The 71,456-nt window shown below is 37.7% G+C and overlaps 5 protein-coding genes and 1 non-coding gene across 19 annotated transcripts; 3 read left to right on the top strand and 3 right to left on the bottom strand.

The window, feature by feature from the left end:
• Positions 1-5,429: 5,429 nt before the first annotated feature.
• Positions 5,430-5,536, bottom strand: LOC136216070 (small nucleolar RNA R71). Its single transcript, XR_010683064.1, has one exon. It is a non-coding gene; the product is annotated as a small nucleolar RNA R71 (small nucleolar RNA).
• Positions 5,537-23,188: 17,652 nt separating this feature from the next.
• LOC136235194 (uncharacterized) lies at positions 23,189-41,232 on the bottom strand. Of its 14 annotated transcripts, XM_066024811.1 has the most exons (14): positions 41,001-41,232; positions 40,836-40,921; positions 39,943-40,037; positions 38,798-38,914; positions 38,464-38,713; positions 37,510-37,769; positions 37,320-37,438; positions 37,089-37,189; positions 36,797-36,904; positions 24,897-25,098; positions 24,655-24,819; positions 24,186-24,581; positions 23,764-24,114; positions 23,189-23,631 (listed from the first exon to the last, which is right to left on the bottom strand). In XM_066024811.1, exons 9-14 carry the CDS (start codon positions 36,850-36,852, stop codon positions 23,293-23,295), a joined length of 1,509 nt encoding a protein of 502 aa, XP_065880883.1. In that variant the 5' UTR covers positions 36,853-36,904; positions 37,089-37,189; positions 37,320-37,438; positions 37,510-37,769; positions 38,464-38,713; positions 38,798-38,914; positions 39,943-40,037; positions 40,836-40,921; positions 41,001-41,232; the 3' UTR covers positions 23,189-23,292. The 14 variants fall into 14 exon arrangements, 10 of the variants coding, with proteins under 10 accessions (XP_065880883.1, XP_065880855.1, XP_065880832.1 ...); XM_066024783.1 differs by having other exon boundaries at positions 37,320-37,769; XM_066024760.1 differs by having other exon boundaries at positions 37,089-37,438.
• A 6,370-nt stretch (positions 41,233-47,602) lies between these two features.
• Positions 47,603-50,894, top strand: LOC136235186 (acyl-acyl carrier protein thioesterase TE3, chloroplastic-like). Its single transcript, XM_066024742.1, has 5 exons — positions 47,603-47,929; positions 48,028-48,128; positions 49,473-49,582; positions 50,317-50,412; positions 50,503-50,894. The coding sequence occupies exons 1-5, from the start codon at positions 47,739-47,741 to the stop codon at positions 50,620-50,622; spliced, it is 618 nt and encodes a 205-aa protein (XP_065880814.1). The 5' UTR covers positions 47,603-47,738; the 3' UTR covers positions 50,623-50,894.
• Positions 50,895-54,456: 3,562 nt separating this feature from the next.
• On the top strand, positions 54,457-55,395 carry LOC136235183 (universal stress protein A-like protein). Its single transcript, XM_066024736.1, has 4 exons — positions 54,457-54,718; positions 54,808-54,899; positions 54,984-55,102; positions 55,178-55,395. The coding sequence occupies exons 1-4, from the start codon at positions 54,523-54,525 to the stop codon at positions 55,254-55,256; spliced, it is 486 nt and encodes a 161-aa protein (XP_065880808.1). The 5' UTR covers positions 54,457-54,522; the 3' UTR covers positions 55,257-55,395.
• Positions 55,396-55,542: 147 nt separating this feature from the next.
• LOC136235172 (universal stress protein A-like protein) lies at positions 55,543-56,546 on the top strand. Its single transcript, XM_066024725.1, has 4 exons — positions 55,543-55,854; positions 55,934-56,025; positions 56,095-56,213; positions 56,302-56,546. The coding sequence occupies exons 1-4, from the start codon at positions 55,605-55,607 to the stop codon at positions 56,375-56,377; spliced, it is 537 nt and encodes a 178-aa protein (XP_065880797.1). The 5' UTR covers positions 55,543-55,604; the 3' UTR covers positions 56,378-56,546.
• A 98-nt stretch (positions 56,547-56,644) lies between these two features.
• LOC136235163 (endonuclease 2) lies at positions 56,645-58,243 on the bottom strand. Its single transcript, XM_066024714.1, has 9 exons — positions 58,136-58,243; positions 57,892-58,066; positions 57,695-57,802; positions 57,566-57,621; positions 57,396-57,479; positions 57,220-57,312; positions 57,032-57,099; positions 56,864-56,937; positions 56,645-56,783 (listed from the first exon to the last, which is right to left on the bottom strand). Exons 1-9 carry the CDS (start codon positions 58,241-58,243, stop codon positions 56,689-56,691), a joined length of 861 nt encoding a protein of 286 aa, XP_065880786.1. The 3' UTR covers positions 56,645-56,688.
• Between the last annotated feature and the right edge of the window lie 13,213 nt (positions 58,244-71,456).

Genomic DNA, 71,456 nt, shown 5'->3' with positions numbered 1-71,456 from the left:
TAAGAAGTTCATAACTGATTTAGGAGTAGGTCAAACTCTCCTAAGATCAGTTGATGTTTTCTGTGACAATAATGGGGACATAGCACAAGCACTGGAGCCCATGTCACACAAGAGATCCAAACGCGTACTTAGATAGTAATATCTTACCCGGTGACATTACATTTTAGAGGGTTGACACTGAGAACAATGTCGTTGGTCAGTTTAACAAGGCAATTGGTAGTACTAGATCTATAGTGTTTAGGGCAATACCCGCTTGGAACTAGTTCAAGTGGGAGACTGTTGGTGTGCCCTAGTTCATAGGCATTGGTTCTTATAAAATGTATTTTTGTCACATTAATAAATGCATTAATCTAGTTCATTTATATCTTGTGCTATAATATGAATAGAGAATCCATTGATTGATAATCGTAAAACCATATCCCAAGTCTATTCTATCATGGGAATGATTAGGACCACAGACTTGTATATTCGACGACTGTATGGTAGTAATTGATACTAGCCATAGCACTTGATAAGTCAGTTGTGAATATGGGTACATGTTGTATACATGTGATTGGATCGATCCGCTCGAGAAAACTACATGGTGGTTGTGTCATTAGTTTTCTTAAGTAGGTCTCTAACTGTCTTCAGACCAGATTTCAATATAATATCAATGTGGGATCCGGTTCACTTTGACATACGCCTAACAGGTCTGTAACAAGATGCCAAATACGGGTATAATTGGGTGAACAGGTGAACACATTAGTATTGATAGTGAAGTGATGGAATTACCACTCACATAACAGTGAGGTGATATCACAGGCCACTTGATAAGTGAGATTGATAAGTGTGTGGCCACACCCCGATAAGTAGTTTACTTATCTGATTCATTAATCTACTTAAGATCAAGAAATATCATAAACAACAGAGAGGATGACAACCGACATGCCTCTAGTTTATAATATCGATATCAAATGGTAAAAGACGTTAAGAGATAACTACAGGGTCTCTGCATCTTTAGACTGCTGAAACTCTGTCTTAGTTAGGGGCAGTAATGGTTTGCTAGAACCCACTTACTGTCTGTGAGCTATAAGCCCACTACTAGCTAAAGACAGTCCCATAGGATCGTGCACATCGAACATCTGAGTTAGAACTTATAGAACAGTATATTGGAGAGATGAAATTAATTAATTGATTGACAGTAAAATGTCAAGGTAATTAATTAGTGGTTGATTAATTGATACTTTGTATCAAGGTAATTAATTAATGGATTTAGGAGTTGAGTATTTAATTGATTAATTAGTTTGCGGAATGTAATTAATTAATTTGTAAATTAATAAAATTACATTCGGTGAACAATTAATTAAATTAATACGTCAATTTATTAATTAGTGTCATTTATTTAATTGGGGTAATTAAATTTAATCTAATTATAACTAATTGCATAAAATAAATACTATTGGTATTTATTTAAGTGATTAGGTTAGGATTGGATTAGTTTTGTAATTAACCAATTAACCTTAAACCTGGTTTAAGAATACACTATATATATAAATTAAAACTCCCTAAACCTAATTAGAACTACATTGATATTCGGCCACCAAAATACACACAACATATATATTCGGCCAACAAAAGGAATAGTTGGAATTTTATTGGCTATTTACAAAATCTCTCCAGTTTTTTTTTCGTTCTTCAGCTAGCACCGGTTCTAGCTCAATAGCTGTTCGTGCACCTGACTACAGAGATCTTACTACTTTGTGGATTCTTCAGCCGTCTCTAGAAGAGACAATCCGGGTAAGTTTTTACCCTTAAACGGATCCAAAAGGTTTTATTCAATCAATGGTTAACGGACAAAGATCAACCTAAAAGGGATTAGAAATAAATTTTAACACTACAAAAAAAATGGCTTTTAGTAATGGAAAAATCCGTTATTAAAAGTCCAAATACACTTAGTAAAAACTTTTAATAAGTGGAAAACCCACTTATGGACCCTTGTTAAACGTTGCCTTGCTAATTGTTTTTAATAACAGAATTGAATCTGCTTATTATTAAACTTACAATAAATCAACCATTATTAAAAAATGTTTGTAATAATTAAATATTCACTTATTAAAACTAATTATAATAACACAAAAAACACTTATTAAAAACTATTTAGATGGTTAAAAAACCCCTTATTACAAACTAATTATAATGATTAAAGACACTTATTAAAATATATTATTAATAATAAGAAAATCCCTTATTAAAACTAATGATAAAAAAATATTTTAATAAAAATATTTATAATGATTAAAACCTCTTAAATCATCATTTTTCATATTTAAAGAATCTAACATATATAAAGATCGAATGATCAACCATACAATAATTACAATATATATCAAAAAAAATTGTTTGTAAAATTAATTTCATCAAGAGAGATATATACAATTTCCTATTTATCTAACCAAATATATCTAAAAAGTTGTTTGGAAATTTAATCTCTATCTTCAACCAAAAAGTTCACTGAATAGAGAAATATGTGCCTTGCTTGCATGAAACTTCTTGTGTTGAGCATATATGGCCTATTTGTATCTTCCAAATCCACGCAATTAAGTTCAATATATTTATCAGCTTGCTCTGCCTCATTGTGCTTTGGCAGGCTGACTAAGTGCAGTATATTCACCCACTCCATTGCTCTGCCTCATCATTGAGCTCTGACAGGCCGATCCGAGGATCCAAAACCTAATAAATCTTAGGCATTGCAAAATCCAATACACTTGTTGGTGCTCTTCCACTTTACTCTTCCACTTTACACTTCCACTTTCATCACAATTGAACAAAGCTCTCTTGCATGTCAAAAGTTGCAACAATACCACACCATAGCTATAGACAACACTCTGCTATTAAAACATTTAGCACAAGTATTTGGATCAATATAACAAATTGTTCTTGTTGCCTTCTATCTAGTAATCCCTACCTTCACATAATTTTAAAAGGTCCAACTCTATCTAAAAACATACTTCTAGATATCTAACAAGATTTTCAAGCCTAAAAGTACTACCTATTCCCTAAAAACAGTTCATCCCGAGCAAATTAACAGTTAGTCTTAGCACATATAAAAAGACATCTCCCTATGATAGAAAATATACACGTGATTTGCAATTGCAATTTAGCATATACACGTGATGCATTTATCTGGTGGAAAAAGGAGTAAAAGAAGGATTACTAGTGGGTTCTAGATTACCTTGAAAGGATCAAAAGAGAAGATGGATGTTAAGCCCAAAATATACCTAAAATATCATCAATAATTACATCAATATTGCTACGAATTTATGATATTTATAACCATTTAGAAAGCTTTTACTCTTGAATATGTTTCTTTCATGCAAGGTACATAAATATTTGGTAAAATCCAAATAGGAGTAAAAAGAGCTCAAAAATAGAAGAAAAGCCCTACAAAAGGAGTCAAAGACGACGAAAATTAATAACGCCAAGTCGAGGACACGAACGAGAGCGAAGAAGTGAAAAATGCTCCGTGCCGCGACCGCGGCCCCCACTATTCACGTTCGCGACACGCGTCCCTCAGCCTCTCCTTCCCTTCGTCTGAAGTACAATTGATGCTCCCCCATTCTCGGTAGAGAATTTAATATTCTCGGTACGAGCAGGAGATTTTAGAGGCCTAGTTACACACTTTCGTTTTCGACGAAACGCGATCGTTCGGGTGGATAAAGACGTCCTTTTGCAGCGGACACGATCCTTCACAACGGACACGACACTTCAATCAAGACTCTTCAACATCTATAAATAAAGAGTTGATGGAGAGTTGAAATATAGTGTGTTATACGTGTAGAAGAAAGAGATTAGTGTAGAATTTATGCAGAAATTCTGAATCAAATGATTCAGAAGTTAGATTTCAATTCTGATCAAAAGCAATATGATGTACACACATTGTTTACAAAATAATAACAAATTCAGTAGCGTTTAGACATTGTTCCAGTTTAGTTTACATTTTGGTAGTGGACCGACCCAGTCTCTATTACGAAGATTCAACGAGAAGATTGAGTAGAGGATTCGCCCCTGAGCCTGACAAACTCTAACGAATCCCAAGGAAATGATTGACAACCCGTTCACTTGCACGCCGTCGAAGAATTAAATGCTCCATGTTCTCTGTAAACTTGTATCAATTTATATTTCATCTAATAAAGTCCGTTCTATTCGATAGATTTTTATGCAGCACTTATGGTAACCAATCCACTAAAGTGACTGCTGGTGTTTTCATTAAAACGTAGTTTAATTCAAAATCTTTACAAGGAAACTTTGTTGAACACTTAGGCAAATTATTATCTCGGTAGAGTTTTAATTTGGTTAAGGGCAATTATCCCGGATAAGGGTTTTGTCGCGTTCAAAGCTTATTAATTAGAGGTTCCGTCATTTATTTCATCTTTATAATTCGTACAAAGTTTAAAGTTGTTTTCTTTGCTTAATGCAAACAAATATACTTGTTTACTTTTCTAAAGTACTAAAACATTCATGTTTTGCAAATTCATTCTTAAATCAGATATTTTCTAACATCTTCATACTCTAATCTAACTCTTATTCTAGCAATTTCTAAACCAAAACCGATTAAACGATTTTCCAATATTATAAACCTTAAAAAGTAAATTTAACCGATTGTAAATAAGTTTTGTTAAAAAACATTCCCTGTGGGATTGATATCTTTTATTACTACAAGCGTATACCGTGCACTTGCGGAAATCGCTCAACAAGTTTTTGGCGCCGTTGCCGGGGAATGCCAAAATTTTTGACAAAATTTTAAATTTTTCGTTTTTTATTACAAATCTAGGTTTATTCATACTTATTCAAACTTTTACATTTTATTTATTTTTAATTATTAACATATTTATTTTTCAAATTCTGTTTTGTAGGTAGTTTCGGTTCGTGCGAAATTTCAAGTTCATGCGCAGTTCTCGAAGTTCAGGCACGTCACCAGATCCTATTGACCCAGAAATTGAAAGAACTCTTAAAAAGAACAAGAAAGAAAAGAAAAAGAAAAACAAAACCCCAATAAAAACTAAATTACCGAGCCAGAAGTTATGGCCACACTTATGGATTACGCTAGGCCAGGAGTGGCCGGTGTAACAAACAGTATAGTTAGACCCCAAATTAGTGCAAACCAATTTGAAATTAAGCATGCGTTGCTTAATATGTTGCAAAATAATGTAACGTTTTACGGGTTACCTAACGAAAATCCTAATACCCATTTGACAAATTTCTTAGAAATTTGCGACACTTTTAAAATACCAAATGTGACTACAGAAGCAATCAATCTTCGCCTTTTTCCTTTTACTTTGAAGGATCGAGCCAAAGAGTGGTTAACTTCTATGCCAGCCGCAACATTTGAGACTTGGGAGCAATTAGCCCAATCATTTTTATCAAAATTTTTTCCTTTAGCAAAAACCGCAAGAGTCATTAAAGAGTTAACGTCTTTTTCTCAAAATGATAGTGAAACTCTATATGAGGCTTGGGAACGTTTTAAAGAACTTCAACGTTTATGCCCACACCACCAATTGCCCGCTGAACTTTTAATGCAAACATTTTATAATGGACTAAATCCTACAACTAGAGGTTCATTGGACGCTATGTCTGGAGGGTTATTCATGAAGAAAACATATGTCCAAGCAAGAGAACTTTTGGAGGAGATGGCAATCAACAGCAGTATGTGGCCCGCGGAACGTGGACACCTACCATCAGCGAAACCATCATTCTCAACAACATCATCAGTTAAAGGTATAGTGAACCTTGATCCAGTAGCGATGTTGCAAGCCCAATTTTCTGCCTTATCGCACAAAATTGATAGGTTTATGGCACCGTGTGATTCTAATGGTAAGCCAATCCAAACAGATGTGGATTACGAAGGTATGAGTGAAATTGAACAGGTAAATTTTGTCCAAGGGAAAAACCAAAATAATAACCCTTATTCCAATACATATAATCCTGGATGGAGAAATCATCCTAACTTTAACTGGAGAGATAATAATAATGCTAATACTAATCAAAATCGTACTACCAATTATCAAAATCAATCAAGAGATTCGATTAGCACTTTATCTTCTAAAATCGACAAATTCATTGATGCTATGAGCGGAAAAATAAGTAATCACGACGATGGTTTTAAACGGATCGAGAATAAATTCGATCAGCTTATTAAAAACCAATCATCTAGCATCCATAATTTGGAGATTCAAATTGGACAACTCGCTAAATCAATTCCATAGGGGTGGGCAAAAAAACCGGTCAAACCGGTAACCGAACCGAAAACCGGTAATCCGAACCGAAAAAAGCGGTTAACCGAACCGGTGGTTTTCTTAATGGTTAAAAAAATATATAGGTACCGGTTTCGGTTTCGGTTTCAGGTTAGAGTTTCAAAAACCGCGGTTAACGGTTAACCGAACCGTTTAATAAATATAATTTTTTTTAAAAAAATTAATAAATAATTATATAACATATATTATATAACATAGAATATAAGATTAAAAAAAAGTTTTTAACATAGATTATAACCTATATTAATATAAATATATAACATAAATTATACTTGAATGTAAACTTGATGGATTAATGTTGTAATAAATACTTTGACGAAATATTATTTACATTTCTTTATGTTTAATGGATTGTTTTTTTAGTTCAGTACTTATGTTTGAATTTTGAACTTTTATATAAATTCGTTTCGTTGGAATTTTTGAAATGTGTATTTTAATATTGTTTAAAAATTTAGGTTTGGGTAAAATTTATGGTTAACCGTTGATTTTTGGTTAGCGGGTGAGAATTGGTTAAAAACCGTTAACCGAAAAACCTAACCAAAATTAATGGTTAACCGGTTGTATGGTTAACCGATTGATATGGACCGGTTTCAGTTTGGATGGTTAAAAAACCGTTGATAACGGTTCGGTTAATTTTTTTGCCTAATGGACCGGTTAACCGAACCGTGCCCACCCCTAGCAAAGAGGGAAGTCTTCCAAGCCATACGGAAGAAAATCCGAAAGAGCATGTTAAGGCTATCACTCTTCGTTCAGGGAAAAACTACTTAGGCCCGGAAATGCCCGGAAATTCGACTTTACCTGGAACTGATTTATCGAAGCCCAAAGAGGATACATTAAAACAAAAAGATGCACCAATTGACTCTAGTACAAAAAATTTTGTACCCAAACCACCTTTTCCACATAAAGTCCGCAACAAGGACTATGATAAACAACTTTTAACATTTTTAGACAAACTTAAAAATTTGCATATTAATTTGACGTTTATGGATGCAATTACGCAAATTCCCAATTATGGTAAATTCCTCAAAGATTTAATTTCAAAGAAAATCAGTTGGGAAGGAATTTCATCCATTTCGCTAACTGAAGATTGCAGTTCGATTGTGTCAAGCAATTTGCCCACAAAACTCAAAGATCCCGGATGTTTTACCATTCCATGTAAATTGGGCGATATAGAATTCCCAAGTTGTCTTTGTGATTTAGGAGCAAGCATTAACTTGATGCCATTATCTATTTTTAATAAGTTAAGCTTAGAAGAAGACATCAAACGTACCAATATGGTTTTACAATTAGCGGATCAAACCACTAAAAGACCATACGGTATAATTGAGCATGTTTTAGTTAAAGTTGACAAATTTATTTTTCATACCGATTTCGTTATTTTAGATTTTGCTTATGATGTAAATTGTCCGCTAATCTTTGGTAGACCGTTCATGAACACGGGACGTGCTCTAGTTGATGTGTCGGAAGGGAAAGTAGTTTTACGAATAGGAGATGATAAGATTGAGTTTGATATGAACCAAGCGATGAAATATCCTATGGAAGATTTCGCTTGTATGAAACTTGATTTAATTGAAGAATGTGTAAATGACATTGTTCAAAAAGAAGAAATAATAAAACCTATAATGAGTGAGGAACTAGAAGATAAGGACCCAGAACCTTTGATTCGAGAAGATGGACCAGTTCCGCCTTCAATTGTAGTTCCACCTAAATTAGAACTTAAAGAATTACCAAGTCATTTGAGGTACGCTTTCTTAGGCGAAGGCGATTCTCTACCTATTATTATCTCTAACAAATTAACACAAGTCCAAGAAGAGAAATCGAAAGAAGTTGTTAGAAATAGGATAGGAAGTATGGGTTGGCAAATTTCAGACTTAAAAGGTATTAATCCAAGTATGCATAGAATTCATTTAGAAGAAGATAAGCCACCTAAAGCGGATAGGCAAAGACGCCTAAATCCGAACATGAAAGAAGTAGTAAAAAATGAAATTACTAAACTTCTGGACAATGGAATCATCTACCCTATCTCGGATAGTGAATGAGTTAGTCCAATCCATTGTGTACCTAAAAAGGGAGGCATAACAGTTGTAAGGAATGAAGAAGGTGAATTAATACCTACGCGAACCACCACTGGTTGGAGGGTTTGTATAGATTATAGAAATTTAAATAAAGCAACTAGGAAAGATCATTTTCCTCTTCCTTTCATTGATCAAATGATCGAAAGGATAGCTGGTCATGCTTTCTACTGTTTTCTTGATGGTTATTCCGGATTCTTTCAAATATACATTTACCCGGATGACCAAGATAAAACAACCTTCACATGTCCTTACGGAACATTTGCATATAGAAGAATGCCCTTTGGTCTATGTAACGCACCTGCAACATTTCAACGTTGTATGACTGCAATTTTTAATGATTTCATTGAAGATATCATGGAAGTTTTTATGGACGATTTTTCAGTTTATGGAGATTCTTTTGATTCGTGGCTAGAAAATTTGGATAAAGTTTTGTCTAGGTGTGAAGAAACAAATTTGGTATTAAACCGGGAAAAATATCATTTCATGGTTGACGAAGGAATTGTTTTAGGTCACAAAATATCTGAAAAAGGATTAGAAGTAGATAGAGCAAAAACCTCAGTAATAGAGAAATTACCCCCTCCAACTACTGTTAAGGGAGTAAGATCATTCTTAGGACATGCTGGTTTTTACAGAAGATTTATTAAAAAAAATTCTGTAATTTCCAAACCACTTACTAATTTACTCATGAAAGATTCAACCTTTGATTTTAATGAAGAATGCGTTAAAGCGTTCGAAACATTGAAAACAGCTTTAGTCAGTGCACCTGTTATTGCTAAACCCGATTGGGATCTACCATTTGAAATTATGTGTGATGCAAGTGATTTAGCTATCGGATGTGTTTTAGGTCAAAGGAAAGATAAGAAACTTCATGTCATTTACTATGCAAGTGACACACTGTCTGGTGCACAATTAAACTATACCACAACTGAGAAAGAAATGTTAGCCGTAGTTTTTGCATGTGACAAGTTTAGGTCATATTTATTAGGTTCAAAAGTTATTATTTATACTGATCATGCAGCATTAAGATATTTATTTGCTAAGAAGGATGCAAAACCACGTCTAATTAGATGGGTTTTATTGTTGCAAGAATTTGATAGAGAAATAAAAGACAAAAAGGGAGTTGAAAACCTTGTCGCCGATCATCTATCGAGACTTGAAGATGAAAACGGTCCTATAGGTGAAACTACCGGTATACGAGATGATTTCCCTGATGAACACCTCTATCAAATAAAAAGTGCCATGTCACCATGGTATGCAGATATTGCTAATTATCTTGCAGCCAATATTGTTCCGGAAGGATTAGATTTCCAACAAAAGAAGAAATTTTTCTTCGATATTAAACAATATTTTTGGAAAGATCCCTTTTTGTTTAAGACTTGTGGTGACGGGATAATTAGGAGATGCGTTGGTGAAAATGAATATGAATCCATAATGTCGGAATGCCATTCTAGTTCTTATGGAGGACATAATGGAGTTAACAAGACAGCTGCTAGAATATTTGAAAGCGGTTTCTTTTGGCCTACGATGTTTAAGGACGTCCGTTCATTTATTACTCGTTGTGATAAGTGCCAAAGATCAGGAAATCTAGGAAGGAAAGATGAGATGCCCCTCACAACCATATTAGAAGTTGAAGTCTTCGATATGTGGGGAATAGATTTCATGGGACCTTTTCCCCCTTCCAATGGTAAAACTTACATATTAGTTGCTGTCGATTATGTTTCGAAGTGGGTTGAAGCAATTGCAACCCCGACGAATGATTCTAAAGTTGTCGTTAATTTTCTTGACGATATATTCTGTAGATTTGGTTGTCCAAGAGTTATCGTTAGTGATGGCGGTACTCATTTTATAAACAAGAGTTTTGAAACGCTTATGAAAAATATGGAGTATGCCACCGCGTATCAATGCCGTACCATCCTCAGTCAAATGATCAGGCGGAGATATCAAACAGAGAACTCAAATGGATTCTCGAAAAAACAGTTTCATCTTCTAGAAAAGATTGGTCTTCTAAACTCAATAATGCGCTATGGGCATACCGTACTGCATTTAAAACACCAATAGGAATGACTCCGTACCGCTTAGTGTATGGGAAGGCATGTCATTTGCCAGTCGAATTAGAACACAAAGCCTATTGGGCTATTAGAGAACTAAACTTTGATTTACAACAAGCAGGTAAGAAATGTTTGCTCAATTTGAATGAGTTAGATGAGTTACGTCATCTATCTTACGAAAATGCAAAGATTTATAAAGAAAAAGTGAAAAAATGGCACGATGCCAAAATTAAAGTTAAACACTTTAATGTTGGAAATAAAGTGCTGTTATTTAATTCACGACTTCGTTTATTTCCAGGAAAACTTAAGTCCAGATGGATAGGACCATATTTAGTCGTCAAAACATTCGATTATGGTTCTTTAGAACTGGAAGTTCCTACCGGAGTTCGATTCAAAGTTAATGGTAATCGATGTAAAATCTATTACGAAAATATTTCCCAACTAGGAATTGAGTTCGTAACAAGATTGTCTGACGTATAAATTACTCAGTTTTTCTTACACAGTTTATTTTGTTTTATTGTTTTTATATTTTTTTATTTTATTTTTTTCAAAATGCCATTTTTATGATTAGATGACTTTATGTTATGATTTAAATGCATAAAATATTTCTATTTCATGATTTTAGATTTAATTTTTAGGAAATTAAGATGAATTTGAAGTTTCAGGCAATTCTCTGCCGCGAATTTAGAATTCCCCGCCGAGAATCCTCTTTTTTAGAACAGTCCAAATAGGTTAGGATTTCTCTATTCATACTGAGAATTTTAAATTCTCTACCGTGAATCGGGAGGTAGCTTAGACGCCTGATTTCCGCAAGGAAATCAGCGTGTCGCGATCGCGGCTTTGCCATTCGCGGTCGCGACACGCGTGTTTCCTGCACTATCAAGTCTGCAACACTCTAACCCTTTCGACGAACCTCTTGGCAAACGAAACATTAAGTTTCTTCATTTCCGAAAGGTGAAATTTATACCTTTTCATAATAAAACGATACCTCTTTTCATTTAAACTCTTATAAATTAATCCCAGAGGATTCAAGTTCTGTTACAATTCTTTTCATCTTTGTCAGAACTCTGATTTTCTTCGCAAACACCGTTCTTTACTAAAGTAACACAAACTTTGCACCATGCCTACCAAGAACAAACCATCTAAGCACAATACTGCTGTAGACACCGAGTCGGAGGACCTGTGATGAAAACCTGAAAACAAGACGGTTGAAGCGATTGATTCCGGAAGTTTTGAAAAACAAAAAATATATAAAGAATGATAAGTACATAATAAGGTAGAAAGAGTTATGGCGGGTCGCTGTTGCCAATGGGGTGGCTCGCGAATGCTTAGCGGCATGGTGCGAGCGCTTAGCGGCATCCGACGCGCGGTCGATGACAGTCGGACGCCCACTCGATGGCGCGGGGCGCGCGCTCGACGTCGGTCGAATGCACTCATCCAACCACAAGTGGCGCGCGCTCGACGTCCGAGAGATGCACGGGCCCGGTGGCGCGGAGCGCGCTCTCGTCGGCCACGGGGCGTGTGCGCCCGGCAGCACGGAACGCGCGTTCGACGGCCGCGACGCGTGGGCGCCCGACGGTACGGAATGCACGCTCGACGGCGCGAGACGCGCCCCGACGGCCGTTGGGCGAGCACCCACCAACGTCGGGCGAACGCCCAACGGCGGTTGGGCGCTCGCCCAACGCTGTTGGGCGATAGCCCAACATGCCTTGGGCGGCCGCCCAACCCCTTTGAGCGACGCCCGATTCTTTTCGGGCGTCGTCCATTCCGCCGGGTTCCGTTTGCCTATAAAAGGCATGGATCCCCATGCATTGAAAAAAAGGAGATTTTTTGGAGCTTTCTCACTCTAAACATTTTTAGAGAGAGAGAGTCAATTTTTTGGAGAAAATATTTTTTTTCCCAAAAAAAATCCAAATTTTACAAAGTTAAATTTTTACTAAAAAACACAAAAAACCGGAAAATCACGACTCGTGGAATCAATCGGCTTCGACTGTCAGATACCGAATTTAAGGTATTATCCGAGGACTAGACTCTTTTATTTTATTTAATTTATTTCCTTCTTCTATTTATTTTTATGTTATAGTTTTTATTTATTTAGTTATTCATTTATTTTATCACGTTTTATTTAATTTAGCGTATTTATTTAATTTTTGTCTCGTGTTGAATAAAATTTGGTTTTGTTTTAAAATAAAAAACCTCGTTTTGATATCCCAATACGAACCGTGATCCGATAAAAAGGTAGTTCGGGTATTAAAGACGTTGTAATTATAAGTTGTAATTTAAAGAATTTCCAAATAACGTTTTAAAATAAAAACGTGGTTTTAGGAACGTCCGTTATTGACTATGATCCATTTTTGGTAGTTCGGAAATCCAAAACGATTGAATTAGATTTAATTTAAAGCTTTTGAATAAATATGGAAATAATTGGAGTGCTGCTGTAATTTGCCATTTCTGTCACTAATTGCTGTTTACCGACGGATTTTCCGTCGGTAAATCTACTGGAATGTAAAAAATGCTATTTTAGTCCCTCTTTCTCAACTTTTAAGTTTTTGATCCTTGGTATACATATATATAGTTATGTAATATATACTTTTAAACTATTTTTTAGATATTTGGTACCTATAGTTATTTAGAACGTCTATATATTATTTTTCATTAATTTGATCTATTATAAGTATATGTATATATATATTTCCTTTTTCATTCATTTGAGTTATATTGGATTTTATTTTAAATGTTATTTACTTGAGCATTTTGGAGATAATTAGTAAATATTAGTGGATAAATATATATTATTTTTGACATTTAAAATTACATTAGTTATGTATATATATAGTTTTGGGATATTTGGACTATATTAGTTATTATTAAATAAAACTATTTTGGTGACAAATGTTATTTTCTTATCTAGGAGTTTTATTTACTATTTTCACATGTTTAAAGTATAAATGTACTATATTTAGTATTTTCATATATGTATTATATTGTCTCTTTTCATTAACTTTTATTTCATATTTCCTTTTTGGATTAAAATGTATATATATATGCTTATATTATTTTCTTTATTCTTTTGGGCCATTTAGGGGTCCATGTTTCAAATGGGCTTTATTTGGGAGTGAATTTTGGTTTAAATATGTTTATTATTGTAATTATGACAAGTAAAGAGTCCATTGAGTGAAAAGGGGAAAATAAATCACAAAAAGAGTTTTCAATTTAATTATTTAAACTAATGAATTTTTAGAGGTTCCTAATGTAAATAAATAGTGTTTTCTTGACATTTTAAATCGTTTCTTAAAACACCACGTTTTGAAACCTTAGTCCGTTCCAACGATGGATTAAGCGAACCTTGTAATTAAAATCGTTTTCATTGTGAATAATAGATTTTTTGAATCATTTTCTTAAATGATTTATATAAAATAAATTGACTTGTATGTTTAACCACGTTTTCTTATCAAAGGCTTTTATCCCAACATTTTCAACGCCCGAGTCGTTCCAACGGCGATTCGAGTGAACATCATTAAACGGGGTTTTGAAACGTACCTAAATCGTTCCAACGGCGATTAAGGTGCGAACCATGTAGATAAACTCGTTTTGGGGAAGTGAATTAGTATAGAATTAGTATAAATCACGTTACAAATAAATCAATTCTTCCTTCTCCCTCTCTCTTTCCTATGTATATTGAACTGATGTAAATGGGTGATTCTTTACTAAAGTGGCTTTTCAATAATATATGCTCAAAACGGTTTCCAAAATGCGAAAGAAAACGTTTCAAATGAATTTTAAACTTAAAGAAGTATACGATTAGTCCGTTATCGCCTAACATGCTGAGTAGGAGGCCGGTGGTTCATAACCGGGCGATGTCGGGGTGCCTAGTAGCCTTTCTCCGGAAAGGAGCTAGCCTTCTCGGCTCGTACCTAAGTTTCCCGAACCCACACCGGTCTCTCTCAAGGGATCGGTGTTCATTTTCCCATTCGTGGGTGGCGACTCTTCCATATCTCCGAGCTCCGGTCCTGCCGAGCAGCTTGATTCCACGATTGGTTGCTTTCGGCGCCAATCACCGCTTACGTCGCCATGAGGTGTCCACCCCCCGGTCCGCCCGGGAGATTAGGCCGCGGCACCTCGTCTAACAAGTGGCGACTCTGCTGGGGAAGCGAGAAATTTGATTCCGGAAGGCGTGTATTAAGCCCTTAACGGGGACGGATCGTATTATTTCTTTTCGTATGCATTCATGTGCATTATTGCAAACCTTTTGGGTAATTTCCGCGAAACCTCTAGCGAGAGTCCATTCATCGCTCGAAAGAGGCTAGTGTAAGTTCCCCCTTACAGTAAGGCGCCAAAGGGTCCCCATCCATTCGTTAGGGGCGAATTTGTGCGGTCCTGTGAGGTCCCGCGCTCAGCCGTGTCAGCATATAGTAGCCTTAGAAGTTTCCATAGGATTACCCGTTACTATTTTTGATGTGATAAATGAATCAGTTCGTGTTTTCAAATCGCCATGATACGTGTCTAAATCCTAAAGTATGTAAAGAAAATGAAATGATGCGTTAATATATACTCTTGAGTCGACATACTAATTACCCTAAAACATCGAAACGATTTAAACTAAAGACGACTTAGTCATCTCTTATGAATGAACATGTGCGGCCCGCCTTGTCCCTTTCTGTGTCCCGACGAAGGCACATGTTCAGGAAATGCGTTACGACGTAAGCACGTATTAGTATGAATCGGTTTGGTGTTGAGGATAGTAATACTTCGATTCAAAAGACTATATTAACAGTAGCCGTTATTCACATTCTTTAAATAAATTGGGATAAAACGAGATCATAACGAAACGAAAACGAAGAACATTTCTGTTTCGAACGACCCTGTCGTAACGTGAAAAGTTTCGCACGAGTAGCCCGTCCCTTCCGAATAAAAGACGAGCTTTTACGTTATGCCCCGTGTCGTTCTTAAAGAGAAATGGACGTGTCCGCAGAAGTGACTATGAAAAGAAAAGCGAAAAATGAATTAAACGACCAAAATCATTCCAAATTTACGATATATGTCAATCCCGAGCGTAGTTAAAGAAAATAAACCAATGCCGTTGAATACGTGCCTCGAATGAGTGTATACCCCGTTTAAAATCTCGAAGCCGAATTAAGCCAAACCATATAATTGCGCCATATGGACGAGACTGCGGGCTTTGACTAACGACTCGATCATTTCGACCGTTACCAAAACTGCAAGAAATATGGCCCGATGTACGTGTTTGCTTAAGTCGTGCCTAAAGGAAAGAGAACGGTGGTATCCTCGCTTTGAATAGGCATGCGATTCAACGAAACGTTGATTTTCTATAACCACACTAAGATGATATGTCCCGTGGATTGGGAAGAACAACGAACTGTTGCTAGCCGAAAGGTTACCGTGCGCTCAAAATAAGGCTCGCCGTCTTTTCACGTAGCTAAAATGAGCAAACGGATCCTCAACGCTAAAAACAAACGCGTTACGCGATGAGTCCGTTCCCTAAAATAAAATCCAAAAGTGATTCCATCACTAAATAAACACGTGGTTACGTCTCTCGATAGATCCAAAAGATCCCGTTGTAATCCAAAAATCGAGACGCGAACCCGCGCGAACAAAAGGGAACGAGTCATTGACAATAACGAACGATTGGACTAGAAGAATAACTCGTACCACGTCTAAAAACTGAGATGCGCTCAAAGGGAGTCAAAACCCGAACTAATACGTCTCACGAAAGGACGAAAGACGAGTTATTCTGAAAGGACAATCCAACTTGGTCGATTTCTTAGTCACTGAACGCTGATGCGTCAAAAACGAATCGTGTTGTATGGTGAATGATTTACTTTTTCGCAATGATCGATGGCATCACGCGTCCCCTGGACCGCAATGTGAGCCCCAAACCAAAATCTTAGGAAAGAGACTTGGACCATCGAGTGTGTGGAGGAATAAGGGTGGAAGAGAGATGTTGTGATGCGTGTAATTAGACTAACGTTTGTTCTTCTTATCTTATATATCCGTAAATAAATAAACGCACACACCACGAATCATGCATATAAAATCATGCATACATACTAATGGATACCGTTCGCGCAGACGTCATCATTAAGCGATTGTGGTACCGAGAGAGCAGTCGGCTTGTTAGACAGTTTGATCAGCTACCCGAATCAGTAGTTGTGGCTTCAGAATCATCTTCGTCTGGGTATACTCAGTCCTCCGTCAGTATGTCTGCGACCGACGAAAAAGTGGCTGAATTGGAAAACTCTGTGAACAATATCAATGATCAGCTGGCCGCAATCTTGGCCCAGCTGGCTGAGCTAGCACTAAAGGACAACAAGAGTGGTAGTAAGCGTGCTGAGAATGAGGTGAACGATGGCCCTCGCTTTGGGAATGAGGATGATTATCAGGATTATATCCGAAAACAGCTGGAGAAAGAGAAAGCTAAGGAAGAGGAGTGGAAGCAACACATCACGTAGGAGGTGCAGGACTTGCGCGGGGGAAGCTCTGAGAGTCAGGACTTTTATAACTTGAAGAATTGTTTATCGGCAACGGCTTTGCCTTTGAAATTCCGGCTCCCTGACATGAAAAAGTTCGATGGAACTGGGGATCCCACTGCCCACATGAATCAGTATGTCGCTGTAATGAAGCACACGATCCTTACTGAGGATCAAGTCCTAGGGCTGTTTAACACTTATCTTGAGGGGGCTGCCCTCACATGGTTTCATGCATTACCAATGGTGACAAAGAGGGATTGGAAAGAGTTAGCGAAGTCATTCATCGCTCAGTATAGCTTCAACACCATACTTGAGGTCACTTTGAAGGAACTTGAGAGCACTAAGCAGCAGACTGGGGAATCCTTTTCCGATTTTGTAAGAAGGTGGAGGGCCAAGGCCGCGGTTATGAAACAAAAGCCGCTTGAGCAGGATCAGATCCGAATGGTAGTGGGCAACACATTGCCATATATTAAGAATGAGTTGCGGTATATGCCTTTTACCGATTTCAATCAGATGTATAGTTGTGCCTTGACCGTTGAGGGGGATGGAGAGCCGAAGAAAGCATACACTAAATGGACGAAGTCTGGGTATAGTGCCGGAGGGCCGAGTGCGAGTGCAGAATCTGCAGCAGTGAAAGTGCTTGATCTTAATGCTATCGAAAAGAGGCAGTTCGCCAAATTTGATCAGACTTACACAAAGGTTTTTGAACGTTTGCAGAAGAAAGGACTATTGAAAGCCCTTACCCCTTATAACAAAGCTCCACCTACTCCGCAGATATAGGCTAGAGGGTATTGTGAGTTCCACAGCAGTTATGGGCATACAATTGAGAATTGTGAGAGGCTGAAACACGAAATCCAGGATTTAATCGAGGAGAAAAAGATAGCTGATCCTTCGTCAGCAAACCCTTCCACTAGGCGTAATCCATTGCCTAATCATAGGGTGAGCATGATCGGAATTGGTTTGACAGAATGCGTAGTGATGGAATCCTTTGAGGAGAGCGTAGAGGAGTTGTTGGACTCCGATGAGAAGAATAATGTGGGAAATGGTTTGTATGTGTCGGCTTTGGAAGAGGAGCCAACGGAAGGAGTGATGGATGATAGAACTGAAACTGAGGAGACCGAGGAAGTCTCATCTCGGAGGATCATGCCTGTGTTGAAATTGTTTAGTGGGGTAGAAGACCCCGAAGCTCATTTGTATGGATACGTGTGTGCTATGTTTGTAGAGCCATACAAAGTGGAAGAAGTCGCTCCATGGTCCCATCTTTCACTGGTGGGCGAACCTTTGAAGTGGTTTCAATCGCTACCTGACGCGACTAAGCATGATTGGTCACTGATGTCAAGCTTGTTTTTGATGAAGTATCGAAGAGACAAAATACGGGCAGGGGAATATAGCGCGATGCAAATTGGGCCTATCAAACGTCTGTTTCCAACTGTCAACAAGTATAATGAAGGGAAGGACCCCATGGAGCACTTGCATTTTTATCTGTCGGCTATGGCTCCTCTAGGTTTCAAAGAGGAGGAGATCACGAGCTTGTTTTGCAACTCATTGGCAGGAGATTCAGTAGTGTGGTACATGTCTCTTCCAATGCACGTTAAAGTAGATTGGGCAAAAATGACTAAGAGATTCATCAAGAAATACGCCGCACGGGAATGTCCAGAGGAAATGCCTGCATTACCCAAAGAGGAGACACCTGAAGCAGTAACAGCCATGTCTAAGTATAAGGGAGATGAGAACCCCATTGATCACATAAACCGTTTCCGTGCCTACATGTTTGACGCGGGACTCTACCGAAGTGAGTTAGTCCAACATTTTCCAAAGACACTCATAGGAGAAGCTTTGATGTGGCACCGAATGCTCGCGACAAAGACAAAAGGGGACTAGGGATCCCTCATGGAGGCCTTTGTGCAGAGGTATGAGAGGTACATTTCGTGGACAGGGTCGTTGGAAGATTTAGAAAGGATCAGGCAATTCCCCGAGGAACCATTTGTGGATTATGCTAGAAGATGGAGGTTCAAGTATGCCTTGTGTCGGGTCACCTTGAGTGATCAGGAGCAACTCATGTGCATCCGGAAGGGTGCTATTCCACTCGTGGCTAGAAGAATGAATGGAGTGTTCCTCAAGGACTATGAAAAACTGATAGGCTGGGCTCGGTATGGATCGTCGGACCCTTCCTACATAAATCCGAATGTCCCTCACATAATGGATCTGATGGTCGTGGACGTTTGGGGAAGTTCCTCCGACGAGGAAGGTATCAATCAGAGGGTTCCGATCAACATCTGGGATGAGTCTGATGATGAGTCGGAAGTGGCTGTTAGCGCCGAAGGAAAGATTCTGCCAGGATTTGAGATCTTTGATGATGTTGCCGACTGGGGCAGTGGAAAAGCGAGCTGCTTTGTCGAGGAGATTATGATGTTAGACTTGAATGCCGAGGAGCAAGTCATCACCATTGAAGCAACTGCGGGAGCGGTGGACGAGCCTAGTACCTCCAAAGTTCATGAGAAACCCGAGGACCTTGAGGATGAAAATTGTATTACTGCTTTGTTTGAATCAGACGATGTAATCGCCAATACTATCAATGAAATGAATTCTGATTTTGCTTACTTGCTTGATGTTGATCGTGATCATTCCATGCATTCTCATTCATATAACATGCCTACATTCGAAATCAATACAATAGAAATGTCAACTTTCAATCTTGGCACGGATGAAAATCCTAAACTTATACAAATTGCTCAAGAATTAACTATTGAAGAGAGGAAAGAATTCGAGAGAATAATTAAAAAATACGAAATAGTGTTTGCTTGGACATACGAAGACATGCCAGGAATTGATCAATCAATCGTAACTCACCACATTCCAACATATCCCGAGGCGAGGCCCGTAAAACAGAAGCTCCGACGCATGAGACCAGAATGGGCAGATAAGATCAGAGAAGAAGTGAAGAAGCAGTTAGAAGCAGGGTTCATCGAAGTAATCGACTATCCCCCTTGGGTCGCAAATGTGGTGCCCATCGCAAAGAAGGACGTCAAAGTAAGAATGTGCGTCGATTATCGAGACCTTAACAAGGCATGCCCCAAGGATGAATTCGCGTTGCCTCATATTGACGTGTTGATCGACAGTGTAGCATCAAGTGTCTTACACATGAATGTAGACGGTTTCATGGGCTATATGCAAGTACAGATGGCCGAGAAACACAAAGCAAAAACCTCGTTCACAACTGAGTGGGGGACGTACTGTTACAGGGTGATGCCATTTGGTTTGAAAAATGCCGGGGCAACTTACCAGCGAATGGCCACAGCACTGTTCCATGATATGATACACAAGGAGGTAGAAGTTTATGTGGATGACATGATGGTCAAATCAGAGACAAGAGATGGGCATTTTGCGGCGCTCGAGAAGTTTTTGGCCCGAATTGCAGAATTCAAGCTAAGGTTAAATCCGAAGAAGTGCTTTTTCGGCGTTTCGTCAGGGAAAATCTTAGGCTACGTAATCGGAAATAAAGGAATTGAAGTAGATCCCGATAAAGTGAAAGCTATACAAGAAATGCCGGCACCGAAGAATGAGAAAGAAGTGAGAGGGTTTCTGGGGCAGGTTCAGTATATCAGTCGATTCATAGCAAGACTCACCGCAATCTGCGAGCCCATCTTTAAGTTGCTACGGAAAGATCAACCCACGATTTGGAATGATAAGTGTCAACAAGCCTTAGAGAAGGTCCGAGACTACTTGTCTAACCCACCAGTGCTAAAACCGCCTAAACTGGGAAAACCTCTTCTCCTCTACGTAGCTATTGAAGAGCGATCCGTTGGGGCAATGCTGGCCCAAGAGGGAGACACCGGTGTTGAGCACGCAGTGTATTATCTGAGTAAGAAGTTCCTGGAGTACGAGCTCAGGTACAACATGATCGAAAAGACGTGCGTGGCAGTAGTATGGCTAACAAAGAAACTACGGCACTATTTTCAATCATATAAAGTGATTATTATTTCTTGGATGGACCCCGTAAAGTATCTGTACCGAACTCCGTCTTTGACAGGGAAACTAGCCCGATGGTTACTACTTTTATCCGAGTTTAACATTGAATATGTAACGAAGAAGGTTATCAAAGGGAGGGCCGTGGCAGAGTTTCTGGCCAACCAACCTCTGAATATAGAAGAGGAAGAGATAAGCTATGATTTCCCCGATGAACACTTGAACGCAATAGAAGTTATACCTTGGAAAATGTTCTTTGATGGAGTAGTTAATTCGAATGGAGCCGGAGTAGGGGTATTACTTATCTCACCAGAGGGAGAAAGGATCCCGATGGCCAAGAAGTTGTCGTTCCCTCTTACCAATAATATGGCCGAATATGAAGCGTGCATTTATGGTTTAGAGTCTTTAGCGGCATTAGGAGCATCGTACGTCAAAATTTGGGGTGACTCAAAGTTGATCATCGAACAGGCACAAGGAAACTGGGAAGTAAGGGAAGAAAGGCTACGTCCATATCTATATCAGCTAGAAGGGTTGGCACAAAGATTCAAGGAATGTCGTTTCTATCATATTCCTCGAGCACAGAACCAGGCAGCTGATGCTTTGGCCACTTTGGTGTCAGTTTGGGACAACCCCCGGAACCTTGCCTCGAAACCGTTGGTATTGAGGAGATCTCACAAACCATGCTACGAAGACGTAATGCTGTTAGGGGCAGATGAAAAACCGTGGTATTTCGACATCATGAACTTCATGAAGAGTGGAACATATCCGGCAGAATCAGAACCTAGGGATCAAGCTATGATTAGAAGGTTAGCCCGGCAGTTCGTCATCCACAACGATTTGCTTTATAAAAGGCACACCGATGGGTTACAACTGAGGTTCTTGGATGCGGAAGAAGCCCGCGAAGCAATGGAATCAGTACACTCGGGAATTTGTGGGGCCCATATGGGAGGAGCAGTGTTAGCCAAGAAAATCATCAGACAAGGCTTCTATTGGCTCACCATGGAAAGAGATTGTAGCGAGTATGCGAAGAAATGCCATGATTGTCAAATCCAGGGTGATTGTAGTCATCTTCCAGCCATGGAATTACATGTGTTAGCACCTATTTGGCCATTCGCGGCTTGGGGCATTGACATCATTGGTGAGGTAAGGCCTAATTCTTCAAACGGGCACAAGTTTATTGCAGTCGCCATCGATTATTTCACCAAGTGGGTAGAGGCAGAGTCGTTTAGCAAATTGGGATCCAAGCAGATGAGAAAGTTCATTGAGAAACACTTGGTCACCAGGTTCGGAGTGCCTCATCACATGATCACGGATAATGGGGTCCAGTTTCAGGGGGAAGTAAGAAGTATCTTCCGAGAATATGGCATTGAACATCACAGATCTTCTCCGTACCGTCCACAAGCTAATGGGGCAGTAGAAGCAGCTAATAAGAATCTTAAGAGGATTCTCGTAAAAACGGTGGAATCACATCGGAATTGGCATGAGCAGCTCCCACTCGCATTATGGGCTTATCGCACGACAGTCAGAACCTCGACTGGGGCGACGCCATTCTCCTTGGTATACGGAACAGAAGCAGTCCTGCCGATTGAGATCGAAAAGCGATCGTTGAGAATCGCAGTGGAAGCAGAAATCCCCGAGACGGAATGGGTGAAGAAGCGATATGAGCAGTTGGCTTTGGTTGACGAGAAAAGGATGGAAGCCCTTTACCATGTACAGTTATATCAAAGAAGGATGGCTCGAGCTTACAATAAAAAGGTCAAGACCAGAACTATCAAAGAAGGAGATTTGGTGCTGAAACAGATTCGTGTGACGCACACCGACCCTAGGGGCAAGTTTAAACCTAACTGGGAAGGGCCATTCGTCGTGAAGAAGATACTAAGCAAAGGAGCGGTGAAGTTAACTACCATGGACGGCATGGAATTCTCCGAACCTACCAACCTGGATAGGCTTAAGAAATACTTTTCGTAAAAAAAAAAGAGAAAAAGAAAGAAAAATTCCCGATAGGTTGAAAACCCGTAAAGGGCGACCTATGCAACAATAAGGGAAATCCTCATGGGTGAAAACCCGAAAGGGCACTCATTTAAAAATTCCGGGATAGTAAAAGGAGAGGAGAAAAATCGCCGGGATCCAAAAACCGAAAGGCGGATCCTGGTAACAATAGTTATAACTTGAGCAGTTACAAAAACAATGTATAAGAGGCTAAGTATTTCTGTTGTTTGTAAATAAATAAAGGCATGAATATATTTGACGAGAATGATTGGAATCATCACAATCTACTGAATGTATGGTAATATGAATAATGAGTTATACATTTCCTATCTTACTGTTCACAAAAAAAACCTACCTACTATCCACCCCACTCCCTATACATCAGCTATACATTGGGGTAACTCTAATGAAAACTACAAAGCAATACATAATAAGCCTAATATGGAGGGCAGTCCCAGTAGGCCTCAAACCCCCTCAAATGCGATGCCTGCTCCGCAGATAAGGTCTCCTCGGTAACTCGGAGCCTCTCCTCAGCAACTCGTGCTCTCTCCTCGGCAGCGAGGCGTCCTGTGGTCTCAACATGCACCCTCTCCTCGGCAGCGAGGCGTCCAATCGTCTCATCACGCGCCCTCTCCTTAACGACAAGACGTCTAGCAGTCTCCCTCCGTATCACCTCCGACCAGTGGTCGTTCCGCTCTTGGTACACCTGGCCAACCCTGGCATCGGCCTCCCGCACCGACTCACTCCGTCTCCGCTCATGGGCGTGAAGATCGCTCTAAAAAAGGAAAAAAAAGAAGAAAAACAGATGTGAAAAAAAAAGAGAAAAAACGAATCAGCATAGGCAAGAACAGAAATCATACATACATGCATGCATTCCACTACACTAAAATAAAGTAAGGATACATACCAGGTGATCGGCACAGCGCAAGCTGAGGCAGTCTCGGAGGTAACCAGATAGTCCCACATAATCTGTACAAGTCTCTCTCGTAGTCTGCGAAGCGTCGGGAGGGTCAAATGGCACCCTCGATGTGAAGAGGGGAGGAGCCATCTCGACACCCGCATAGGCTGCCCCGGACTCATCATAACAAACGGTGGCGAAATCTCTCCCGTAGTCTAGAACGGGCACACCGAAAGAGGACCTCTCCGATCGGGCAGCACTGGAGGACTCGCCGACATAGTAGGGTGGCTCGCCCGCAGATGTCTGAGCTCGAGTGCCGTCAAAGAAGTCCGACAGATGAGCGCTCCTCCAGGATCCCTCCTGCAAATAAAAACACAATAAATACCGCTAACCATCTCATGAATAAAAGGTAAAAAAGAGGAATCACTTACCGGGACCTCCTCCTGACCAAAGACTGCCGCGACAGCCTCCCTCGAAAATACGTCTGCTACCGGATCCACCTCCATCGCTACCGCCGGGGCATCCCTCGCGCTCAACAGAGTTGATAGGTAGGGATCACGGCCCCCGGTATGAACCCACACCTCTCTACCGACAAACCGACGGGTCAAGTCCTGACGGATGACCGACAGGGGCATGGTCCGCACCACGAACATGGAAATGAGAATCTTGCCCGGTGTCCAGTGTGCGTCACTAACCCCGGTGATGCCTCGGTCCCCCAAATACCATGCCCGCATGCAGGGGCCGGTGAGCACGCACTGCTGCTCCTGGATCACAGATACATACATGTAATCGGGACCGAAGTCGAGGTCGTCCCACCTGAACTTAATCTAAAAAAAAAAAACACAAAGAGAAAGTCAGAACGGTTCAAACAAGAATCTAGCACGACTAGACGACATCTACCTGTCCCAGGGTCCGCGAGTCAATCCAATCTAGGAGCCGCGCCACCGTCCGTCTCCTCTCGGTGCCTAGGTCAAAATCTCTCCATCGGGTCATGAGAGGGAGCCTCGGTACTCGTGGCCGAGGCCGAGACTGGCTAGGAAGATTCCGCCTCTCATACGCCCAGACCTGCGGTAAAAACAAAGATTATAAGTGTGGAAAGCGCGAAGAAGATAAAATGGGCGAGTCAAGGACGCGTCACGTACCAGCAGGGCAAAGGTGTAACCACTGAAGTCCTTGCGCTTCCGGCAAGTCAGATCCAAAAATTTATATAGAAAGGCTAGACCTGCCCCCGCCCAATCATAGGAAGCCGCCGTATCCAAATCACTGAGTGCCTGAATAAGACCAGCGTGTACCTTTCCGCCCTTGGTGCGGAAAATCGTCTCGCTCAGAGTATACACTAAGAAACTACGAACTGCCAAGTCAGTATCGTCTGTCTCGCAAAAATCCCGGCGACTCAAAAGGTTCGCAGTAGAAATAAACTTCGCCGGAGTAGATCTGGCGCCTGGACAAACTCCCGGCCCAATCAAAGCAGCAAGCCTAGCGAGGTCAACCCGCGGTCGCATCAGGTCAAAATGAAAGGGAACTGGAGTGCTGCTACCCCGCAGCCCCGTCAACAAAGAGAAATCTCTGGGCGAGATGGTCATCTCCCCAAAGGAAAGATGGAAGGTGTGGGTCGAGTCAACCCACCGCTCGCATAAGGCACGTAGGCCAAAACGATCACACACCCCGTTGGTGCGGGGCAGCGCTGAAATAAAGGGCTCGAAGCCCAACTCGCGCACACGGACTCTCGCCGCGGCGCCTAGCCTAGCATACCACGAATGAATCTCGGCCGTAGTCCCGGAAATCTCGATGAACTAGAAAGAACAAGACAGGAAAATTTAAATACGATTCCTAAAGCGTACGATTGATGAAAACGCGTTAAGACTAGGTATTCTTTCATTATCTAACCTAGAGACATCTGGTCAATTAGGGCCAACTTTCTATAAAAGTCTCTCCTTTAGGGTCGCTCATGTAAGGTTTAGTTAATTCTTTAATCCACTCTCGTCCGCATTGACAAGGAGCATAGGTTAAGTTTACTATTCACGTGCATTAGTTAAGTTTTCACTATTCACATTTTTTACTATTCACGTGCACTATTCACGTTTTTAGTTAAGTTTTCACTATTCACGTGCATTAGTTACGTTTTCACGTTTTTTACTATTCACATTCACGTTTTTTACTATTCACGTGCACTATTCACGTTTTTACTATTCACGCGCATTAGTTAAGTTTTACTATTCACATGCATTAGTTAAGTTTTCACTATTCACGTGCATTAGTTAAGTTGTCACTATTCACGTTTTTACTATTCACGTGCACTATTCACGTTTTTACTATTCACGTTATTTTTACTGTTAGCATGCAGGAATTCGCAGGGTTACTACTCACATGTATATAACGCGCGTTCGTACACAGAAACAAACAAGTGTTACTTGTAAGTGAAGAAATTCATGTTTTCTAGCTAAAGTCCTCTAAGGCAATCTAAAAGTTAGCATGCAAATCATGTTCGGATAGGAATACTAAAGCCTAGAATTTGAATCAAACAAAAGTGAGAAAATCACTTACCTCGTTGCAGCGTGTCCGGCTCAGATGCGTCGTAGGGTCGTGGAAAGGGTCCACTCTATCTAGGTTCACGTAAACCTCATCCATGCCTCTCGTGCCATCGCATTCATCCAAATCCATCCCGAGGATAATCCAAATCAAAGTCTAGAGAGAGAAAGAAGAGAGAGAAGGCGTGGGGTTGAAATGAAACCCCACCACCTTATATAGGAAGAGGGAATGGCATTCCCGTAAATACCGAAAAGGTACGATTTGACATAAAGGTAAAAAGTAAATAATTATTTACCAGGTGCACAGACCTCCGATTTGCAGTCCGTTTCAGCCTGCATTTCTCCCAGACAGCAACCAATACTGTCAAGATATGAACTCCAGACAACAGCCAATTTTTACAGAACAGTGACACCAGTCAAAATACAGACAACAGTCAATAGAAAAATAATCATTAGTCTATATCATTCCAGACCAAAACACGTTCCTATTAAACCTCCGAGACACTAGCTCCAGACAATGGTGTTTTAAAAGAATTCAGAATCGTTAGAAAGAACTTTTCTGCCCTTGAGCCATCTTACCTACGGTTCACAACCGAGGTAGCTTTTTAGCCATCTTACCTACGGTTCGCGACCGAGGTAGCTCTTTAGCCATCTTACCTACGGTTCACGACCGAGGTAGCTTTTTAGCCATCTTACCTACAGTTCACGACCGAGGTAGCTCTTTAGCCATCTTACCTACGGTTCACGACCGAGGTAGCTTTTTAGCCATCTTACCTACGGTTCACGACCGAGGTAGCTTTTTAGCCATCTTACCTACGGTTCACGACCGAGGTAGCTTTTTAGCCATCTTACCTACGGTTCGCGACCGAGGTAGCTCTTTAGCCATCTTACCTACGGTTCACGACCGAGGTAGCTCTTTAGCCATCTTACCTACGGTTCACGACCGAGGTAGCTTTTTAGCCATCTTACCTACGGTCCACGACCGAGGTTGCTTTTGAGCCATTCTTACCCATAGTCAACGTACGCTAGATTCCGAGAGAAAAACATCCAACGACGGCCGATTCAGAGGCAAGGCTGGAAAGAATCGACAAACAACACCGGAGCGCACAACGCGAAGGTCAGGTATTCTCCCTCCTACTCTTTACGTGTCTTTTACTTTTTATATGTTTTACATTGCATGTGTGCGTTAGCAAAAAAAACGTTTTCAAAACACACACATCACTGTCAAAATAGCAAAGTAGGGGCAACTATAGACACCGAGTCGGAGGACCTGTGACAAAAACCTGAAAACAAGACGGTTGAAGCGATTGATTCCGGAAGTTTTGAAAAACAAAAAATATATAAAGAATGATAAGTACATAATAAGGAAGAAAGAGTTATGACGGGTCGCTGTTGCCAATGGGGTGGCTCGCGAATGCTTAGCGGCATGGTGCGAGCGCTTAGCGGCATCCGATGCGCGGTAGACGATAGTCAGACGCCCACTCGACGGCGCGGGACGCGCGCTCGACGTTCGTCGGATGCACGCATCCAACCACAAGTGACGCGTGCTCGACGTCCGAGCGATGCACGGGCCCGGTGGCGCGGAGCGCGCACTCGTCGGCCACGGGACGTGTGCGCCCGGCAGCGCGGAACGCGCGTTCGACGGCCGCGACGCGTGGGCGCCCGACAGCACGGAACGCACGCTCGACGGCCGCAAGGCGTGCGCGTCCGACGGCGCGAGACGCGCCCCGGCGGCCGTTGGGCGAGCGCCCACCGATGTCGGGCGAACGCCCAACGGCGGTTGGGCACTCGCCCAACGCTGTTGGGCGATCGCCCAACAATGTTGGGCGATAGCCCAACGTGAGGTTGGGCGGCCGCCCAACATGCCTTGGGCGGCCGCCCAACCCCCTTGGGCGACGCCCGATTCTTTTCGGGCGTCGCCCATTCCGCCGGGGATCCGTTTGCCTATAAAAGGCACGGATCCCCATGCATTGAAAAAAAGGAGATTTTTTGGAGCTTTCTCACTCTAAACATTTTTAGAGAGAGAGTCAATTTTTTGGAGAAAGTATTTTTTTTCCCAAAAAAAATCCAAATTTTCCAAAGTTAAATTTTTACTAAAAAACACAAAAAACCGGAAAATCACGACTCATGGAATCAATCGGCTTCGACTGTCAGATACCGAATTTAAGGTATTATCCGAGAACTAGACTCTTTTATTTTATTTAATTTATTTCCTTCTTCTATTTATTTTTATGTTATAGTTTTTATTTATTTAGTTATTCATTTATTTTATCACGTTTTATTTAATTTAGCATATTTATTTAATTTTTGTCTCGTGTTGAATAAAATTTGGTTTTGTTTTAAAATAAAAAACCTCGTTTTGATATCGCAATACGAACCGTGATCCGATAAAAAGGTAGTTCGGGTATTAAAGACGTTGTAATTATAAGTTGTAATTTAAAGAATTTCCAAATAACGTTTTAAAATAAAAACGTCGTTTTAGGAACGTCCGTTATTGACTATGATCCATTTTTGGTAGTTCGGAAATCCAAAACGATTGAATTAGATTTAATTTAAAGCTTTTGAATAAATCTGGAAATAATTGGAGTGCTGCTGTAATTTGCCATTTCTGTCACTAATTGCTGTTTACCGACGGATTTTCTGTCGGTAAATCTGCTGGAATGTAAAAAATACTGTTTTAGTCCCTCTTTCTCAACTTTTAAGTTTTTGATCCTTGGTATGCATATATATAGTTATGTAATATATACTTTTAAACTATTTTTTAGATATTTGGTACCTATAGTTATTTAGAACGTCTATATATTATTTTTCATTAATTTGATCTATTATAAGTATATGTATATATATATTTCTTTTTTCATTCATTTGAGTTATATTGGATTTTATTTTAAATGTTATTTACTTGAGCATTTTGGAGATAATTAGTAAATATTAGTGGATAAATATATATTATTTTTGACATTTAAAATTACATTAGTTATGTATATATATAGTTTTGGGATATTTGGGCTATATTAGTTATTATTAAATAAAACTATTTTGGTGACAAATGTTATTTTCTTATCTAGGAATTTTATTTACTATTTTCACATGTTTAAAGTATAAATGTATTATATTTAATATTTTCATATATGTATTATATAGTCTCTTTTCATTAACTTTTATTTCATATTTTCTTTTTGGATTAAAATGTATATATATATGCTTATATTATTTTCTTTATTCTTTTGGGCCATTTAGGGGTCCATGTTTCAAATGGGCTTTATTTGGGAGTGAATTTTGGTCTAAATATGTTTATTATTGTAATTATGACAAGTAAAGAGTCCATTGAGTGAAAAGGGGAAAATAAATCACAAAAAGAGTTTTCAATTTAATTATTTAAACTAATGGATTTTTTAGAGGTTCCTAATGTAAATAAATAGTGTTTTCTTGACATTTCAAATCGTTTCTTAAAACACCACGTTTTGAAACCTTAGTACGTTCCAACGATGGATTAAGCGAACCTTGTAATTAAAATCGTTTTCATTGTGAATAATAGAGTTTTTGAATCATTTTCTTAAATGATTTATATAAAATAAATTGACTTGTATGTTTAACCAAGTTTTCTTATCAAAGGCTTTTATCCCAACATTTTCAACGCCCGAGTCGTTCCAACGGCGATTCGAGTGAACATCATTAAACGGGGTTTTGAAACGTACCTAAATCGTTCCAACGGCGATTAAGGTTCGAACCATGTAGATAAACTCGTTTTGGGGAAGTGAATTAGTATAGAATTAGTATGTGACACGAAGCATAAATCACGTTACAAATAAATCAATTCTTCCTTCTCCCTCTCTCTTTCCTATGTATATTGAACTGATGTAAATGGGTGATTCTTTACTAAAGTGGCTTTTCAATAATATATGCTCAAAACGGTTTCCAAAACGAGAAAGAAAAGGTTTCAAATGAATTTTAAACTTAAAGAAGTATACGATTAGTCCGTTATCGCCTAACATGCTGAGTAGGAGGCCGGTGGTTCATAACCGGGCGATGTCGGGGTGCCTAGTAGCCTTTCTCCGGAAAGGAGCTAGCATTCTTAGCTCGTACCTAAGTTTCCCGAACCCACACCGGTCTCTCGCAAGGGATCGGTGTTCATTTTCCCATTCGTGGGTGGCGACTCTTCCATATCTCCGAGCTCCGGTCCTGCCGAGCAGCTTGATTCCACGATTGGTTGCTTTCGGCGCCAATCACCGCTTACGTCGCCATGAGGTGTCCACCCCCCGGTCCACCCGGGAGATTAGGCCGCGGCACCTCGTCTAACAACTGCCTTAATCAACAAACTCCCAGACTTATCCAAGCGATATGGGGCGCCTTTTCCTATCTTTAGTCACGATGAAGGTAGGCGTTATTGGAATCACCGTTACAAATTCTTCACCGGAATGTTGTATATGGATGAATTTCTTAATAGCCAATTAGGCATTTCTGATGACATGAGCCGCTATATGGAGCGCCTAGGGTGGATAAAATTTGCCCAAATGCAATTTCCAATAATAGGCGACTGGATACTCGAGTTCTTCTGTACCGTGCGTTTTACTAATAAACGACGAGTACGTCTCAGTTTTCGTCGAGAAGGCAAAATCTTCACTTTCGGCTATCCTGAGTTGCATGCTTGGTTTGGTTTTCCCCCGAGGGATACAATCAAACATCATCCTGGACGAGACATGACATCCTCAGACATTTGGAGAATGCTCACTGGATTCTGGCGATTCAATTCAAAACTCGCCTATAATCACTCTTTTTGCTCCAACTCCATGCTGTATTTACACAAATTTCTGTGTCACGGTTTATTCGGGCGCACATTCAGTAGTGTGGTCCGTGACACAGATTTGTATGTTCTTGGAGATATATTCCAGGGAAATGCAGTGGATTCTTCCAAAATTCTGATGGAAGGTCTTGTCGCCACTTCTCGATCCAAAGATAAGAAGATTGGGTTCGGCAATATAATCTGTGGAATAATTCTCGGTTCAAAGGGTACTATTGATATCCCCTGGAGTGACGATGAATTCTTCCCGACAATTGACTATGAATTTCTCGAGCATGAAGGACTTGTGAAACGTGTCTTTCGAGCAGGGCCTCAATTTTTGTCTGCACCAGAACGTGAAACTTTCGTGCAGTTTCAAATTGATCGTATTAAGGCCAGAAATATCCCGTTTGATAGGGATAAATATGTAGAATAGTTTATGTTTTTCATTTTATTTTTTGTATATATTTTGTTTTGTATTAATTATTAGTTTGTTTTCATTACTTGTACATATGCTAAAATAATAAAGATCTTATTTCATTCAATTCTTAATTTTTATCCATTTGATCCATTATCTATACTTAGCATATTTCATATGAGTAATTTCTAATTTTTCTTACTCAAATTAAGATAAAAAGGATTCACTTGAACTAATATGGTTTTCTATTTTTCCACACGTATATCTACATTTTATTTATAACTCAATTTCTTTTTAATGCATTAGGTTTTCATTTAATCAATTCAATTCATGTATTAAATATGTTTTACCATGCACTTATTATGCATTTAATATGGTTCTCTTAACTTATATGCATAAATGAACATTTAAGTTTCATTAATTCTTCATAATCAATTTATTATACTTTAATTAAATTTATTAAGTTTCAACCTTTGGTTTTCTTTGGAATTAATGACATTTATTTAAGTTTTAAGTGCAGGAACACTAAATATTAAGTCCAGGAACCATTTCCTCAACAAAATTGCACAAACCATGTCACAAGGCACCAAAATAGGCCATTTTTACCAATTCTCTACCGAGAATTAAATTCTCGGTATGAGCAGCAACTTTGGTAGAATTTCAGGGCGAAAATTGCCTGAACATCGCGTGCTGCGGCCGCGGCTTTGCCATTCGCGGTCGCGACACGCGTATAAATTGCCCTTTTCAATCCGATTTTGCCACCAAATTTTGCCTATTCCTATTCCTATTCTACCTATTCATCTACTTATACAACTCTATATAAACCTACCTCTTACACAAACCTCACATCACCTCTATTTTTACCCAATCCCTTACTCTAAACTCTTCCCCAAAAATCTACTTTTACTCTTCCCAATTTATTCACTCCAATTTCTATCCTCTTTTCTCTTTCAATCACTTCCAATTCCAAACCCCAACCTCATCTTCAAGCTTTACTTTATCTCTCAAATTCTTCTTCTTCTTCTTCTTCTTCTTCTTCTTCTCACACCCTAAAAACACAAAACACCATCACCATGGTTAGAACTAAGCGTGTTGGTAACAAGCCCGCTGTTACGGAAGCTAATCGCCTTCGGGTTCAATGCAGAGCTTATTTTGACATCTATTCGGAGGAAGAAGCCGCTCGTTTCAAACATTTTTCTCAAGCCGACCGCCAATTTGTGGATATGCACTTCTTAGACTTCCATTCGGTAAGAGCATTAAATTTCTCTACTCGAATTGATGCCTTTATTGAAGCTTTGGGTTGGCAAGAATTCGTTAATATGCGTTTCCCGCGTATTAATGAATATGTAGTGGAATTTTTGGTCACTTTAACCATGAACAAGAAGAAAACTTCAATTTCTTTTAGGAATAATGGTATCCCTTACACCATTGACTATGAAGCAATGGGCAATATGTTTGGTTTCCCTACTTCTGATTTTTATGATAAGCCTAAGGATTTTGATAATGATGCGGTTTGGCAAACTCTTTCGGACCAAGACTATTTTAATTCGAAAAACACTTCAAGCAAGTTGATTAAGGACAATTGTGTGTTCTTCTTTCATAAGTATTTGAGTTTCTCCTTGTTTGGTTGTGTTGAGAGTTCTAAGGTTCAGGTTCGGGATTTGTATGTTTTGGATAGTTTGCTTAAAGGCTTGAGGATTGATAGCATTGGTATTTTGTTCGATAATTTGTTCCGTGCTTCGAGGGCTACTACCATTCAGATCCCTCTTTGTACTTTTATCACCGCTATTGTGTTGGGAGCATGGGGTGAGTTGGTCGATTATGACATGTCCACCTACCGTGGGTATGTTCCGCTTTTGGACATCTCGGCTCTTGAGCGAGCTCATTTATTGCTTCCACAAGGACCTCCCGTCTTTATTTCATATGCTACCCGAATTGCCCATCTTCGTGGCACTATGGGTGGTGGCGCTTCAAGTTCTCAATTTGCAAGTACCGTAGGCGGCGGAGAGGCGGAAGGCGAGGAGGATGAACCACCGGCTCAAGCACAACCCCAAGCACCTCAAGCGGCGGATGATCCGGTAGATTTGCGGAGGATTTTGAACCAAATCAATTCCAACAATCGTCAAATGAATTTAAGAATTGATGATTTGGTTGAAAACAATATGGTGATGAATGACAACCTCAATCTTTTGAGGCGTGAACATCGATCAACTCGGCATCGGATGCTTTCCTTTTTCCGACGCCGCAATGTGGAGACGTCACCTACACCTCCCGATTCCCCACCTCAAGCTTAGGTTGTTTTCTTTAATTTTATTATATTGTTATAATTTGGTACAATTTTCATTTTCATATGTTTGGTACAATTTTCCATTTTTAATTTTATGTTGAATGTTTCATTTGCACCATTCCTATCTTTATTTCGTATGCTTAAATTTTTGTGCTTTTATTCTTGATATCTCGCTTTTGCACCAATGAGGACATTGTCCAATTTAAGTGTGGGAGGAGATGTACATCATTTTCATTTTTCTAGCACAAATAACAAATGCAACGAATCATTTATAACAAATGCAACGTATTTTGCAACATAAACTTGTTTAAAACGCTATTTTTATTAACTTCACATTTGCATATATTTTTAAAAATTAATCATAAGTTAATATGATTATTTTTAGGTTATCATTATCGTTAGAAATTATATTTCTATACGGGTAATATTTTTCAAAAATTTTCACGAATCTCCGATACGATTTTAAGTAAAAATTGTCTTGAGTGAATGTATTTTAAATAAAAAATTCTTTATTCAATCTCTATTTTTATATCATGAAATCATGATACAATAAATCTTATTTTAATTTTCAATTAGGTTTATAGGCATTAAATTGAACTAACAATTTTAGCTCGGTTTGATTTCGTCTTACATTAACACCAATTGAAGTTTTTAAGGAAACTTTAGCCATAATACATGTTGAATTTTAAAGTCAATATAGGATGAATGTGCTATCTTTCTTTTTCCCAAATTACAATTTTATAATTCATATTAATCAATCAATTAGTTGAATTCTTAACTTTTGGCCACGATTGAGACCAACCTTATCACAATCGATGTATGAAAGGAAAGAATAATTAAGTACCGTTTACTTTTGGCCACGGTTGCGACCACCCTTATCACAATCGAGGTATGAAAGGAACGTTCAATATATATATATATATATATATATATATATATAAATTAAGCGTGTTTAAGTTTAAAGTAACGATTGTGTCCACCCATGGCATGGTCGGTACCTCTTAAGCAAACACAAAGCAATAAAATATGTATAAAGTTACGATCAAGACCACCCTTATCTCGGGCGTAACTAAGCAAATAAATTAGTCCCAAGTACTTATTTAAAATAATATATCTCATATATTAGTTTAGGTTTGGGAAAGGAAATTTTGTGCTTTGAAATGCCTTGAGACGAAAGACTCAATAACATGCGTGCTTACATTGTCCCGAATGCTTCAATTCCAAATTGGAAATACAAGACGAGTGATATATCGTATATTGTACTAAGTTAGTTTGATATTTTGCGTATAAATTTGCCATGCGAAGTTAGTCTTTTCGGCTTAACTAATTTAAAAGGTAATACAGAGATATATGTTTTATTTTCATAAAGAGATTAGTTAGAGAATAAATTCAGTGAAATTTTGCTCGGGACTAGCAAAAGATTAAGTGTGGAGATTTGTTAAGCCCAAAATATACCTAAAATATCATCAATAATTACATCAATATTGCTACGAATTTATGATATTTATAACCATTTAGAAAGCTTCTACTCTCGAATATGTTTCTTTCATGCAAGGTACATAAATATTTGGTAAAGTCCAAATAGGAGTAAAAAGAGCTCAAAAATAGAAGAAAAACCCTACAAAAGTAGTCGAAGACGACGAAAATTAATAACGCCAAGTCGAGGACACGAACGAGAGCGAAGAAGTGAAAAATGCTCTGTGCCGCGACCGCGGCCCCCACTATTCACGGTCGCGACACGCGTCCCTCAGCCTCTCCTTCCCTTCGTCTGAAGTACAATTGATGCTCCCCCATTCTCGGTAGAGAATTTAATATTCTCGGTACGAGCAGGAGATTTTAGAGGCCTAGTTACACACTTTCGTTTTCGACGAAACGCGATCGTTCGGGTGGATAAAGACGTCCTTTCGTAGCGGACACGATCCTTCACAACGGACACGACACTTCAATCAAGACTCTTCAACATCTATAAATAAAGAGTTGATGGAGAGTTGAAATATAGTGTGTTATACGTGTAGAAGAAAGAGATTAGTGTAGAATTTATGAGGAAATTCCGAATCAAATGATTCAGAAGTTAGATTTCAATTCTGATCAAAAGCAATATGATGTACACACATTGTTTACAAAATAATAACAAATTCAGTAGCGTTTAGACATTGTTCCAGTTTAGTTTACATTTTGGTAGTGGACCGACCCAGTCTCTATTACGAAGATTCAACGAGAAGATTGAGTAGAGGATTCGCCCCTGAGCCTGACAAACTCTAACGAAACCCAAGGAAAGGATTGACAACCCGTTCACTTACATGCCGTCGAAGAATTCAATGCTCCATGTTCTCTGTAAACTTGTATCAATTTATATTTCATCTAATAAAGTCCGTTCTATTCGATAGATTTTTATGCAGCACTTATGGTAACCAATCCACTAAAGTGACTGCTGGTGTTTTCATTAAAACGTAGTTTAATTCAAAATCTTTACAAGGAAACTTTGTTGAACACTTAGGAAAATTATTATCTCGGTAGAGTTTTAATTTGGTTAAGGGCAATTATCCCGGATAAGGGTTTTGTCGCGTTCAAAGCCCTATTAATTAGAGGTTCCGTCATTTATTTCATCTTTATAATTCATACAAAGTTTAAAGTTGTTTTCTTTGCTTAATGCAAACAAATATACTTGTTTACTTTTCTAAAGTACTAAAACGTTCCTGTTTTGCAAATTTATTCTTAAATCAGATATTTTCTAACATCTTCATACTCTAATCTAACTCTTATTCTAGCAATTTCTAAACCAAAACCGATTAAACGATTTTCCAATATTATAAACCTTAAAAAGTAAATTTAACCGATTGTAAATAAGTTTTGTTAAAAAAATTCCCTGTGGGATCGATATCTTTTATTACTACAAGCGTATACCATGCACTTGCGGAAATCGCTCAACAATGGAACAAAGTGATTGAGAGAGAGATCCAGCCAGTCAAAAAGCCGCAGTTATGATTTAGGATGCTAGGAAATTAACATACTGAACTTCATATATTTACCTGTAACAGATCAACATTAGTAGACAGCAACGTGGAAAATCATCTACGGAAGACATGTTAGACTTTATACTTCAGGGATGCTTCAGGGTTAATTGATTTAATTAACACCTGCACAGCAGAAGACAATATTTCAGACTTTAAACCCTTGACCACATATACTACACAGAAGGAAATTGAAAAGTTTTAAAGGTTACATAGCTATTCGATAATGACCAAATAATATCAACAACAAGACTTATGATCTGTTTCTTAAGTTAGAAAGATTACAGGTCCAAGAAACTTATCTAACTACCTTTTGATAATAAGCTGGCCCATTCAGAAGTTTTGATAGTATGCAATCCTTGAAATCATCCACTCCATTTGCTTCCTTTGCCAAAGCTTGGAAATAAAATCCTAATTTAACATTGAGTCGTGTTGTTATTCATAAAACGTGTGAATAAAATGCAAGTGATTTATACTACAAAGCAATAACATAGAAAGAAAGAAAATAAGCAAACTTGGTAGTCAGGGCAAGAACATATACCACGAATCTGATGCCTTATAGTCTTAGGTTTATAGTAACAATTGACAACTATTGGCCTACCATTTGATTCGAAAAGGTACTCTGCCAAACATTTGGCTTGCAAAGAACAGCCACGTACCCTACATTCTATCAATTCACCATCAAAATTATCAATTGCAAAATTTAAAAGAAAGAAAGAAAGAGAACTAACAGCTTCTATGCGTAGGGTCAGAAGAGTATTCAAGTTCTTCCATTTCATAGTCATCGAGTAGCTATGTTCTTCTCTGCTTTCACACTCAATGATAAATTCTTCCACTCTTCATATTCTTCTTCTTCCTCCTCTTCATCTTCTTCGATTTCTTGTTCGCTAATCCAAAGTTGCTGCTGCTTATTTGAAAAAGATAAGTTGGGTTTGTCATCTCCGGCACTTTTGGGTAGAAATTGAAATTGGCTGCTTCTTTTTTTATGCTTCTGATATATATTTGCCAAAGTCATGAGAATGAATATCAGCTATGAAAGCAACAATGGCAGAAGCATGAAATTAAAAAAAAATGGAGATGCTTTAGTCGTAGTATACCAATTCTGTTTCGAGAACTGTGGTATACAGTTATGTCATTTTTAATATTGGGTATAATAATTATCTATTATTTATCTAATCAAAAGAACAGGGTTACCAACAAAACTCATATATCACAGTTATGGAAACAGAACTGGTACCCGTTCTGTTTCCATAGCTATGGTATAAACATAACTGTATACAAGTTATTTTGGTAGCCCTTAGGACTTCAAAACAAGGATATATAACTAAAATTTTGGACTTCAAAACAAGGTTATATAAATACCCCTTACAAAGAATGGAGAAAAGGAATATACTAAATAGGCAAAAAAATAAAACATAGAGAAGTAAGTCCAGATACAATTTCAGTTAATTTAACTAATGCAGTTAGGCTGGCATATTAGAAAGGCCTTACTATATTGTCTTTATCTAAGAGATAAAGGTAACATGGCTTTCATGTGCTTCGCTTAATAATTCAGGGTTCATTTTCTACGTTTGAATTTTCTCTTTTCCTTCCATTACCAATCAAAATCTCCATATAATAATTCCTCCTTTTCAAACACAGCCTTTTGCATTTGCATATAATAACTATGAAAAGTAAACTCTCACAATTTTTATGGAATGAAGGTTCCGTCTAAGATGCTTGGTTTAGTTGTGCTTCTAATCAGGTTTCCGTCCATGATTCATAAAACATTCTGTTTACTCGTGTTAAGCTTCTTAGGCCTACTGATACTCTTGCACTTGGCCATGCTTATTGCCTTGTTACATCTCAAGGTCAGATCAATTTCTCTTCATCCTTCTTCTCACTTCCTGCATATCTTCCCTCTCTCACTTTCTGATTTTCTCTATCTCTTCTTGACTGTAGAAGTTATCAAGGTTTTAAGAGACAAGAAACACGCGAAAATAAGAGAGAGAGAGAGAAAGCATAGACCAATTAGTTGACCTCTATCTTTGGAAAGATTGCTGATGAGTTCTTGGACACCATCCTTGCCTAACATATCGTTCAAGTAGATAGCAGCAGCGACTTACTTCCTTAGGTGTAACTTTGCCATCATAATCCCTGCCAACAATGAACATAAATTAATATAAGTTTGCAGATCTAGTTGCATGAAGAAAGGGGCTACAAGGGTGTATTAACCCCTGAACTTATAGTCAAATAAAACCTGATGACATAACATATAAAAATTTGCACATAATAGGCATGGCCGCTTTGCATCAGTGACCTTTCAATAACAAGATCTGCCAGAAGTTGACTAAAATAATCAAATTGTATATCAACATAAATTCAGTCATAGTTTATGTGCATTACTTATCAACCAAGCTCCAATCTTGTAAACCAGGAACCTAATAATTTCAACATTTAGTGCCACTGGAAATAGCTGTTCATGAATCATGACACCAAGAGCAATACACGGAAGCATACATATATGCACATGCTAAAAATTATCAATTTCAAACTGACTCAGCAAACAAAAAATGACAAGGTTATGCCTGAAAGAGAGAATTTTGTAGGTCACAACTTGATGCAAAAGGTTTCAAATTTCTTATTTAACTAAATTAAGGTTATATTGACATAATGAAATCGTCACCTGTTTGGCTCACACTAATGCAACAAGATAAAAACAAAAATGTCTAACATAGACCAAAACAATCTTGAAAACTCATCACAGTTTATTCTATTAAATTAAGAGAACAGTTAATGAGGATATCATGATTCCAAGAACAAGAATAAAAACAGTAATAACCTTGATTATCTCTTCCTGCATCTCAAGGTACCCCATTTTCCTCCTTTCAAAAATAAAATCTTCTGGTGGTAAAGATGTAACACCACCAGTATCTACAGACAGTACTTTTGGCTTTGCAATTTGAGGGTGAGTCTATATTTAATGTCACCATAGAGGTAACTGACACTGATTATATTCAACACGTTTGTACTTTGCCAAGTATTCAACAAGTTCAATGCAAGAAACTTTGAAAAGCAAAATGAGTTCAAAAGGAATCCATAGGAACAATTTCAAAGCTCATATTAGTATCAGCTTCAGTATTAAGTGCACTCCCATTACATGATCATCTAGGATGATAGCATACCTTATTACGAGAGGCACAAATTTTAACTCTCTTTGCCCTGTTAGCAAACTTCAATGTATTATGCGTTTCCTCCATACTACTAGATGCAGAAATAACTGTAGATATAAGCCGTATAACAAACTAAGAGAAGGAATCCATATATTAATGTCACTGCAAGACATTTGCTCCATCCTCTAGTTAGAAACCAGACGAAAGCAAAAAAACAATAAGAAAATAGATACATGAGCAATTCCCACTGGATTTTATAGAAAACATAATCTATACGATAGTCTAGCATCAACACATTCTGCGCATTTCATGTGTTATACATAATTTGGTTATAAAATTCAGAGTATATGCATGGTCAACTAATGAAAGCAAGAAATTTGAAGAATTTTAAATTAATATTTTCTTTTAACTCCTTGAAGTTGTTAACTCTGCTTATTAGCTCAGCCTTAGGGAGGAAAGCCTGTAATCCTTGCTAAATCCAACTCCCAAAATGTGCTTTTGACACTATGCAAAAACATGAACACAAACCTCAATCCTTGTAAGGAGTCTCCCAGTATTCCACTTTATGCATAACACCATGTAAAAAGCCAAAAACGATTTAAGCACTCATTTTCAATTTTGAAAAACTAAGTCCAATCTGACTGCTGAAACCTAAAACACTATTCCACCTCTTCCATGTACTTACAAACTTAGGAAGAGAAAACAAGAAGAAAACCCTAAAATTAAAGCAGCTAAGACAAATAATGGGCACGAATTAAGAGGGGAAACCTCATTTTTCAACTAATAAACACCAAACAAACATTAAATCGAATCTAATCAAAATAAAAGTTCAAATGTATCCAGAATCAATAAGCAAAATAGCTCAAGAATAAGAAAGAAAAAGAAGAGACTTTTAAAGTTTTTACAAATTGGATATGTGATTCGGTTCTGGAGACTCCATGTGGATCTGTTTTTGCTTGGACTTAACATTCCGTGACTTCCTTCTCTTAACCTGCAATCAATAGAACAGATTCGCAGAAAACACAAACATACATGGAGAACGATTACAAAAATGGAAGAAAGAAAGAAACCTTAGCAGTGAGACCGAACTGAGGCAGGAGGTGAGCGACCAAGAGAGGAGAATGACGTTCATGGAGAGCGGCCAAGAGAGGAAATTGACGTTCATGGAGAGTGGCGAAGAGAGGAGAAAACATCAGTCATTGTGTTTGACGGAAGAAGAATAGCAGTCATCGGATTAGGGTAATGACCCTTAATTTGGGGGGAACAAAAAGAAAAGAGGGAGAGAACCAAAAGTTTGGGAAGGAAATGAAAATTGATGGGAGGAAATTTAGGGCATTGAAAACAAAAGAAATTAATAAGCGATTAACTTGTTATTATTATAATTAATAAGTATTTAATTTTTTTGTTAGAATTTATAAGGGGTTTTAATGTAGATATTAAAATAGAAAATAAAGGGGTTTTAATTTAGAATGAATTAATAAGGGTTTTTTTTTGGTAAAAGTAAATAAAAGAAAGTTTTTGCTTATTATTAAATAATAATAGAATTTGTGCTTATTAAAAGTATTTTTTATAAGTGAATTTTAAACCCTTATTAAATTTTCCTTACTAATACTCCTTTTTCTTGTAGTGTATACCGCAATTCCGCTGCGCTACAGTTGATTAACTGGCAATAATCCCTAACAGATACGACACATGACATTATCCTATTTTCTTACTGTCATTTTACTCTTGTTACGATGCATCTTATTTATTACTACCGTCACCTTTAATGTCATCACATGACATACTAATAATTAAAACCGTCAAGTTGACGTGTGGGAAATTGGCATATTGAATTTGCGATGACAGTTCGTATAATAATTTCTGCCGTTATAGCTTGTTTTAGATGGCATAGGTCTTAATCAATCATGTTAAAGGATTTATTTTCAGATGACAAATTCGTTTATTTTAATGTCTTTTTTATTGTTGTTTAGATGACATTTTTTAAAATTAAAATGTCACTTTTTGCCTTCTTCTTTGTATGAATTTCTGGTTTTTACCTGAATAATGAAACATACTCAAATATGAACATGAAATTCTGTATATCAATGGTTTTAATTTTATTAGAGACCAATACTCATAATCTGTTTACATTTGTACACATACATTTCTGAATTAAAACTAAAAAAAATAACCAATACATATCCAATTTCTGAAACAAATCGATCTTGATATATCTCCATATCTTGGAGTCATTATTAGGCCTATAATCCCAAAGTCTTGATATATGCAAATCCCAATGGAGGTCATTAATACACTAGCATCATTACACATAACCCTAAACGCACTAATTAAAGACCTTTCCCCTTTCACGACCTTTCACTTAGCCACCACTATTATATCACTATAAATAATAAGCATCACAATCGTTCAGTGTCCATACATTCAACCCAAAAAACTTACATTGTACAATGGATCACCTTGCGCTTGTTCAACAACAGATAATTGCTGAGATGGAGAAACTGTACATTGAGAGCCAAGGGTGGCTTCTGGCCATCGATGGTATGTCAATCCATATGTTGTTCTTCAACTCTTCCTGGTTTCTTCTGTCTACTTGTAATGATTCTTCTTATCTTGGATGATAACAGGTCCTCTGGATGATAACTTCTTCAAATGGTTGATCAGAATAAAAGGCCCACAATACACCCCATATGAAAGGGGTGTATTTGAAATCAGAATCAGCTACCCTTCAGATTTCCCAAACAGACCTCCAACAGTAATATTAACTTATCTCATTAAGATATATGAACCTACATGACATTGTATACACATACACTAATAAATGTCTTTTCTTATTCTCAGTTTCGCTTCCGGAATAAGATCTATCATCTTCACGTGGCTCCTCAGGGGATGATTCATCTTCCCTGTCTCCTTACTCACCCTCCCTTTCTCACTGCCACAGTATAAATATGCCACCATTTATCTATTTCATTTGATAAACACTTAATCATGTTTGTGATCTAATTATTCTATGCATTTTGTAACTACTATGGCACATATATGATCTACTACTACAACCCCACATTGAGGCGCCATTTCCTAGGCAAGAAGCAGTTGCTGAGCAATACCTCAGCAACATGGAAGAGTATGATGTGCTCGCCTGAAGATGGACTGAGGAGTATGCAATGTGGATATAAGGGGCTCCAAATTTCCTAAACTATCTTGACTAAGAGAAAGGAGATTTCAAATTTGAAGGAGAATCGAAAGGCAATGTGAGCTCCAAATGTGGTTCTCCTTCAAATTCCAAATTTCCTTTACTATCAGATAGTAAAGGAGCTTTGGAACTTCAATTATAACCGAAAGGCAACACTCATCCCCCCTTTGTAATATAACGTAGAGCTTGCTATTCAGTTTGTATGTATATGTATATTCAAGTTATATCAAAAGACATCTTATCATTTGTAAGGCATATCAGAACATGCAAGTAGCCTAAATTGACCCTTTTACAATGTTCCTCCCACTTGGATTGTACTCGTTGAACAATGAACTTGGTAATGAGGCTTATGATGCTATCACCACAAGGGACTCTCTTTGTGCTGAATGCATCATAAACCTATCACCATGCTGAATGCTTTTTTTGTACGTTAACAAGCCAAGTGAAAAGGAACATTATAAGAGTATTCCCATATCACAATGAACATTCATATAGTTAGACCATGCCTAATCAGCTACATGCCCAATGAACATTCATACACATACTCAATCAGTTTAGCTTCCTAAACAGAACATAAAATAAGCCAACATGCTTCATACACATACACATACACAATCAGTTCTAGCAGTATATCTCGTAGGTATAAGAGTATTCCCATGAGTTCTAGCTTCCTAAATAGTTCTATCTAACCAATCAGTTCATGCCAATCATTTCATAGCAATATAACTCATATACCAATCACTTCATGCATGGTTAAGGTATTCAAACCAATAAGTTAATAGCAATGCACATACATAACCCTTTATAATATACTTGCCACTTGAATTGTACTCATTGAAAAGTGAGCACGGTGATGAAGTTTGCGATGCTCTAACAACAAGTTCATAACTTATGCTGATAGCATCGAAAACCCATCACCATTCTGAATGGTTTCAATCAGATAACAAGCCAAGTGGAAGGTATACTGTAAACATATCTCAACAGCATAACTCATGTTCAAATAAAAATGAATCAGGTAAGTTCATAATTTTTTTAGCTTTAGACTATAACTAATCACCTACATGCCCAATGAACATTCATACACAAACTCAATCAACTCTAGCTTCCTAAACAGAACATAAAACAAGCCAACATGCTTCATACACACACACAATCAGTTCTAGCAGTATAACTCATAGGTATAAGATTATTGCCCATCACAATGAACATTCAAAGCTTAAGAGTATGCCTAATCAGTCACATGCTCAATGATTATTTATACACAAACTCAATGAATTCTAGCTTCTTAAACAGTTCTATCTAACCAATAAATTTATACCAATCATTTCATAGCAATATAACTCACATACCAATCATTTAAGGCATGGTTAAGGTATTCAACCAATCAATTGATAGTAATGCACATACATAACCCTTTACAATATACTTGCGACTTGGATTGTACTCGTTGAAAAGTGAGCATGGTGATGAAGTTTGTGATTCTCTAACCACAAGTGCATAACTTATGTTGATAGCATCGAAAACCCATCACCATTCTGGATGGTTTCAATCAGATAACAAGCCAAGTGAAAGATATACAGTAAACCTATTTCAGCATCACCCACAACATCATACATATACTCCATGAGTTCTAGTTTCCTAAACAGAACATCAAACATAAACATGCTTCATACACATACTCAATCAGTTCTAGCTTCCTAAACAGAACATCAAACATAAACAAGCCAAGTGAAAGATATATTGTAAACCTATCTCAGCAGCAACACCTACAACAACATCATACATAATATATACTCAATAAGTTAAAGAAATCTTCCCATATGCTAAACGCATGAACTGATTGAGAATCTCTTCAGTCAGCCTTCCCATGTAGCATTCTTATTATCCCTGCAAATATTATGTTCAAATAAAAAGGAATCACAACATCTTCAACATCAGGCACTGTATTGCCATAGGTTAAAAAAGATAAAGGCCCAAGCTTTTCAACAGTGAATCTAACAATGAATACAATAAAATAACCAAATCTAAGCGAGAGATCTAACCCTTTCAATGATAGATCCTTATTCCAGCTGCTGAAATTGACATACACAAAAGTAAATCGGATGAGGAAAAGATAGAGTAAGGAACAATGAAACTCTAATACATCCAGGAACGAAGAAAAGATGGCGTACCAGTATCGTGTTTCGAGCTCACTGATTGCATGTAGAAATCAACCATGAAGATAGATAGGGATGAGAGGGATGAAGATTGCGTAACCTAAAATGGGGTTTTGGATGAGAGAAAGGGTTTATATATGAGCTAAAATTTCAGTCAAACGATCGAGCGCCTAAATTTGGTATAGGGCCGCGTAAGTGAAATTTTATTTGCCGTTTTTTTTGTTTTCCTCATACAATGACAGTCATTTATTACAGGTGTCATCTGATGAGCAAGTGAAATTTAACAAAAACGCACATTTTCTTTGGATGACAGGATTCTGTCGTCGGAAGGCCACATGTGAATCGAGCGTTTTTTTAATTACGCCTTCAAATGACATAATTTTAAAATACTGTCATAAAAAAATTCAGACGACACGAAAATAAATATCTGTCATGTATCTTATGTCATGTGAAAGGGAAAATGACATAGTGTAACCCAGGGAGTATTTGAGGATATGGGCATCAAAAGAGAAGAATTGGTCGAAGGTATGCGACCTTTAACGGGAATCAGTGGCCACACGATCCCTTGGTGGGAAACATCTATTTGTAAGTGGAGATTGTGATTCAAGACCAATGTGGGGGGAGTAAAGTAGAATTCTTTATAGTAAAAATGTTGCATTCCTGTATGACGTGATTATAGGAAGACTACCCCTATCCGAATCGGCAGGAACATTGTCCATCAGGTATTTAGCCTAACGAATACCCACAAACAAGGGTATGATGGTAGCCCGGGGCAGCTAGTGACGGGCCTAATGGATCCATCAGACCCCATTGAGATAAAGCAAATCGTACCTAATTTACACACATCCTTGCTTTTCTATTTGCTTTATCTTTTTTGGAAAGATGCTAACTTAGGTGATTATTGGAAAATGTACCTAATTATATTAGATATAAAATTGGATAGAAATCATGCTTGTTCTTCTATAAACCTCACTTAAATAATTTTATGCAGGTCATTTTTAAAGTAGATAGATTGTTTGTAAGCTTCCCAAAGCTAAAATCATTAGCTAGAATTAGATCCAAATGATGATGCAAACATGTTGGAAGAAGGTTTTAGTTCATTGATGATGCAAACATGTTGGAGGAAGTTGATGAGGTAAAATCTTGTTTAGATTAATTTATTATATTTTTTTTTATGTAGTGGATAAACGGTAGTTATAATTTGTAACTGTTTTTTTTATTCTATAAGAACAATAAGAAGTGGTTACATCCTAATTATTATTTTCATGATTAAAAAGCTTATTTTTTTATTATTATAAATACCCATCGTCTGAGATGTAAAACAAATCTACTGAATATCAGATTTTAAGTTTACTTTTCACATACTTCTCCTTCTTCTCCCTTCTTTATATTCGGCATTGATGCTCTTCATCATTAACTTGGATTCTTACATAAATGAGGGAGTAGTCCTTCTACAAGCTGAAGACAATCTTAAAAGTTGGTGGTTATAAGTTGTTTCTCTCACATTAGATGATGCACGCATGATAATTTGTAAGGTTTTTTTTAATGAGAATTAATATCTTGTTTTATTATATATAGCTTAATAATTGAAAAGAAATTCGGATTAGGTGGTACAAAACACCGTTAGACATATGAATGCTAGGATTGGAAATATGAAAGGACGTTAAGGTAAGAGTTTTTTACATGTTTTATTGAGATGCTTCCCTATTCGTAATGCTTAAAGATGATGTAATGGAAGAAAATTTAGTTATGAATTTAATGCGTTATAACTGTTTTACTATTGATCCCGTTGCAAGTGAAAATATTTTCCAAAACATATGACATTGTAAATGAATTGGTCAAGAAAAGTGACCAATGCCAAGCAAAGAAGCCATGTGAATGAGACATATAGGGAATGAGACAAAATGTATATGTTATTGAGGCAAAATCAAGTCGCTCGTAAGTAAATGAGTTAAACCCAAACTTGATTTGATGATATCCATTTGAATTTACAATAGGTAAAAGTATGTTTTTTTTTTTTTTCTAAACCACATGTATTTTTTATTGAGATAATTTTGTTTGGGATTTAGTCACAGTACTCATCACTTTTTCATGCAGATGTATTTAGTGGGAATTGCATCTGATATCCGTTTTCACCAACTCAATATACAGTGCCAACTGAACTATAACCCGTCGTAGTAGGTAGATATAATCCATAGGTAAGTAAGGATATGTGTATTATAAGAGGAAATGGTTTTTGGTAATTTAGAAAAAAGAAAAGAAAAAGAATAACAGAATAGAGATGGGCCGAATGAATTTCGGCTAAGCTGAACTGGAAAAGCCCTTGAAAAATGACATTTTAGTGGGTGCACAGCCTTTACATGGATTGTAACGCCCAATTGTAGAAATAAAGAAGGGAAGCATTTCTTTCTTTCCCCCCAATTCATCAATTTCTCATCTTCATTTCCCAATCACAAGCCATGTCGTTACAGGCAGTTGGAGTTATCAACCCACCCCACTCGGCGCTTCCCTTCTTGTCGACCTCTCTCCGGCCTCCATTTTCACCATCCTTTCGAGTTTCCCGCTCACCTATGCCGCCACTTGTTCGATCACTCCCCACCGTCAGGAGCTGCTCTGCATTATCGTTTCTTGATGTTAAATCTGGCAAAGGGTACTTGATTAAAATTTTTCCTTTTCCTTCTTTTACCCCGATTAATTGAGTGTTTCCTCGTAAAATCCACGGACAATTATTGGAAATTTGACTTGTAGAATGAGTAGCTTCTTTGCTGTTGAACTCAAAGTGCGTGATTACGAGCTGGATCAATACGGAGTTGTCAACAATTCCGTTTATGCGGGTTATTGTCAACATGGTATCTTCTTTTTCTTTGCCAATTCATGTCAAATTTAGGTACAATTGTATAACTTGCTGCTTTGGTAGTTTCATCATCTTCCTTTTTATCATTGGCTATCACATTTTGGAACTATTAAATGTACGGGCTTAGCGTTATAGACTCCAAGTTGCCAATTAGTTTGCTCAATAGCTTCTTTGAGCCTTCAGAAGTGAAGTTGGTTAGATGCAAAATAGCTTGCTTGAATGTAATTTATATGTATGAAAAACACGAAAGATAAAATGGCTTAAAATTTGGATCGTGAACTCGAGGAAGTAGCTGGATTCATAATTCTATATTACTATTCGAAATCAACTTTCAGTAAGCTTATTACTCTTCAGACTATGCTATTAGTATTATCAGGTGTAAATCCACTGGTTAGCATATCTTACAGCCTTTTGGACTCATCAATGTTGACCATCATTAGCTAGCAATAGTATATCTGCACTGAAAATGTCCACATATATACATTTTATTTGTTTATTTATCTTACAGCCTTTTTTGTTGTTGCTCAGTTAATCTTTTCTGTGCTTTCTGGTTCTTGTTTTCTGATAAAAATATCCCAAAATAGTTTTTGATTGAACTTTCCAGAAAGGTATATATATGCTCCCACCTCTGGAAAAACTGCCCAGTTAAATCTATGTCTATGATGAGCATTCCACGTCCTCACTCTAGTTTATCTTAAATTTGAATTAATAACTGATCCTGCAATTTTTATTCATTCTGGAGAGATTTTTTTTGTTTGATGTATTTGATCTCAATGACAACTACTATGTTAATGGGTTAGAGGATGACTGTACATGTTTTCTAATGCTTACTCCTATACCTTACAAAGCAGATTAATCTGTTTATGATTAATCTAATTATACAGTTGTATCAAAGCTGGACATGAATTTACGAGCTGGTCATCTATAGTAGCAGTTTAGGTCACTTCTAAATTTTTGAATGCTGGCTCGGGAAGGCAGGGAGTTCATATTTAGTGTCTTGGGCTTTGTCATCATTATGTATATATTACAAGTTGAAGACAATTGATTATTGTTTCTACTGAATTGTGGAATCTAAATAGTAATGAATTTGATCATGCTAGCTGAGTATGTTGTGGTTACAGGTGGTTTGAGAAAAGTGAGGGTTTGACTTCTCTTTTTTCCCTGTAACCTCGAATAAGAAATGGAACTGCAGCTGAAATGGAAATATCTACCATGGCGTCGCTGATTGTAATGGATTTGAATAACCATATTTTCTCTTAACTGCCTATAAAGTAGCTTGCTTGGTCAAATTTTTATGATCATCTAATATATAGTTGCTAAGTCTTACTATCTTTGGCAGGTCGTCATGAACTTTTGGAAAGGATTGGAGTTAGTGCTGATGCTGTTGCTCGAACTGGCGATGCATTGGCACTATCAGAGTTGTCACTCAAATTCCTTGCTCCTCTAAGAGTATGCCTCTCTCCCTCATCTTTATTTTCTCGAACTACAAAACCATGTATTACGTTGTAGAAGTAATTTACTCAATTTTAGATGTTAACACGAAAGCCCTCTTGAATTCCCTCAAGTTTTCTTGTTCTTCTAGGAACTTATCTTTGAAGTTTAATGGTAATTTGTAATACATCACCAAATTCTCCTCTACACTTTTATAATTGGAAAATCGTAAGTGGTTTTATCGAATATGATCCTCTACTTTAAATAGATGAGAATTTTAGGTGTATAAGAATAATTATTCTTATTTGTAAAACTTCTAAATAGTTAAATTCTATAAATAATAGAACCCTCGAATTGTAAAACTTCCAAAATAATTCAAAAGCATTAAATAGAATCTTATAGAAAATAAGATCTCTAATATTTGGCAAAGAAAAGAGACCTAAACCCTACTGCAATATTAAAGATGAACATTGATTTTAAAATTATAGCTTTAAAATCTGTAGCAGATAGCAGGCTTCTTCTGCTGGGATTATCCAAATTTCATCATCGTTTTTCGTATGCATTGTAAAACTATGAACAAAACTGTCTTACACAGAAAAGACATTTGCTTGATTGTGAAGGGCATCAGTGCTTATTCATTGAATACAATGCACTGCAAATGATGAAAGCAAGAAATGATTAATTATTTAAAAGATACAATATATGTATGTTTTTTTATTATCCCTTTTGGAATTGGTTCTTTGTTTTGGTAGAGTGGAGATAGGTTTGTTCTAAAGGTAAAGGTCTCGGGCTCCTCAGCTGCTCGGTTATACTTTGAACACTTCATATTCAAGCTGCCAAACGAAAAGGTATGTTTCATCAGCCATGTCCTCATTTCTAGGTTTGTCATCTATATGCTTGCTTGCTTGCTAAGTTAGCTGAAATGGGCAATTTTTCAGCCTATTTTAGAAGCAAAAGCCACAGCAGTTTGGCTTGACAAAAATTACCGTCCTGTTCGCATTCCATCTGAATTGAGATCGAAATTGGTTCAGTTTCTCAGACATGAAGAATCTAACTAGCTCTACCATACAAGAAATTTGCTACTTGTCACTATTACATTCTTGTGAAAGAGGATGAATGCAATATGATTGTTAAAAAAATATTAAAAAAAACTAGAAAAAGTGTTGACTTCAACAGAATACTGATAGAACTCATCATATTTGTTGAGTTCTTTTATGTTTCTATAAAATGCAAAAGAAGGAAGTAACTCTTGGTGTGCATGTAGCCTCAACAAATTATGTTCCAGTTCTCCCTTGATATAATGCACTGAATAAGTCATTTTAGCTGCGACGGGTTTGCATTATTCCCTTTCATGATTTTCTTTATTTACGAGTTTTGGAAATGAGAGTTTATGATTTGCACATCTTAAATTCTGATATTCAGCAACGAGTGTATCATTATTTGTTAAATAAACCTAATAAATTTTCGAAGAATTAACGAGTTATTGGGAAGTAATTATGATTAAAAAAAGCAATAGAAACAAGGATTGATGGTAGAGATTGCATTATCCGCGAAAGCCGGCACTACCGACCCTAATAGGATTATTCGAACCTTGTGCAAGAGTAAAATGGTTTGGGGACGGGTATGGGATCCAAAAAATTAACCATGATGTACTCCTTCGGGTACCTGCTACTTGTTACCTGCAATATATCAGAATGAAGATTTTTTTTTTTTGGTTACTCAAAATGAAGATTACAATGGTATGAAAATAATATATTTACTTTTAATGTGTTTTAATTTCTTGATAATTTGAATAATGTTCAGTATTTGGATGTAGAATGTTTGTTAAATTTATGGATGGTTTATTACAGTTATGTTTTGTTAAATTTGCAATTTATTTGTTTTATGTGTTAATTTTTATCGGGGTAAGAATACCTGGGTAAGATTCAAAAGGTATACTCGTTAGGTAATGAGACGGAATAGATAATTCAAAAAATAAATAAATAAAGGTATGGAATAAGTATTATTCGCGGATTTGCTAGCCGTTGCAATCCCCAATTGATGGGATCATGGATTTGGCTGCTGATAAATGGCATTGCCGAACCTCCTGAATGGTAAATGATTAATAAGGAGTCCACTCTCTAGATACTTCTTTCTAGCTAGCATTGCAATTACTTGGATTTGTGAGCAAAAAACAATAATAGGCCATCAAATATAATGCTTTCTTTCCTTTTTCTGTATTATTACCCGTATAATCTGCTTGCTGTTGTAACTCAATAATCAATAATTATTGTACTCCAATTCTAGAATTGGAATCCGTATATTAATCCTTTCTCCCACCAATTCCAGATGAATTTCTATTTAGCAAATAATAGGAATTGTGTTGAAGGATATAATCAAGTCTTATTGGTTCTTGGCTTTGTGTTATATTATACTAGTTGGTTTTTTCTATTTCTAAAAATATACTAAAGGGTGTTTGAGTTTTATTAAAATCAACTACTTAATCTGTCCGTCCATTCATAATTTTATTTGTCAAAACTTTAGTATAAAAAACTTAAATTTTATACTAAATTGGATAATATAACTGTATTATTACTATTTCTTTTTATATTTCAACTAATATAATTGAAAAGTTTTATAATGTCTAATTAAATAACACATCCCTAAATCAATTAATGATAGAAGAGTAAACTTGTCATTTTGTATAAAAGTGAACATTTTATTAATCAAATTATAGATAAAGAGATTAAGTATTGATTTTAACAAAATTGTACTCTATTATGCATTAATGAAAATAAATGAACTGATTAGTAATGAACATATAATTAATATTGTACTCCCTCCATTCTATTATATAGGTCATTCTAGCAAATTAGTTTTTTCCCTAAATATAAGTCATTCTAGGATTCCAATGCTTATTGCCCAATAGTGATATGAGAGAGAATTATTTTTTGTATTGGTACATGTGTTTTTTAATATTCCAATGCTTATTGTCCAATAGTGACATGAGAGAGAATTTTTTTTAGTTAACCAATATATTTCTTAATTTGTGTGAAATACCCTACAATGACTTATATAATGGAATGGAGGGAGTAGCAAACTTTTGGAAAGCAGTTAAAATGGAATAATAAGAAAACTAAAACGATAATAATTACAAGTTGTGAAAATTAATAACAAGGAAAGTTATGTTTTGAAAGTAAATATTTATGCTTATGAGGGGTAAATTTCATCTATGGTGTACAACATTTACTCTATTTCACACTTTGATGTACAGTTTTCAATTTGTCTCATTAATATGTACGAACTTAGGGATGACCTCCCACTGTGGTGTATAGCCGGTAAAAATGACCAGTCAACGCGTCACCTCACCATTTTTTTACTTTAATTATACACACTCCATATACAATTACCAAAATACCCTTTATCAAAAATAAATAAATAAATAAAAATACACTCTCTCTCTCCTTGTTCATCTCTCTCTTTTCCATGGCTCATTTCTCTCTCTAACTTAAGAATCTGCCAAGAAATTCGGATAAGTGCTCTTAGCAATCCCAAAACTTTCTGTTCTTTTTTTCTTAACAATTAATTTAATGAACTTTATAGAAGCAGCAGCAGCTCAAACAGTTTAGTAATGGGAAATTTTTTTGTGGTAGAGTTGGAAGGCAGGTCTTACAGATGCAAGTTTTGCACTACCAATTTAGTCCTTCCTCTTGATCTTGTCTCCAGCTATCATTCCCCCAAATTTTTCATTCCTTTAATCAATTCATGCTATTCTAATTGAAATTATGCCGCAGGGGAAAGGCTTACTTCAATACCGTGTACATTTTTTCAGATAGTTGATTTGGCACCTAGGCTTAATTCTAAACAGTTTCAAGCATTGGGCACTTTTAGTTATGTTAGCGGTCTTTGTTATCCAAATTTGAACTAACGAAATCTGCCCAGAAATTCATCATTTGGGAATGCTTTAGGATGGGTCGGAAGAGCTTGAATCGCCTTACGCTTCGAACTTCTTATTCAGTTAGATCTGTCTAAATCATCATATTCAGCAAGCTTCATTCTTAATGTAAAAAGCCTTGATGGCACATATAATTACGAGAAATTGAAAGAGAGTTAGAGAGAAAAGTGGAAAGAGGGCAATGGAGAAAGAGAGTTAAAGAGAGAAGGCAATGGATCCCCCATTTGTTATGGCACATATAATTACCAGAAATTGAAAGGGAGTTAGAGAGAGAAGCGGAAAGAGGGCAATGAAGAAAGAGATCGAGAGACACCAATTGAAATGGAAAGAGGAAGAAAGGGTATATATGTAATTTTATGTTAAGTGGTCAAATATTGACTGTTTGACTGGTCAAATGGCTGATGTGGCATGTTGACTTTTGTGTTGACCGGTCATTTTCACCGGCCGTACACCACAGTGGAGGTCACCCATAAGGTAATAGATATTAATGAGACAAATTAAAAGTTATACACCAAAGTGTGAAATAGGACAAATTTGTACACCATAATTGAAATTTATCCTGCTTATGAGCTCACTCTGCCATTCTTTTATCTGAGAGAAGGTTCGTATGACACTTAAGATGATATGAATTACAAGTTAATCAGCTCTTTTAAATTATACTACTAATAATTAAATAAAATTGAGATGATAGACAGCTTTCACTTTTTCTCATTAAGAAATTAGAAATTGTTGAATTATTAAGGGCCCTCCCTGGTTGGACAGTCTTGATTAAAAAACTGATTAATCTGTTGTAATCATAATCATAATCATCCATCAATTCACTCTCACTTTGATTAGGACAAATAGATAAACTCTAAATCTGTTGAATCTCAAACTACAACCCTGGTCCTGCCAGCACCTGATAATTATCTCTCGTTATATTTGGAAACGAAACGCAAAGTGTTGCTTTTATGGACAGAAACGTGTAGCCTTGCTTGGTTATAAAAAAGATGAATAATGCATAGGTAGTAGTAAGTAATAAGAAATGGAAGAGACAGGGAAGAAGAAGAAGAAGAAGAAGGTAATGGTGGCGATAGATGAAAGCGAGTGCAGCCAATATGCTCTTGAATGGGCTCTTGATTATTTAAAAGATACCATCCTCAACTCTCATCTTCTCATCTTCACTGCTCAGCCCAATTCTAACTTTGGCTTTGTCTATGCTTCTTCTTTTGGTTCTGCTCGTAAGTTTTTCTAATTCCCCCCCCCCCCCCCCCCCTCCCTTTTTCCATCTCCATTCGCTTTTTAAGTCTTTTCCTCTGCCTGCCTGCAGCTCCCGAATTGATTGCATCTATGCAAGAAAATCAAAAGAAGATCGCATCATCTCTACTGGAGAAAGCTAAACAAATTTGCGCCGACCATGGGGTATTTTTTGCAGTTTAATTTTAATTTAATTAGACTAAGATTGATATTCTATGTATCTAATTGAAAAAGTTAGTGTTGGCACAGATTGTTGCACAGACATTGACAGAGATCGGAGATCCTAAAGAGAAAATAAGCGAGGCAGTAGAAAAGCTTGACGTTGAACTTCTTGTTCTAGGCAGTCACAGTCGGGGTGCTATACAGAGGTTAGGTATTTAATTAGTAATAATTTTATGTATGTTATTTAAGGTGCTTAATTAGTGATTAATTTTGTTGAGCAGGGCTTTCCTGGGAAGTGTCAGCAACTACTGTGTTCACAATGCAAAGTGCCCTGTTCTTGTTGTCAAAAAACCAATTTAATTAACAATTTCCTTTAATTATATAGAATAAAGATAATTCTGGTTGGTTGGTACCCAGAACTTTCAACTTATACCTGTCTGTCTGTATTCTTATGGTTGTGCGATTTGTAATTATGATATAACAGCGACGTCGTTTCATATCTTTTTTATTTTTTATTTTTGTAAAGACAAAAATCTATTGAATATAGTAAAAATAATTTGGATAAACACTGAAAATATAGGAATCGTTGTGGCCACTTTTCCACATAGTTGACTGACAGTTATGAACTAAAAAAGAAAAATCTCAACTACCAGTTCAGTTCAGGAGACGAGGCTAAAGTTAAAACATGTTACTTATAACGTTAATAAAATGAAACATACCCGGTGTCTGGGAAAGAAGAAGAAATCGTTTAGGTGTAAAATGGCAGAGTGGAAAGTGATGGTAGCCATCGATGAAAACGAGAATAGTTACTATGCACTGATGTGGGTACTTAATAATCTTAAAGAAACTTTAATGGAAGCACCTCTTTACATCTTCATGGCTCAGCCACCTGCCATAGACAACCTCACTTTTGCTGCTTCACTTGGCTCTGCTCGCATCTACTCCTCTGTTTCTTCCGGTAATACCCTTCATCTTCATCTTCATCTGTGACTCTTTCAATTCACTTCACTGATCACTTTAAACTGTAATATTGGCAGCTCCAGAATTGGCTAAATCTGTCAAACAGAATAACCAGAAGCTTGCGTTGGCTTATCTAGAGAAAGCCAAAGGAATTTGTGCCAGTCGAGGGGTATATGCTTGCCTATACTTCCCATCTTACTGACCACAGTTTGAATCATTTTTTTTTCATCTTTTTCAGGTGAATGCAGAGATAATTACAGAAATTGGTGATCCTAAAACGGCCATATGTGATGTCGTTCAAAAGCTAAATATCAGTATGCTTATTATAGGGGAGCGTGGCCTTGGAAAAATTAAGAGGTTTGTTTCCTCTTTGATTCTCCTTCCTTACAAAAACACAAAGATGATCTTGTCTTTTTTACTTGTATAAATTTGGGTATTTACGCAGGGCTATACAAGGAAGTGTGAGCAGTTATTGTGTTCAATATGCCAAGTGCCCTGTTCTTGTTGTCAAGAAAACGTAACAGTCATCACTAATCTGTAATCATGTTCTGAACTTAGATTTAGATTTAGGTTGTTTCATTATTTCGAGAGCATGTAAATTATGTGTTGAACTGGATTTTTCACAACTCTTTGTTGATTGCTAGGCTTTGAATGTTCTGTTCTGTTATAAAATTATTACTTCTAATAGCAGTTGCAGTTTGTACATTATTACAAGAAAACAGTGCTAAAATCAGAACATACTTTCTATTGTGTTACAAGCAATACTTACCATAGTAATTAAACAGTTTTTGAGAAACAAATATGAAATCATAATCTAATTAGAAAGAAGGAATCACTGGAAAATCCGATTGAGAGTGGCTGCCAATCTCACACCACCTTGAGCTAACCGTAAATGAACTATCGGTTTTCGAGACAGGAAGTAATCATCTGAAATTTGAACAGCTTGTTGTTAGCATTTTCTGACTTGTAAAACGAAAAAGGTTTGGTTGAATATATGGTTTAATTACCTTCTAACACTGATCCTTCACTAGCTCCTTTGTATGCCCAATCACATGCTGCTTTTATACCTTCAGATGCATATCTGTTCAAAGTAGACATCCAGTTTTATTTGAATCAATTAATAATAAAAGCAGCTCATTTAGAAATTCTTATTGAGAACAAAAAAAAACCCATACATGTCTGGGCAAGCTTTGTTGTTACCACGGCAGATCTCCCATCTTGGAACTAGATCTGACCATTCTCCCTGAAATTGTATTGTATTGTATTTATGAAAATTTTCAGAATATTCTGTGCTAAAAAATCAATCAATTAATGTCACAAGTACATATTGTGGTTAAACATAAGAAGGAACTAGGAAGAGTACGGTGATATTTTTTTGAATTGCATCAACCAAACCATCTGCAATGGAGTTGTAGAACCTCTCTTCATCTGTCTCAATTATACTATTATCCCAGACCTGTATGAAATCTGTATGGTTGAGCATATATAATAAAGGACCAAAAAAAAGTAAAGTTTGGTTGAATGGGAAATTGAACTGACATGGTGAAGAAGTTGCTTCCTTGTGTACCAATGGACATCAATTGTATTGCCTCCCTTGTCCGAAGTGAAACCCACATGAAGAGGCTACATATTGTGGAAGGAAGCTTAATATCATATCATAGTAAATTAAACTTACATAATTTGGATGTTAAAATATATATGTAATGTACCTGATGAATATCTCCCATAAAATGAGAAAGGAAAAGTAGTGCTTCTGTGAGATTATCTGAGTATTCATTTGGCTTGTTAGTTAATAAAGATAAAATCTGAGTAATGAAAAAGATGTATGATGTTATTACATTGGTATTGAGATGAAACAGTTTTGTAGGTAAGAAGTTGAGAAGTGTAATTGTTAATTGCACCAGCAACACACCTTCCTTTTTCCCCATCTTCATCCTTGCAATCCCCTCAAGTAACAAAAATGAAAATCCTTAGAATTAAGTAAATTAGAAGTTTATCTGAAAGAAAAAGAAAAAGAAAAAGAAAGAGAAATTACTGCTGTAAATATAGGAGCAAAGAGAATCAGGGGTATCGATATAGTGAAGAGGAGAAGACCAGCGATAACGGAACTTGACACGATCTGCCCATGAACAATAGCTGCTCAGATCATTCTCTGCAGACTCCGGCAACAGCTCCTTGACAGCGTCTGCTGCTGCTTGGCTTAACCTTGACTGCACCAACTCAATATAAGAAAACAGATACATGTATATGAATATTTGAAAAGAGAGAGAGAGAGAGACCTGAGCAATCTTGCAGACTATGAGATGGCCATCAATGCCCCATCCATCACTCACTACTACCAGAATGCATATAATAAACATGAAACACCAGCAGTCATACCCCTTCATTTTCATTTTCATTGGATATTCGATACGTTTTTCAATGGTAGCTATATAAACATGTACTGAGGTTGGTGTGAACTCCTTGAAAAGGCAACTTCTTTAATGTCTGCTTCTTTCCTAATCCCCTCTCTCTCTATATATAATATATGTTCACACTCCCTTCTGCTTTTCTATTTTTTCATAAGTGTATCCACCGCCGACAGCAGTGGCTATTCACTTTCGCAGATGGTTTGCACCTCTATGGGTGGAACTGCTGGCCACGAAAATTCTTTCCATCCCCAAACTATACAACACTAACTTAAAAACAAAAACTTAAAGCTTCTATTATAATAATAATAATAATAATAAATCCAAATTTGTTTATCCCTACTGTTTTCAAATAATATTAATTTTGCACCTACCTTATAGAATTTTTGAATAGATTGCTTTGCAGGTATTTCGCCCATTTGACCCATTATGGTAAATTAGATCTTTCAAACATCAATTATAAATAAAATCAATTATAAATAAAATGATTTTTTGTGTTAGTAAAATAGTTACAACCAATTTTTTCAAAATGTCAACATTAAGTCAGACTCATATAAGTTAATTACAAAAAAAAAAAAAAGCTTAAAATATTTACTATGTTATTAAAACGGTTACACACAGCATATCAAAATAAACAATTTTTTTATAGTTTATTCAATTTCTTAATTCGAAACTTGTCAAACACCCTTTTAGATGGATCATCTTTCAATTAAAACGATTTAAGATCCATAAACATTCAAGTCAATCTTAATTGATATAAATAAAAAAAATAGTTTATAAATAAACTTGTTTAGAATGTTTGATATCGCAGTTAAACCATTGCGATCAAAACTTGCAATTGGTACGGATAAAATTAACTTTTTTTAAAAACAAGATGAAATTTTACTATTTTATATGTAAATCTATAGTTCAAATAAATTAGTACTATTAAAAAACGATAATTTATTCCTAAAAAAACAAAGGATAAGAAAATATTATTAATGCAAAATAAAATGAAATGATGTATTTCAGTCGATTGGGGCAAAACGCGATGATGTATAAACTTCGTGGTTGAAAAGGAATTGGATGAAGATTGGCACATATGGAGAAGAATCCACCTCAGAATAAAATGGAGATTCTGTTTTATGAATTTAAGGTAAAATAATGATAATTTGTACATACTTGCAAATGCTAGATGCAACATTTGGATTTGCAATAATATTTTCACCATTTTAATTAAGGCCAAGTTATATGATAATCCGATCGGCTTCAATGAATCCAATTATTATTAATAGTTTGTCAAATCTATTTACAAAGACAAACCTAAACAATAACATCAAATCTAAAAGTTTGTTAATAACTTCTGAATATGTTTCGTTATAAACAACATATTTTTAAATATATCGTTTGACGTATCTATTTAGTCAAAATTTTGGTTAAGGGCATATTTATCTTTAAAAAAAGTAACATAATATCATTCATTTGGAATACCTTCAATTCACCTTTTAATATGTGTAGTGTGACCCCACTTAATAAATAAAATAGTGAGACTTCTTATAATATGTGTGGGTCCATATTACACATTGCAAAATATGGATGAGAGGTCATCCATTTGACATGAAAAAGCAGGTGCTTCTAATACACGTATATCAATGAAACACTTTTGTCCTTATAATGTAACCGTCGAAACCACGTGGCCCAATCAAAAGAGGTTTTAAATATCATGCACATTCTGACCCACATCACACACCATGATTAGCGAAATTAGAGGGGCACCTGTTGTAGTCGTTATTGATCTTCCTATTAAATGACCATCACGTGACCCTATACTCATATTTAATACACACAATTTAGATCTCTTATAAAGGTATATGATGCGTAATTTACATGTACATACATGTGAAGGTAAGTGCATCTTAATAATATATTTAGGGATGGCAACGAGTATTATACCCGCAGGTACCCGGCACTACCCGGTCCAAAATGTAAAAAATTGATCAAACTTATAAGCGATATAGATATTGATTGTACCATTTATAACATGAAATGTAAAAAAAGTTTGACTATCAATATTGGATGTATCTTTTCTATTTTGTCCTCGTAGTTTTAAGACGAAACCTATCTGACCAAATAAATTTGTTAATCGCTGTTAGATTTATTAGAATTTATTTAACAGTGATTAATAAATTCATATCATCAATCAATCCATCTATCTTAGCCTTAGATATACTTTTATATATTAGATCACATTTGTGCCAATGAGAGTTGAATCTCTTTCTTGTCCTTTATCTAAATTTTCTGTATTAAAAAAATTATATTTGTCTTGGAAGTTTTAGAGGGTGTTTATTTTAGTTGTTCGGATGAGCGTTTAACTTTTCACTCCAAACCGCAGAAAATATAGCGTTTGGTTAGGTTTATATAACCGAAGCGTTTAAACATTTTCTCTGGAAACTGCAGCGTTTTGGAGCGTTTCACGAAAAACTCATATTTGGAGCTTTTCATAAACAGTTGTTTGTAGTTAGTTGTTATTAACATAATGATTCTTCTTATTTCCACAAAATATGTTTATTCCTTAACATTATTTGTATTTCTACAGCATAATTATCGAAAAAACAAGGTTTTGTTGCATTCAATAAAATTTTATTTTACTCCAACATTTATAGCTAGGAGCAATTTTACGATTAACGTCTAAAATGTGCAATTATACCTCTAATTTTGGTAGGGTAAATTACATACGTGGTGTACAACCTTTACCCGTAATCACACTTTGGTGTACAATCAAAATTTTGTCACACTAAATTGTACAACCTTTTAGTGACCTCCCACTAAAGTGTAAAGTAAGTAATTTTGACCGGTCAACGCCTGGTCAATGCTCCATCTCATCACTTTTAACGGGTAAATTACATACGTAGTGTACAACCTTTACCCTAAATCACACTTTGGTGTACAACAAAAATTTTGTCACACTAAACCGTACGAACTTTAGGTGACCTCCCACTAAAGTGTACAGCCGGTTTTTATGACCGGTCAGAGTTGCCACATCATCATTTTTCATTATAGCATTAAAAAAAGTGGGACCCACTCTTTATAGAATTACTAAAATAACCTCATCCCTTATAAATTTACTAAATTACCATCATATTCTTCCTTCAACCCATATCTCTACCATTTCTCTCTCTCACTCCTCTCTCTCTCTACCATTTCATCTATGCTATTTACGTGCCTTAGGAATATTTCCCGGGAAGGACCAAAACAGAAAAATTGATAGACAAACATGAAAAAAAATCCAATAAAAAGAAAAAATAGCAGCAACCCACATAACGATGGGTACCCATAATTCGAGCTTGTTTTCATCTAACAATTCCTTTTCTGGTACATGAAGGCGGTCAAATCGCAGATCAGGTCGCCTTGAGGTCTCGAATTGAGGAATAGATGGCTCAGGAAGCTGTATCGACAACTCTTCCTTTCTCTTCGTAGGGAAAGACCTAGAATCCATGGCCCTATTTATCCAAAAGAGACAAACATAAAACAAACAAACACGATTAACATCAGTGAGAGGGGTCTTAATGACCTGCATAATTTGGACGACTTCAGCCATGGAAGGCCTGCTTGATGGAATATGAGATGTACAAACGAGGGCCAATTTGAGGACAGGCAACACTTCATCTTTAGGATAATCCCCCATGCTATTATCAACGCATTCCAACACATTTCCTTCCTCAAATACCCTTATATGATCATTTAGTATCACCACATTGTCCTTAATTAGAAAAAAAAATAGATGATTAAGCCTTGCATTGTCAAAGAAGATCCGATCCTGTGAAATTTCTGACTATTTCTGAATCCATCATTTGGAAAGCTTAATATTTCAGGTCTGTAAATGGTGTTTTACAAATTGGGAATTTGCTGTCTCTATGACTGCAAATGGTAGAGAAAGGAGTGAGAGAGAGAAATGGTAGAAAGATGGATTGAAGGAAAAAGATGATGGTAATTTAGTAAATTTATAAAGGACGAGGCTATTTTAGTAATTCTATAAAGAGTGGGTCCCACTTTTTTAATGTTATAATGAAAAATGATGATGTGGCAACGCTGACCAGCGTTGACCGGTCATAAAAACCCGGTTGTACACTTTAGTGGGAGGTCACCTGAAGATCGTACGGTTTAGTGTGACAAAATTTTGGTTGTACACCAAAGTGTGATTTAGGGTAAAGATTGTACACCACGTATGTAATTTACCCCACTTTTAACCTCCTAACAAATAAAATTGGATCCTACCTAATACTAAATGACTAATTTACCCTTAATTATATTTTTTTTTATTTTTTACTTTTTTTAATATTTTTTTTTCTCTCTCTCCCTTCCGCCGAAGCCTCTTCCACTTCTCCTCCTTCTTCTTCTTCTCTACTATATTGAATCCAGAAAACCATAAACTATAAAAACCAAAAACAGAAACATAAAATAGATTATAATATTTGGATTAAACTTGAAATTAAGATTGAAAATCAAGGGTTGGAATTCATTTATCGTTCCGCCATTTTCTCTCTCCCTTTTGCCGTTCATTTTCTCCGTCTTTGGTTCCGCCATTTGTCTGGTCGGTATTCATCATGGCTCCACCTCCGTCTTCATCGTCGCGACTCGTCCGCCGTTGTTCATCTGCTGTAGCTGATAGGGGTATTTTACCCCTATCTTTTAGCGTGATTTACGGATTGATTTTGGATAAAATAAATAAGTTTAATTACAAAAATAAAGTGTTTTGATAAAATAAAGAAATAAAAATAAATCTCGTACTTTCAGTTAATTTTCCTCGTTTTTGATTAGTTTAGGAAATAAAAACGTCAAGCTAACTCGGCTCTCAAGATTTGTATTTCAGGTACGAGAAAGGAGCAAAAATCCACTCCATACGCGGGGTGTATAATCCTCTACGCGGGGCGTGAAACATAGTGTCGGTAATGATTGCCTTATCCGCAGAAGCCATGTGGAGTGGAACTGACTCAGCATACGCGGGGCGTATGCCACTGTACGCGGGGCGTATGACACATGTCGGCAATAATTGGCCTAATCCTGAAAGTCAAACTGCATTGTCTCCCAGAGTCAACTCTCCATACACGGGGCGTATCACCATATACGCGGGGCGTAAAAGACAGTTCTTCAACGTAAAAAGATCAGAGACTCTTTTACGCGGGGCGTACTTCAGCTATGCACGGCGTAAAAGCACCAATTCAAGCAATAAAACTTTAGAGACTCAAACACGCGGGGCGTACAATCCTTTACGCAGGGCGTGCTTGAGACAACAAGACAACGAATTGGTCCACATGCAGGAGATTTCTGACGGAATGGGAATTTATGCGGGGCGTATCATGGGATTTCTGCACCAAATAATATTGCTCCATACTTGTGCTTTGTGAAATTACAAACTTGCCCTTGTTTGATGTCTATAAATAGGAAGCTCTTGAACTTCATTTGATACCAAGAAATAATTACACACTAGAGAGCAAACTATACTTGTTTTGCTACTTGTTGTAGTATAGATTCAGTTTTTGTAGCTAAACTCTCCACCTCGAGAGCTTGTTCGGTTGTTCCAGCATTCCATCGAAGTTCCGCTCCACCATTCATCACCAAGCTCGAGAGTTCCACCTCCACGACCTAAGAGACGGCTTTGAGTCCGGTTAGCTAGTTTCAAGGGCGGATTCTCCCCTTTTACGTGCTAATTAGCTTGTACTCTTCCTATGTACTAGGCTTGGTTGTATCCCATTTATATACATTTCATATTTATAATTTCATGATTTATAATCTCTATTTCCCTTTACGTGTTAGTATTTGCTACTTGTTTTGATATTGATAATTGACTATTGTGTAGGAGAACGCGATTTCCGACGCCATTCGGGTTATCTTTAGGGAGTTATATAGGTGTTGCCCTACCGGAAGTGACAAACCGGAAACCGTAGGAATTGACAAGCCACGGAAATTATGGGCCCTAGTTTCTAATTCCCCCGCATTAGACACGCCTTGACTATGAATTACGTAGTCTAAGTGCTTCACGGGTCGGTCCTACTATACTTAGTCGTCTTTGCAAGAGTAAATTATTATCCGTATACATTTAGAGTCATTATTTATCGCGGTTATAACTTATCAATATTCATCCCACTTCATAGGATTTTAGCTACACAAATCTGAGTCGCCAATAGTTAGGATAATGGTGTAGTTGTATCTTGCTTCACCCCAAAGAAATCGCCGCTTAAATAACATACGAAACCGAGTCGTCTAATACTTGTAATTATAAATCCCGTGGATTCGATACCCGGTCTTAACCGGATTATTACTTGATACGACGGGGTACACTTGCCCCTAAGTAGCCATAGCATCTAGTAGAGTTAAGAACATTTAAAAGATCACATCCATATTCATAGCACATTCACCGCAATACACATTTAATCGCCATTAGAAAACTCTACCTAGGCGCGTACGCTATCAAGTTTTTGGCTCCGTTGCCGGGGATTTATAATCTCCTACAATATTAGACAAAAACATTTCATTGTTAGTTTAAGCATTCTTTTTGTATAAATTGTTTATATATACTTTGACTAACATTATTCTTTCTTGTTGATAACCTTTTATACTTCTTTTTACTTTATGCACACCCGATCGAAAAGTGATTCTCTTATTCCTATTGATCTCGAAATTGAACGTACTCTTTGTAGGATTCGAAAAGAGAGAATGGCAAATCTCAACGATGAAGCTAACCAGCCCGAGATCAACCAAAGGGCGCCGGAACAACCCGTGAATAACGACCGTAATGGTGAAGGCAACGACACGCGTTCGATGTTGGAGATTCTTGCTCCACATCGTCCTCAAATCCACCACGGAATCGTTGCCCCCACCATTCCGGCCGACACATTTGAAATAAAGACTAGCATGATCCAATTAATTCAACAATTTAGTCAATTCGGAGGGGAACCCCATGAAAACCCTAACGAACACCTTGATAAATTTCTTATGTGTGCCGAAACGTCACGGCAAAATAATGTTCCAGTTGAGGCCGTCCAACTAAAACTATTTCCTTTTTCTTTGACAGGACAGGCGTTGGAATGGTTGCACTCGTTAGAGGCGGGATCGATCACATCGTGGAAGGAACTCGAGAAGGAGTTCCTATCTTACTACTTCCCGCCCTCTAAAACGGTTAAATTGAGAAAAGATATCACTTCCTTTCGGCAACTTGGATACGAGGCCCTCCACTCAGCTTGGGCTAGGTTCCGAAAGCTGCTCTGAAGCTGTCCCCATCACGATATCCCTAAGCATGATTTAGTAAGTACTTTTTATCATGGTTTAACACCTACTAATCGTGCAATCGTTGATTCCACCGTAGGTCGGGATTTGTTTCGCAAATCGGCAAGCGAGGCGTATGAGCTCATTCACGAATTAGCTAGGAAAAGTGTCCAATGGCAAGAAGATCGGCTTGTCGGACCTTCACAGCATCAAACCTTTGCCGTAGAAGACGAGGCTCCCACAATCTTCATGATCGAAATGAACAAGAAACTTGACTCGTTGATCGCCCAATTAAGCCTCAATAAAAGTGTACAGGTCCTGATGAGCACTCACTGTGGTGGAGACCACGATGCGTTTAATTGCCAAACCGGTAGCCCCTTCGCCGGCGATGCCGAAAACGTAAGTTATATAGGAGGTAACCAAAGGTATAATTCCCATCCGAACTCCTATTCTCACCACAATAATAATAATAATAATAACGGTGGATGGAGGCCTCGGTACCAACACCCAAACTTATCATATGGCAATAATAATAACGTGTTGAGGCCCCCATCCGGCTTTGAGCAAGAATTTTGGGAAAACGGGCTCGGGCAATCACAAGCCGCGCCCGGTAATCGAAACGCTCCACCTTCCAACAATGTACACGACCAATCGGTCAGGTCCTTGTTGAAGGACATATTAACCCGTCTTTCCGATAGCGAAGTGTTTTGTAGGGATCTTAGCCGCCAGGTGGCCCACCTAAACCGTCAACAACAAGAAAGGCCACTAGGAACCCTCCCGGCAAACACTGAACAAAATCTGCGGGGTAAGAATAGGGAATCCGGACAAGTGATAACGCTCCTCAACAATAGGAGTTCGGACCCGTCAAGCTCCAACGCGGACGTCTTGCAATAAGCCGCCATATAAGAAAGTCGAGCTACTTCGACTCAAAACGTAGCATCGGTTTGAATTCCTCGAACCACTTGTCTATATGTATTATAAACGTTATCTGCTTTCTTTATTTCGCATTATTGTCTTCATTTTTACTTTATTTTATTTTCTCCCTTTTTCTTTTATTTTCATAAAATCAAAAGAAAAACAAATCCCACATTAATCCAAAACTCTTAAAATACGTGGGGCGTACAACCCCTTGCGCTCCGCGTAGTTGTGTGTCTGCCCCTTTTTACTTAATAAAGGACACACTACGCGCGGCGTACCTGAATTTGCGCCCCGCGTACGTTTTTCCTAAAAAACGCTCTTGTTTAATAAATGCCACGTAGAGAACACGCGGGGCGTACCCTAGGGTACGCCGCGCGTATCCTCGGGGAGTTGTGAATCACAACTCCCCATGGCAACTCCCTCTCTCTCCAACTTCCCATCACTCCTCTTCCCTATACAACTTTCTCATTTCCACACTCCACCTCCTCTTCCAGCCAATCAATTCCCATCCTTTCAAATTCAAATTTCCAACTTCCCTCCATAATAAATTTTCATTAACTACCCCCTTAATTATAAATTAATAAAAATTAAAAAGAGTCATAAATAAAACATAAAAATCATAAAATCAATTAAAGATCATTAAACACTCATAAATCCAAAATTCAAAAAATCAGAAAATTACCAAAAACCAAAAAAAAAAATCCGTCATCATACGCGGGGCGTAACCCCATTTACGCCCCGCGTCTCCGCCCTTTTTGTCATAAAAAAGGAGCAGGAGGTCCGATACGCGTGGCGTAACCCTAATTACGCCGCGCGTATCTCACCGTTCTTGCGCAAAATAACATCAGGGGGAGGGATACGCATGGCGTAGCCCCTTTACGCCCCGCGTACCCCTCTGGGAATCCGAGCTTTGCTTGGATTCCCCACTTCTCCCCTATATATATCTTCCCTTTTTCCCCTTTCCTTCCTCACAACTACCCCAACTCTTCACAACACTCATCTCCCACTCCCTCTTCATTCCTTTTCCCTTCTTCCTCATACAATCATGACCCGAAGCAAACGAGCAGCCGTTAACACTCCCCTCGACCAACAAATGCAAGCTCGTCGAGCTCGCACCACTCGCTCCTCCCACTCCACCCAAAATCAGCAACCTCCACCTCCCGAACGGGAGGAAACTCCACCACTCACCCGCCAATACCGGGCCCCTTTTCATCTCCTCACCGAGGAGGAGGCCCAAAGGTATGAAGATCTTTGTGCCGCCACTATCATGGAGCTTCCCTATATCCAACGAAGCGTGCTTGATCAATATGATTTAGGCATTCCCTTCGAAGCTCGCCTCCGTGCCCTCGGTTAGTACGACATCTACTCTACGCATCGACGGGTGTACCCATCACTAGTGGTGAAATTCTACACCACTCTCACCTCCAACAACGTCCCCGGAGCCGCCCTCTTCAACTTTCGCCTCCACAACCGCCCATTTTCCATTGACACTCAATGGCTCCAACACCATTTCACTTTCCAAACGGAGGGAGGCAGATCCAGTTGGCCCGACGGCGTTGTGGCTTATGAGTTTTGGGCCTCCATTACGGGGTCCGATGACTATCACGTCTCCAACCTCCGCCCATCTCTCATCCGTGACCATATCCTCCAACTTCTCCACCGCTTCATTTCATTTTACTTTTCGGGGAAGTCCGAGGCATCTAAGGTCAACAAACACGAACGGTTGGCCCTCTACTGTTTTGTCAATGGGCTCATCTATGACCTTGCCTATCACGTGGCTGTTCACCTCCATGCCACACCCGTCCGGAAGCGGGCCAAGCTCGGTTTTGGCCACCTCATCACCATCTTCGCCCTCACCACTCTCGGTGAAGCTGCCCTTGATCGCCTTCCGAGCCTTTTGCCTCGACCCGTGGATAAGAATGCCTTTAAGTCTCTTAACCGTTCGACCTCCGGCCCGGGCGAGACCTCGGGGGCAGCCAACTCCAATGCGGAAGGTGACTCGGACTCGAGCTTAGGTCTCAATTTTAGTCCTCCACCCCTTCACGACTTCAATGCCCTTTACGCTCGGTTGGATATCTTGGAGGATAACCAACATCGTGATCGGGCCCATTTTGACACCCGCTTCGACACCATTGAGGCACAACAACGTGAGGACCGGGCTCATATCGACTCTCGTTTCGATGCCCTCACCGCTTCCTTCGCTTCCTACTTCAACCTCCATGGCAATCCACCTCCACCTCAACCATAGTTCCATTTCTTTTTGTTTTCCATTTTCTTTTGATGTTTTGATGTTTTAATGTTTTGATGTACTCTCTTTTTATTTTCTAATATATTAGTTATTTCCATTTATGTTTCGTGCTATTTTTGCGTTTATTTTTGCTGTTTATAATAAATCTACGCAGGGCGTACCCCATGGAATGCCCCGCGTACCCCTCATTTTCATGCGTAAAAAAGTTCAGAAACTCAAACACGCGGGGCGTTCCCTATTACGCCCCGCGTATTTGAGTCTCTAACTCTAAAACCAATAAAAACACCACCTTACGCAGGGCGCCCTCCCTATTACGCCCTGCGTCTTTGAGTCTCTGACTCAAAACGCATTAAAAATGCCGCCCTACACGGGGCGCCCCCCTGGGCACGCCTCGCGTAGGGCCCCTGATCACTAAGGGTCTTCTTCTTTCCCTTCCTTAGCTTTATTTTTGTTTTTGTTTTAGTTTCTTTTTGCGACGCCCTTGGAATAGGCGTCATTTTAAATAACGTGGAGGGATGTGCAACCCCGTACTTAACGTTTGTTTTGCACTACCAAAAACAAAAATAAAAATTTACTAACAACAAAATAATTAAACTAATTTATTGACTCTTTTAAATTTTCCCGACACGTTATCCCTCCTTCGGAAATTAATTAAAGTTCCGTTATTTGTCATCAAAAATAAAAACGTCGGAACATAAAGGACTGATTCGATTAAGAAATTTTAGTCTTGATCTTAAAGTTAGGGAATTTGTGCAAAGCTTAGGTTAGTACTAAACTAAGGCATTGAGTCTTAACCCTAATGTTATCTCCATAATGAACTTTAAAAAGGCAATAAAAACGGGATAGTTGAGAATTTAGCGAAAACTTGATAGTACACAATTTAAACCCGAATCTTTGTGAGGTATTTTTGAGCCTAAAAGAGTTCGTACGAGAACTCTAATTCTTTCACAATTTTTCGAGAGCTTTGACTTCACTCGACTCATAGAATTTGCATCCAATACCGGGTTAAGTAAACTTATTGTGGTAAAAAGGCAATAGATGATAAACCGAACCCACTTAGGCTAATTTTTCTTAAATTATTTTTCTCGTTTTCACTGAACATTAGGAAACCCCCTCGAGCCTATTAACCAACTTTTTTTTGTTAATACCCTCTTAACATTTAACCATTTTTCCTCTTGTTCAATTACCGACATAATCAAAGTGCACTCGAATTACCCGAAATAAGTCACGGCCTTAGCAAATGAGCACCATAAGTTTTCAAAATATTGTTTTTGTGCCTCTGTCAAAACAAAGGATACGATAAAAATAAAAAGGCATTCTCAAGCTCCACCCGAGCAATTTTGAAGTACGTCTTGTAAAATTCGCCATGGCCGAAATAAGCAATGATACGGTGCAATCACAAAGCGGTATTTTTGAACTCGAGTTTCTTTAAACTAACCACTAAAGTAGCCACCCACATTACAACCCCCCCTCCGGGTTCATTTTTAATATTGCCTAACCGTATTTTAGGAGGAAAAACCCGGATAAAAATGCAAATTCGACATGATCTGGAGTAAGTGCAAAGAAGAGTGCTAAAACACCGACCCACCTAAAATTGAGCGTAAGAGCGAAATCCCTTGGTGAGGTACTATCGGGTTCTCAAAAGATAATCAACCCCCGTTAATATTGCCTATTAAATCTTGATCATGGAGTTTCAAACAAGTTTTTGTACTCAATTGTTTGCGTAGGTACTTACCGAAACCTTTGCACAAAACCATAACTTTGAAATCACGCACTTGGCAAAACCAACCTTCGGTTTGTTTCTTAATTTTCTCAATCCCTTGTCTTTCGATTTCTTTTACTTGAGGACAAGTAAAACTTTAAAGTCCGAGGAGGTTTGATAGGGGTATTTTACCCCTATCTTTTAGCGTGATTTACGGGTTGATTTTGGATAACATAAATAAGTTTAATTACAAAAATAAAGTGTTTTGATAAAATAAAGAAATAAAAATAAATCTCGTACTTTCAGTTAATTTCCTCGTTTTTGATTAGTTTAGGAAATAAAAACGTCAAGCTAACTCGGCTCTCAAGATTTGTATTTCAGGTACGAGAAAGGAGCAAAAATCCACTCCATACGCGGGGCGTGAAACATGGTGTCGATAATGATTGCCTTATCCGCAGAAGCCATGTGGAGTGGAACTGACTCAGCATACGCGGGGCGTATGCCACTGTACGCGGGGCGTATGACACATGTCGGCAATAATTGGCCTAATCCTGAAAGTCAGACTGCATTGTCTCCCAGAGTCAACTCTCCATACGCGGGGCGTATCACCATATACGCGGGGCGTAAAAGACAGTTCTTCAACGTAAAAAGATAAGAGACTCTTTTACGCGGGGCGTACTTCAGCTACGCACGGCGTAAAAGCACCAATTCAAGCAATAAAACTTCAGAGACTCAAACACGCGGGGCGTACAATCCTTTACACAGGGCGTGCTTGAGACAACAAGACAACAAATTGGTCCACATGCAGGAGATTTCTGATGGAATGGGCATTTACGCGGGGCGTAGACCAATTTACGCGGGGCGTATCATGGGATTTCTGCACCAAATAATGTTGCTCCATACTTGTGCTTTGTGAAATTACAAACTTGCCCTTGCTTGATGTCTATAAATAGGAAGCTCTTGAACTTCATTTGATACCAAGAAATAATTACACACTAGAGAGCAAACTATACTTGTTTTGTTACTTGTTGTAGTATAGATTCAGTTTTTGTAGCTAAACTCTCCACCTCGAGAGCTTGTTC

This window comes from Euphorbia lathyris, chromosome 1 (genome assembly GCF_963576675.1).
Source record: "Euphorbia lathyris chromosome 1, ddEupLath1.1, whole genome shotgun sequence".
Taxonomy (NCBI): Eukaryota; Viridiplantae; Streptophyta; class Magnoliopsida; order Malpighiales; family Euphorbiaceae; genus Euphorbia; species Euphorbia lathyris.
This window is presented reverse-complemented; position numbering and strand designations above follow the sequence as displayed.

What these genes read in the sequence shown, in the direction of transcription:
- LOC136235194 (XM_066024767.1), bottom strand. Translation starts at nt 36,852, where the DNA reads ATGTCTTCCGTAGATGATTTTCCACGTTGCTGTCTACTAATGTTGATC. An exon ending in GTTACACCTTTGCCCTGCTG is followed by an intron (nt 24,820 to 24,896) that starts GTACGTGACGCG and finishes TTTTTACCGCAG; the next exon opens with GTCTGGGCGTATGAGAGGCG. An exon ending in TGCGCTGTGCCGATCACCTG is followed by an intron (nt 23,632 to 23,763) that starts GTATGTATCCTT and finishes TTCCTTTTTTAG; the next exon opens with AGCGATCTTCACGCCCATGA.
- LOC136235186 (XM_066024742.1), top strand. Translation starts at nt 47,739, where the DNA reads ATGTCGTTACAGGCAGTTGGAGTTATCAACCCACCCCACTCGGCGCTT. An exon ending in GATGTTAAATCTGGCAAAGG is followed by an intron (nt 47,930 to 48,027) that starts GTACTTGATTAA and finishes TTTGACTTGTAG; the next exon opens with AATGAGTAGCTTCTTTGCTG. An exon ending in TCAAGCTGCCAAACGAAAAG is followed by an intron (nt 50,413 to 50,502) that starts GTATGTTTCATC and finishes GCAATTTTTCAG; the next exon opens with CCTATTTTAGAAGCAAAAGC.
- LOC136235183 (XM_066024736.1), top strand. Translation starts at nt 54,523, where the DNA reads ATGGAAGAGACAGGGAAGAAGAAGAAGAAGAAGAAGGTAATGGTGGCG. An exon ending in TTCTTCTTTTGGTTCTGCTC is followed by an intron (nt 54,719 to 54,807) that starts GTAAGTTTTTCT and finishes GCCTGCCTGCAG; the next exon opens with CTCCCGAATTGATTGCATCT. An exon ending in AGTCGGGGTGCTATACAGAG is followed by an intron (nt 55,103 to 55,177) that starts GTTAGGTATTTA and finishes TTTGTTGAGCAG; the next exon opens with GGCTTTCCTGGGAAGTGTCA.
- LOC136235172 (XM_066024725.1), top strand. Translation starts at nt 55,605, where the DNA reads ATGAAACATACCCGGTGTCTGGGAAAGAAGAAGAAATCGTTTAGGTGT. An exon ending in GAATTTGTGCCAGTCGAGGG is followed by an intron (nt 56,026 to 56,094) that starts GTATATGCTTGC and finishes CATCTTTTTCAG; the next exon opens with GTGAATGCAGAGATAATTAC. An exon ending in GGCCTTGGAAAAATTAAGAG is followed by an intron (nt 56,214 to 56,301) that starts GTTTGTTTCCTC and finishes GTATTTACGCAG; the next exon opens with GGCTATACAAGGAAGTGTGA.
- LOC136235163 (XM_066024714.1), bottom strand. Translation starts at nt 58,243, where the DNA reads ATGAAGGGGTATGACTGCTGGTGTTTCATGTTTATTATATGCATTCTG. An exon ending in TTGCTCCTATATTTACAGCA is followed by an intron (nt 57,803 to 57,891) that starts GTAATTTCTCTT and finishes TTGTTACTTGAG; the next exon opens with GGGATTGCAAGGATGAAGAT. An exon ending in AACAAAGCTTGCCCAGACAT is followed by an intron (nt 56,938 to 57,031) that starts GTATGGGTTTTT and finishes TACTTTGAACAG; the next exon opens with ATATGCATCTGAAGGTATAA.